Genomic DNA, 72,089 nt, shown 5'->3' on the forward strand with positions numbered 1-72,089 from the left:
TGACTAAATGTCAGGACTGTCGCAAATGTATGGAGCAAACTTATCGAGCTTGAACAAACTTTTAAATTCTAGAAGGTTCACATCGAGTTTGCAAATCTCAAAAGATCTATGCATTTCATATTTGAATCTCCTCATGTTGTGATTCAAGTTTGTCGTATTTGTAAATATTTTATATGAATTTTATCAGATTAGCAAAATGTTTATGTGAATCTTCTTTTTATTGAGATATTGTGTCCTTTAAACGATGTACGTATGTATAGCACAAACATCAGTAGGTTCACTTTTGTGAAGGGTAAAAATATTCTATAAAAGTTGGGAATAAAAAAATTTGGACATGAAGAGTTGGCAAATTGTGAGGCATTTTAAAAAACACGCTATTTTACAAAGATATTATGGTCATTTTCCTTTTCTTTTTTGTATCAATAAATAGAATGGTTCTGATTTGGTTCAGATATAGCCAATACCATAGTCAGATATCAAATAAAATTCAATTCATTGACATCCCTACATTTGTATGCATAATTTTCAAATAGTTCATGCCATAGTTACCCAAATAAGAAGCCAGTGCATAAAGCGATTCACAAAGCAAAAAGTGTGTTTAAAAAACTGAATACATGAAATTTGAAGCACCTAAGAAGCATAAGCCTGAAGGAGTAAGAAGCAATAATGAAAGTGATCATGAAGTAACATTAAAATTTAGTCAATAAAATGAAAAATGATTGTACTATCATTGTAAAATGACATGATTTATGAAATGTCTTAGAATTTGCCAAAATCCTGTCTAAATTTTTTTATTCTCAACTTTTTAAGGATATTTTTACCCTTTACACAAGCACCCGTACTAATGTTTGTACGATAGATATATATGTCGTTTGAAGGTCGTAACATCTCAATAACAAGAAGATTTGCATGAACATTTTGCGAACCCGATAAAATTTACATAAAATATTTGCAAACACGCTAACTCGAATCCCAACATAAGAGATTCGCATATGAAATGCATGGATCTTTTGAGATTCACAAGTCCGATATGAATTTTCTAGAAATTAAAAGTTTGAGCTTGACAAGTTTGTGTAATACATTTGCGAACATCCAAACCTTACCATGCAAACTTCCTTCAATTAAAAATTCACATGCAATCAGGGCGTACATCCTTGTATGTCATGGCCTTTCACAAATGCGTGTTGTAGATGTCGTTAACTTGAAATATTTTATGATAAAATCTTTGCAGGTTAACGTCATACATTTGCAAACTTCCCAACCTTCGTACAAATACCATACAAACCTCCTTTAACTGAAAAATTCATAAAGTCAGAATGTCAGCAAATGTATAAGGTTTACATGGCATATGCACGAAGGTTAGGACGTCCACAAATGCATGATGAGAACTTATCAAGCTCGTGTCAAAAAAGATATGAAGTTAAGAACATTCGGAACACCCATTTGCGAAATTCACGACATACATTTACCGATGTATGTCCTAACTTTATGAGTTTTTAGTTAAAAAAGGTTTGAATGGTAATTGAACAAAGGTCTGCACTTAGAGAGAGAAAGAGAGAGGTTGTAGAATGAATTCTAGGATATTGTGGTGATAATCCTGGTTTACATAGAACCAATCAACAAGAAAACTGATGTCACAAACATCTACGCTTTTCTGGTGAACGAAAATATTTCCATAAATTAAAAAAACTCGTTGGAAAAGTCCCCTTTAAAATATCACTATATGATATTTTAAAAGGATAAAAACATATAAAAATACTATAAATATAAAAATTCAAGACGTTGCACTTTGGAAGTAAAAATGAAAAGGGTTTGGAAATATTTAATTTCAAGCAGCTGAGACCGAGGGTCTTCTGATCACTCTCAAAGGGATGGATAACCTTTCCACACCGATGAATCCAAGGCCAGAGTTCTGCACCAGTTTCATGGTTGTTGCACCAACATTCATGAATAGAAAAAGCATCGCACATGCTCTAATGAACGGTTTAAGCAGACTGCCTTTATGTCATCACCATCACCACTCAAGAGTCTTAAAACATGCAGAAAATTAACACAAAATACGCTACTTAATGATTATGCGGCACTAATTGATCAAACTGTTAATAAGCTATCAAAATCTTAGACAAGATCAACATTATCTTTCCCTTTTTCTCTCATTTACAGTTGTGACATTTAACAGGAAAGTTCTATACCATAGCCCGCAGGTACAGCAAGGCATAATTTACAAGCCGCAGACACAATACACCATCTTGTAGCACAGCATTGATAAATATGCAGCTGCACCCACTTGGAAGAAACACCTTTACTACTATACAATACCTTATAGAGCTGTCAGAACTTCGTCTGGAATGTAGGGTATGGGTAGTCTTGCAAAACTGGAAATTGTACTTTAACCGTAACGCTTCTTGAACAGTAGATGCCGCTTTGAAGGATCCTTAGGCTTACTTTTCCCTGCTGCTTTGCCCTTCCCAGTGCTGCAAGGAAGGCTCTTGGTCAATGATAGTCATTAATAATATGAGAATTACAAGTACAGATAACAAATGATAGTCATTAATAATTTAAAAACATGAATAACAGATTAAGAGAGAGCAGAAATCAGAAATCAGGACCAATCTATAGAAGATTTATACGTGTATTCCATGTACACCATCTTGCTTGCACCAGACATAGCGCTTAATGAACCAGCCGAACGACGGGTGTTCTGTAGTGTAATGTCATCAGCATCTTCTTCTAGTTGCTCCAGACCAACAACATCATCACCTGCGCTCAATACCTGCAAAGCCATATGGATTGTCTTTCGAATAATCATATGAACAAGCTTGACAGTATAGGCAAAGATAGAAAGAATAAGGCGAACCCTGCTTAGAAGTGCAAGCTGCTCATCAAGGCGATGAAAACCAAGTTCTGCCCCTGAATCAGGTGGAGGTAAGCTAGTGATGACCTGTCAAATTTTGAAAATTGGATGATGAAACAAAGGGGACCAAAACAATGAATTAGATTGCACTTTGCAATTAGATGATGAAAAAGGAGATTGAATCACGGAGGCACTCCTTTATGTGCTTGAAAATGAGCTGCTTACAATTACCCAATGACAACAATCACTGGTGCAAGCATACCATCAAGCACTGATCACTGAAACGATCCGCAAATAGAAACTTGGAACAAGACATATGCACCAACATTATTGAAAATTTGAAATTGATTTAAAGTCTCATTCAGTAAATCAGACTGCATCAAATCGGTTTGAAAAAATATTGAATAAGCTGAAAATTAATATTTTAAATGGAATTAATAAAATAAAAAGAGGTCAAAAATAATGTCTGCCTTACAGATGACAGCAGAAAGTTGATGGGACTAATTTTCATAGATGACAATTTAATCATGAAATCTTCCATAACGTCACCCCTAGCCTATAGTACTCCACATGAAGATGCAGACTCCAAGAAAAGATGGGGAAAAACATCAGATTACCAGATAGAGCACTTACGACTAATAATACAGTAACCGAAAAAGGTACCACAAAATATTGTATTACTAAACAAGACATATAAGCAGTTAAGCAGTTCTCTTCTTGAGATTGTTATTTCCTAAAGATCACGTTCTTAGTGATAATAACAGGTAAACTATGTGGATAACATGCCATGACACTTAATAATTTTCAAGGAAATTCTAATAGCCTGATCATGTGCTATTTGATCCTTCTTTCATGTGCTTAGAGAAGCAAAATCGTGGCAGACCTTGAGAGAAATAAAGACAAGTTGACTAACTTTATCAGTATTGCCCCATCAGTCAAGAACGATTACCAGTCTGACCTTTTATGGTTTTAGCCACTTTCTTCCATAATAGCAAGTAGCAATAACCACTAATAGGATCTAGAGACAAATCCAACATCTGACGATTCTACAGAAAAAAAGTATTTTAGGGATAAACCAGTGAAGCAGAACTTGGAAAGAAATCTATTAGCTTTACACATGGCAGCAGAAAAATCTCAGGCCTAATTTTTTAAAATAAAAAACTATCATAAACTCATTCAAATAATAATATTGTTGCCAGCCCAATAAGACTTTGTCCGACAAAATATACATGAACATGTAAAACCCAAGAAAGAAGACAAAAAAAGGCAGCACACCATGTGAACCACTTATGAATAACATAGCAGCTAAAAAATGTATAAAAAATAAATATTTTAAGCATAAGCAAACTGAGGGTTGTTATTTTAATGTTTCCCATAACATAAGGCTTCTGACCTTCATATCAGACATTTGCTTAGATCCAGTATGATACACAACACAGGATGTACCTTAAAACTGTAACCTTGATCAATCAGAAATTGCTGCCTCTTAGTTGAATAATACATCTCCTGCACCCAAAAGAGGAGTTTGTTCAAGAAAACATACCAGAGAGAGAGTTAAGATCAAGGTGAAATAAACAACAGAAGACCTGTGTATCGGTGGACACAAGAGAATAGAAGAATGCGTTATACTCTTGTTTTCCTCCAGCCATCCTATCTTGAAGCCGACCCTAGCAAAAGCAACTATGTTAGAGGGGCAGAGCCTATACATTCGTGTCTGTTAAATTGTATCTCATATATATTTATATATTTATATATTTATATATATATATATCTTTGTAATACCCTCTATGGGTAAAACTGTCCTTTCACATGTAACACGCATATTCATGTCGTGAATATGTTTTTTCTTTCTTTTCTTTTTCTCCCTTCTTTTCTTTTCTTTCCTTTTCTTTTTCTTTATTTTTAATTAGTTGGAAGGGGTCCACCATATAGACGTTGGACCCCTCCAACGGTCATAAATGTGACCATTGGAGGGGGTCCAACCAACGTCTATATGGAGCCCCTCCTTGGGTCCCATTTGAAGCCTATAAATAAAGGAAAATTTCCCATTGTAATGTATGCTTTTGAGCACTCTCTCTCAATAAAGGATAACTTTTTTCATGCCTTTGTGCATTTGTGCTCCTTTGTGAGTGTTTCGTTGTGCCTTTGTGCACTTAGTCTCTTTGTGATTCTTGTGGGTTAATTAAGTCATCTTTGAACTTGATTTTATTGAAGATATTTTCACAAGGTATTAGAGCAAGGTTTATGAGAAGTGAAAGTGTATGCTATAGCCATCGTGATCGGTGCCTCGAAAATCATGCCTTCTTCTCTTTCTTTCTTTTTTGCGTGGAAAGCTCTTGCAAGATTCTTTCCGGTTGATGTGCTTCAAGAAATAGCAAAAGAAGACCCGTTGTGGTAAGTGTTCTAATTATAAAGACGCTTTTGTTTCCCATAAAAGCTTCGCAATGGCGAAAAAGGACTCATTTTTTCCTCGGTTTCAAACTCAACGGGTCAAACTATCATATTTGGACTAGTAATATGAAAGCTCACATCAAGGAAAAAAAGGCTTTGGGGCTACATCAAATGTACGATTCCAAAACCCAAGCCAAAAATTACTATAGTTGAAAAAGGGAAAATAAAAGTCCTTTATAGAGAGGAAATAATAAAAAAATTTGAAGAATATAACAAAAAACATGAAGAATGGGAGATGAAGAACTACAAAATCCTTTCATGGATTTTTTCTTCGGTTGAAACTAGAATCAATGCCAACATTTTGAAGTTTAAAAATGCGTCTCAAGCTATGTCACAGGGACTCAGCAAATTGGGTGCCGCACCCGCGTCGACGCGACGCGGTTGCGGCACTCGGTGCGGTCAACCCGACCCTAGGTGCGTTGACTTCACCCAGGGTCATTTGTGCCCAATTTTTATATTAAAAAAAAAATCTTCTGGAGGGCGCTGCCCCCATAGACCCCGCCAGGGGCGGCCCCCCCTGACCCCGCCCGTTGAACGCGCAGCGGGACCCGTGCCGGGGGGGAGACCCCAGACCCCTCTTTCTACAAGGGCAAAAACTCTGAATCAGGCTCCACAACTCATCAGCTCGACCCCTCCCCTACACAAATTTTATATATATATATATATATATATATATATATATATATATATATATATATATATATATTGCCACACCTCCACACCCAAGTTTTTTTTAAAGTGTCGCACCCGCACCCATGTGACATAGGTCTCAAGTTTGGGAATATCATGAGAGGATGTATACCTCAAGAGATTTATCTCATAAATATTACCTATAAAAAAGACGTTAACCCTTCAACAAGGCGAAATGACCATTAAAAAATATTTCGCTGAATTATCATTTATTTGAGATGAGCTTGTTATTCTTGAACCAAAATGGAGTGGAGAAGCCATTGAGCTACGACACAAACAATTAGAAGAAGATTGATTTTTTAATTTCTTGAATAGGCTTAGACCCGAATTCGAGCAAATAAGATCTTCTCTTTTTATCTTCCTTCATTTTTCTACCTCTTGAAGATGTTCTTACTAAGTTAAGTGGAGAAGAAGCTCGCATTGGAATGAGTAAAATCAATCAAAGTATTTTAGCTATGCCTTCAACCAAAGATGAGAATGAAGGTGCTTATGTCATCTCTAGGCCGGGTAACAATTTAAAAACATATAAGCCTCCTCATTTCAACAAGTTTCAAAATCAAAATCAAGGAGTAAGGGAAGAAGGAGGCCAAAATGGAAGATGGAATCAAGGAAGAGATTATGAAAAAATTATTTATCATTTTTGTAAAGAACCGAAACATATTAAGCCGGTTTGTCCAAAGTGGAAGAAGAAGGTGGCTATGTCTACAACGTTTCAACCACACAAGGAGGAGAATCCTTCTACTTCCAACAATGGCGCATTATCTTTAAGTCAAGTCATAGAGGCTCTTCAACCTTTCCTCAAAAGATTCATTTCCGGTGCCGCCATATCATCTCCTCTCGGTAAGATTTCTTGGCTTTTAGATTCGGGTGTCTCCTTTCATATGACTCTCAATATTTTTGCACTTTCCAAATATACAAAAAATGTTTTACCATCTTTTGTTTCAACCGCAAACGGCGCTTCTCTTGAAATAAAAGGAATTGAAAACTTTGAAAAACAAGATTTTTTTATTCTCAAAGTTAGATTTATACCGAAATTAAATTTAAATTTGCTTTCGGTCTCTCAACTCTCGAACCATAGATGTGATGTTAAGTTCTCATCAAATAAATGTTGGGTACAAGATCGTCGGTCCGAGAAGTTGATTGGGGAAGGCTCTAGAAAAGGAGATCTCTACTACATGGAGCTTCTACAAATTTCAAAACATTCATTTTGTAATATTGCCCAACATAAAGATATAAATGTTGGCGTAAAAGACTTGGGCATCCTAATGTCATCAAGCTTTCTTATTTACATTTTGTTAAAGATCTTTGTAAAAGTGACTTCACTTGTAATGATTGTATTCTTGGAAAAATAAGAAACAAAGATCTATGTTTACAACCAAACCATTTGAACTTGTGCATTCGGATGTATAGGGACCGACACCCGTTATATTTAAAGGAGGGTTTGCATATTATGTTATTTTTGTTGATGATTATTCTAGATATTGTTGAATGTATTTTCTTAAACATAAATATGAGGTTTTTACATCATTTAAGACATATTACATGATGATTAAGAATCAATTTAATGGTAACTTAAAGATTCTTAGGACCGATTCTGAAGGTGAATATCTTTCAAATGAATTTAAAAATTATCTTGAAAACTATAAAATTATTCATCAAAAATCGTGTCTCAGAACACCTCAACAAAATGGTTTAGCCGAAAGAAAACATAGGCATATTATTGAAATCACTAGAACTTTGTTTATTTCTCAAAAACATTCATAAAAGATTTTGGGCCGAGGCGGCTCTTGCATCCGTTTACCATATAAATCGTCTTCCCTCCAAAAAATTTAAATAAAATCTCACCTTTTGAAATTCTATATAAAAAAGAACCCGACTACAATAGGTTGAGAGTCTTTGGATGCAAATGCTTTGTTCTTACGGATAAAAATGATAAACTCTCACCGAAAGCCATAACTTGTGCATTTCTTGGACATTCCAAAACTCAAAAAGGTTTTAGATGCTATGATACTAAAAATGATATGTTTCTAGGAATATAACCTTTTTGGAAAACGTTAGTGGTTTTGAAAATTTTGAACCTCGTAAAGAAAATATGGATTATTTTTGTTTGAGTTGTTAGCTAGAAATGATAGAAATGATGATGTTTCTAGTGATGATGAATTTGTATAATATGATCTTAGTGATAATGAAAATATAGAAGATAATAACAACTCTTTTCATCAATCTATTGATCATCATATCGAAGAAAGAACATCTAGTGATCCCATCACCTATACACATAGAGATCAAAACACTTTTAAAAGTATAATTGAGAAATATAGTGAATCTAGTGAGCCTACTTCCACAAATGATCTAAATCCTCGAAGAACCGAAAGAACTACAAGAATTCATTCTAGGTTTATATCCTATGAATCTTTCTCACCTAAATATAGAGCATGCCTTAGTGTCATCCATTCATATGTGGAATCTAAAAACTTGTCAAAGGGTATAAACTTGTCATATAGAGAAGCCAAGAAAATTGTCGAATGGAGGGAAGTTATGGATAATGAACTTAGAGCTCTTAAAAGGTATAAAGTGGATATAGATGGGTTTTCAAGGTCAAGGCCAAGAGCGGAGGGTCTCTTAAAAGGTATAAAGTCTATTTAGTTGTCAAAGGGTATAGTCAAGAATATGAAATAGACTATGATGAAACTTTTGCCCCCGTTGCACGTATGGTTACTGTTAGGTGTCTTATTACTATTTCTTTAATAAAAAAATAAAACATATATCAAATGGATGTCAAAAATGCCTTTTTGAATAGTGATCTAAACGAAGAGGTCTATATGGATGCTCCTCTAGGAATGAATGTCCCTAAAGGTAAAGTTTTTCGCCTACGAAAAGGTCTTTATGGTTTGAAACAAGCCCCCAAGGCTTGGTATGATCGGTTTAATAATATAATGATAGAAAATGGATTTACTTCATGTTTTATTGACACGGCCTTGTTTGTTAAGAAATCCAATGCAGGAATTGTGATATTATTATTATATGTTGATGATATGCTAATTACAGGTGATAACACTAAAGGGATTAAGAGTATAAAGTCTATACTAAAAGATAAATTTGAAATGTCAGACTTCGGATTTCTGACATTTTTTAGGCATTGAAGTTGTCTACTCTCACAGGGGTTACTTCTTATCTCAAACTAAACTTGCATTTGAGATTATTGACAGGTCCGAAATTATAGATGATAAAGTTTATGAAACTCCTGAAGTAGTAGGAACAAAGTTAAAAATCGATGATGGGGTTAGTCTAAAAGATCACACTCTTTACAAGCAACTTGTTGGGTCTTTAATGTATCTTAGCATCACTAGACCTGATATTTCACATGCAGTTTATGTTGCAAGTCAATTCTAGCATGCGCCTACATCAGTTCATATGAGTGCAATTCTCCGAATCATCAGATATATAAAGGGATCTTTGAATAAGGGAGTATTTCTATCTTCATCTTCGAAATTAAATTTAATTGCTTATACTGACTCTGATTGGGGAGGTGACCCAAATAACCGTCACTCAACTACTGGTTTCTATGTGTTTTTAGGTGAATCATTAATCTCTTGGAGATGTAAGAAGCAACAAAATGTGTCTCTGTCATCTACTAAAGTCGAATATCGAGTCATGGCAAATACAACCATAGAAATTGTTTGGATCTGTCAACTAGTGGAGGATATGAAGATTCATGTTCAAGGGCCCACGAAGTTGTTTTGTGATAACAAGAGTGCAATCTATATTGCCAAAAATCACACCTTTCATGAGCGCACAAAGCATATCGAGATGGACTGCCACTATGTTAGAGAAGAATATCTAAAGAAAGTTATAGATCTTCCTTATGTAACATCAGAATATCAATTGGCTGACTTTTTTACCAAGGCGCTCTATTCTCCTAGATTCAATTTTCTCCTTGACAAACTTTCGGTCATTACACTGTAAGTTTGAGGGAGGGTGTTAAATTGTATCACACACACACACACACATATTCTTTGTAATACCCTCTAAGGGTAAAATTGTCCTTTCACATGTAACACGCATATTCGTGTCTTGAATATGCTTTTTCTTTCTTTTCTTTTATTTTCTTTTTCTTTATTTTTAATTAGTTGGAAGGGGTCCACCATATAGACGTTGGAACCCTCCAATGGTCATAAATGTGACCGTTGGAGGGGCTCCAACGTCTATATGGAGCCCCTCCTTGGGTCCCATTTGAAGTCTATAAATAAAGGGGAAATCCTCAATGAATGTATGCTTTAGAGCACTTTCTCTCTTAATAAAGAATAACTTTTTCATGCCTTTGTGCACTTAGTCTCTTTGTGATTCTTGTGGGTTAATCAAGTCATCTTTGAACTTGATTTTATTGAAGATATTTTCACAAAGTCAACACGACATCACACCACCAAACAAAGAACATGACAAGGCACTTAATTTGTACCCTTTATTGTCTTCAATCATGGTTAACTAATGTGCCCTTTCATCACCTCTTATTAATAAAGTGCTTAAAATTCAGGCATATACATTCATGAACATACCAGCACTCTACATTGTAGTCACACATGTCCAATGTTTGAAAATATGATAGCATTGGAGACTCCATCAAATAATAATAAAATAATATCAACACAAAGTCTTATAATTTTTAATCCAGCATGGTAATAACATGGAGATGTCATCATATTTTCCAAATTAAAAAAAAAACTTTCAAACTAAACCTTCCAAATCACAAGCACAAACTCGAGTAGAATCCAGAAAAGCAAGATATAGAAACATATAACTATAAACTTGTAATCCTTTCTTCAGTGACTCTGATTATGACAATGAACAGCGGAGGATTACTTATAAACACAAGAGTAAAAAGTCCTCTCATACACAATGATACAGCATTCTATATGAGAAAAGAAGAAAAATATAGTAAACAGGTCAGACGTTAACATCAAGAAACAAGACATGGTGATGGACAAAATGTGCACAAGCAGTTGAACTGTGACATACCTTTGCCCTAAGAATACGACCCAGGCGTTGAGCTTCTTGTCTCCGTGAACCAGCATGTGATGATATCTGGATTATCACATTGGCCTCAGGAATATCTATTGAATTGTCACCAACCTAAGCGAAAAAATTAAACCAGAACAATATTAGATATGCACATTATGAAAATAAAAAACAAACTATAACAAAATGGCTTCAACCAAGAGTAACAAAGTATCAAATCTTCTCAAAAAGAACCAAGTTTCCTTTCATATTTCAGAAACATAGTTATTCAAAAGCAAACAAAGCAAGAATTATAGTCATAGAACAAGAGAACTAACAGGTCCACATAAGAAAGTACAATATTGCAATCAAGACTTCTAAGTTGTAAAAAGTACAGTTTAAAAAGAAAAACTATTGAAACATAACTGAGTCCACTAGGCCATAACATTAAATAACTACAAGGATTTCCAAGATAACATTTACAGTTATAAGAATTAAGCTTCGAGTGTTTCAAATCATAATCCAAAATTTATACAAAGACAAGGATATGAAAATTTCTTAATCCTGAAGCATAAGAATAACCCTAGAGGCCTTTCAACCATGGTCCTGGTAAACTATGACCAAATTCACATATAGTAGATAGCCAATGCTGGCTGAACCACATGTATGTGTAAGACATATGTGATTGGTGCAGTCCTTTTTCCGGGGATGTGTGGTGCCACAGAGCCAACCCAAAGAGTCAACTAATGAAATACACCATACAATCCAAATCAACATCATTGTATCAAGAGCACGTAATAAGAGGTTACAATCCTCTGAGAAGAATTACATGAGAAGTTCATCACTTAAAATATCACATCAGTAAACAGTAAGACAACAATCTTTTTTGTCTTGCCTAAAAGACAAAAGTAGTTTTTACTAGCTAGCACACTTACTGCATTTTCTTACTGATATGAAATTACCATAATATTATGATGCATGGGCAAGAAAATGCTACCCCATTTTTACATGTGCCATATTACTGTTATTGCATAATCAAGTCCTATAAGGGCAAAATGAGATTAGTGAGAAATTGGTACTTCAGCAGTTTCCATACAGCCGGTAATTACTATCAAGTATCCTCTAATCCTCCATGACTAAGGATCTGCCAATCTAGAGAAGGTTCTAAGGGAAACCCTAGACTTGCAGCATTCTAAAATGAACCCATCTCCTTACCCACTCCAGAACAGATTACGTCCCAATTCTTACTGAATTTAAAATTAATATAAATAGATACGATAATCTTTATCAGGATTCAGATACACCCATATAAACCCACAATAGCAAACCAACAATGGGATAGCATTTGCTACCCACGTGGGTAAGGAACTCCTAGTTGGAACTCATAGGAGCAGGTTGTTTTGACCAAATCTGACCTCATGGATGTGTTCATTATGGTCAAAATAGTAAGAATCGGCCCTTGGGTCATAGTTTTTTGACATAAAAATACATTTTTTGTGGTTTTGAAAATTTGGTACATCGTACGTTAATTTTTCAACCCTTGTAAAATCTGTCATATACATCCAAAAAACATGAACCAAAGGTCAGTTTCTGCTAAACTTAATATGTAGATCACATCTGGAGGGTCAGGTGTGCAAAAAAAACTGAAAAAATGATAATATTACATTTTTTCACTAGGGGGGTTCCTTACCCACAAGGGTAGCAAACATTATCCCACCAACAATTTATCTAATTGGATCAGAAAGTGGATTACCAACAGGCTAGATAGATTCTGACCTATTAGATATCTGACCGAGTGCATACAATTAAAATTCCTAGCTTAAGATGAGGTCTGTGAGTCCCTCAGCACTATTCAATTTACTAGGACCAAAAAACACCAAAAATTGTTATATAATGTGCATGAGAACAACTGTAATCCCTCCAAGCATCAGGAAAATACATGAATGAATTGTAAATATATAAAATTCCAAATGAATCAAACAGAAAACGATGACAACAATGTTGATTACATCATGCATAATTTACACACCTTAGAAAGGAATACTGTGTTAACATCTGGACTATGTTTAAATGCAGAAAGAATTTTTGTTCGTTCACCGTGACTGTTTGAACAAAAAAATGAATCATTAGTTAGTTAGGACAACTTTAACATAGAAAATCAAATTATAAATGTAATCACATCCACATGCAAACCTGGTAGCACCATAGATCATAGGTTTCCGAAGCTTCATCGCATACTCAGTGAGTGCAAAGAGATTATCAGCAAAGACAATTATCTTATCACCCCGCTCTTGTTCATGGAATCTTATCAAAAACTCACAAGCCCTAAATTTGTTGGGGTTCATTACATATAATGCCTGAAAAGTAAAACCCAGTGGAACAATCAAGAGATTATTGAACAAAAAAAAAGTTGCTCATAATGCTCTGACAAAAAAAATAAGAATAAGAATGATCAACACATGAAGGGAAAAACAAGTATCTGTGCGCATGTGTGTGTGTGCGTGAGTGTATGCAGGCATGTGTACAGAACATCAGACTCTATGTTTGGTTTAACCATGAAATACCAAGTCACTTACAACCTATGTCACAAGGGTGCGGGTGCGACACGGGTGCGGCGCAATTTTAAAAATTTTGGACACGGGGACTCGACTATATATATATATATATATATATATATATATATATATATATATATATATATATATCCAATGTGTGCATATATGTGGATATTGTCCTCTAAAGTTTGGCACCAGCATGAGTGTTTTTACAAACTTTACAAATTGTACTTTTGCCCTTGCAGAAAAGGGGGCCCCGGGGCTCCCCCCGGCGCGGGTTGCGATCAGCGGGCGGGGGTCTAGGGGGGGCAGTAGGGGGGCAGCGCCCCCCGGATTTTTTTTTTCTTCTGGGGCTTATGTTTGAGACTCATACTATATATATTTTTTAAAAAATATATAAAAATATCATTTTTTTTGTTTTTTTTTTAATGGACATTTTTGGACTCAGTTAATGTTGACCGAGTCCAAAACAAGGACGGACTCGGCCTCGACTCGTTGACCGAATCTGACTTGGCGTTGACCGAGTCCGGGCCGTGTCCGAAGCCGCACCCGTGTCGGGGCGTGTCGACTCGGGTGCGGCGCCTCCCTAGCAGAGTTCGTGTGACATAGATTAAAATCAGATCTGGGTTGGAGTAAAAGATGCACTAGATGGTGACAGGAAAGATTCAGATCTGATTTTAATCAGATATGGGTTTGAGTTTTCCTTTTTTTTTTTGTTAAAAAAGATCAGAAAAAGACGACTTTAAAAGAGGGCGACTGATCTGATTTGAATATCAGATTTGGATGAAAAAATGATTTTAGGTATTGGAAGATGTGCAGCCAAGATTTAATGAAACCTAAATTTCGTAGGCTCAGATACCATGTGAAGACGTCCTCTAGATTATGGTTCCTGCACAAACATCAGACAGGAGAAGGAAGAAAGGGAGGGAGAGAATCTGAAATCTCAAAGTGACATCTTGCCTCTCTTAGGGTCACGTCCAGCCTTATATAAAAATATCAGAGATTACAAGAATACCCTTTAACTGATTGGGTATTTACAATATGTTACAAAAACATATTCTGGATTGGATATGATCTAGATCCAAACTATATTCTTAACATCCCTATCATTAGCTGGTCTGTTAAGGAATCACATACAGCAACATGTATTTGAGTGTTTGTATTTATATTACTTGTTGAGGGTATATTTGTCTTTCAAGTTAAAACCCTCTTATGTAATGGCATTATTGTAATTTGTCCCAAGGTTTATTATAAAAAGAAGAGACATCCCAGCCCTAATCTTAATGTTGGACATCCTTTTCAGTCTTCCCTTTCTCCTCTCTACAGCATCTTCCGAATATATTTCATCATCGTTGGAGCAGATTTTTCTACTTAGATACACACCACTCAAACTGAAGCTATACTAAATCAACATTAGAAACAAATGAGTTTGTCCACAAAGATGTGGTTGCATCAAGGACACACGGACAATTAAGGGGCATCTTACAATCAAAGAGTCTTTTTTGTTCTACATTGGTATGCTGAATTGGACTAAAAAACTTTGCAGCTGAACCAAGATGAATTGTTGACCAATACTGCCATTTACCAGTAGCAGTGATTCACTAGTTTTTTGGAACCATTAAAAGTTGGGTTAATACAAACGACAAACATTAGCAATCCCTGGATACAATCCAATATTTTCAACCACAAATAGAATGGTCTACTGAGTTACTTGTTTCTCAGCTTGGCCAGCAAATCATGATTAATGAATCAGTATTCCCGAGTATCCTAGAGAATTCTTTTCAGTTCAAAGGATCCCAGGATACCAGGCTCTTTGGGCCTTGGTGGCCTGTGACATGCTATCACTGAACTTGATGACTACATGGAATGGCACCAGCGTATCTCATAGCAGACAGATGAACCACACAAGCCTGGATATAAAAACACTTCTAGATCTTCCTTGCAGCTGCCTCCACATGCAACCATGGTTGCATAACCTAAAAGAATAACTTTCCATGAGTGAACATTTTCCTTCATGGCTATCAGAGATGCAACCTTTGGTCATTAATCAGTATTTTGGCATTAAAGCTTAAAACCAAATTCATCAGACATCCCATGAAGCCTTCTGAGTTCTGACATTCATCAGGTAAAATGACTGCAAACATATTACCCCTTTAATTCCATTCCCATAGTCCACATAAAGACATTACGGATTTAAACAAATAAAAGTCAGGATGATGTCCATAAAGCATGTAACTTGGTGAATTCCTGCGTCGAATACCTAGAGAGAAACAATTGATGATTTACAGTGTGAAAAGCTCCCTTCTATACTTTGGAAATGTGTTTCAAATGCATCATGGGAATCAGAATCTGGCTTCAGCTATAAGGTAGTGTGGAATCTTTATGATAAGCAATTCTGCTGAACTATGTTGAAGAAGAGAACTACTGATTCCATTATTAAGAAGAAACAATACTAGGAAATTGAAAAGGAATTCCCATTTAAAACAATTATATTAAACATCAACATATAAAAAAAATGACATCACCGATCAAATCTTTAGGACAAGGTCTCAACATATCTGAACTTGACCTATTGGAGCTACAACACATACCACGCATCAAGTACCTTAAGAAGGTTGGCATAAACAAACTAATAGCCAAACAACGTCAAGAGCAATAGTTTTCCCCAATTTCTTCATGTTTAATCTTATGCATGTTTCCAGACCATTGCATGATGGAAAGAAACATGATTGTTCCTTACTGCAAGTCAGTTTTGTTTATCAAATATCCCAATTACACACAAATACAATTAAGTGTTGAGACATGTAAGAGATCAACTTAAAGATTCCAAAGCAAAATTTAGACTCATCATGAAAAACCTATACTACACAGAACCACCAAATGTTGCAATCTTCTAGATGTCTAATGTTTAAAGACCTGCTAGAACATGACCAGTTCAAAAGTAAGATTTACAAACACGTAGTTGACATAAAACTGTTAAAATATATGTATCAATACATATATATATATATATATGTATGTATTTTTCCTAGAACACCATAATACCCGGTCTTTTCACACAGTACCCGATAGGGGTACTTGTTTTTTTCCTCTTTTTTTATTTTTATCATTTTTGTATTTATTTTATTTTTTCTTCTTTTTTTATTCTTTCTTTAAGCCACTTAAGGGGCCCCACCATTGAGTCGTTGGGGCCCCCAACAGTCACAATTGTGATCGTTGGGGGCTCCCAACGACTCCATGGGAGCCCCTTTTTTGGCACACCTTTTGAGGCCATGTGGCCTCCCTTCCTCTCCTTTTCTTCTTGTATAAATAGGGGTGAACCCCTTTGTAATTCTTATGCTTGAGAGCTCTCTCTCTCTCTTTTCAATAGAGAGACTTCTATATTTTTGCCTATCTCAAGGCTTGTGTATGTGTTGTCCCTTTGTGGACTTGGTTATCGTCTATTTTGTTTGTCCATTGTAGGACATTGCAAGTGCTTATAGCACTCTTTGTATTTCCGCATATCTCATTACAAAAACATCACGAGAAATCAAAGCATCTTATCATTGAAAGTCTGTAATATAGTGTAGCATAAAGTTATGTAAAGTACCTTTATTAGGCCATTATGTACAACCCTATAAATAAAAGGGATATACTAGTCTTTTTAGGCTTTTAGTTTTTGAAGTCTCAAGGGGGTCGACCCTTTTAATGTGTAGGAGGCTCCTCATTCAAAATGTTGAATATACGAACATTGGTTTTTCTCCCTCTTTTGTTGAGTCTCTAACCCTAATCTCCTTTACTCTTTTTCTATTGGATTTCTAACATGGTATCAAAGCCATGAAGGAGATTACAGAAGACTTGTGAAGGTGAATCAGACTTCATTCTGGTTTAAAGTGAAGCTTGAAGAGTGGGTTGCTACTTTGGTGCATCTGAAGGTTTGGATTGGTAGTTCCTGATTTTAGGTGTTCATAGAATCAAGAATCACCATCATCGGCCTTGATTTAGATCTTTGGGAGATTTTACAAGGATTTTTTCTTAGTTACGGTTTCTTGGTGACTTTTGATTTTTTGAGCATATCAGTCACATCGGTGGGTTTTAAACCCTGCGGTTAGACTCTTTTGTATCGTTTTTGTGTTGGAAAACTCCTAGAAGTGATCTGATGCAAGTATTTGTTATATTGGGTGAGATTTATTGACTCTTTTGGAAGTCTCTCCTTGGTGGTAACTAGCTTTTCATACACTAGTTACATTGTTTTCAGTTCTGGGCATCGATCTAGGCTGCAGATCAGTGATAGTGATCAGATATCATTACTTTCACCTGTGTGCAAAAAATTTCTGTTGTGTTGGTTGTGATTTGCAGTATTGGGTGTTAATCTATCATGTCTATTGTATATTTTGGTAGATGTTCAACAGGTGTTTGAAGGTTTTGGATGTTTAGCCGTGCAATTAGAGCAAGTATTCTTGGGTGTGAAGAATATTTGGGCTTGTTGTATACATCCATGTGGTGATTTCTTGAGAACCACTGCTGGTTATATGCTACAGTAGTAGTTCTTGAGTGTTGAGTTTGTTATCAGATACCATGTTGTGGTGTATTGTATGCAGGTTGAACTGTAGTTTAGGGGTTGTGTGAGTCATGGAGAATGAGAAGATCCAAATTGTTCCAGTAAAGTTGAATAGAACCAATTATGCATATTGGACTGATTTTCTAGAAGCAGAAATTGTGGGGAAAGGTTTGGGAAGTTACTTGGATGGTTCAAAGTCAAAACCCGAGGCCTCGGATGAAGGCTTAGATAAGTCTATAGAGGAATGAGTTATAAACACTGCAAAAGTCAAGGCATGGATTCTCCGATCTCTAGGATAGAGAATTGCCATGAATATTTCCAAATTTTGTCAGGCAAAAGAAGTTTGGGCGTATCTTAGGCAAGTCTATAAACAAGAGAATTGGGCAAAACATTATCAAATTACTCAAGAGTTGAGAAGTATGCGCCAAGAAAACAAATCTACTGAAGAATTTTATTCTAATATGCAGAAAAAATGGGATGCTCATGGAAGGTCAGAAAAAAGTGTGAAAAGTATACCAAGTGTGAGTCTTGTACATCATGACAAACCTGTTAGGGGCTACTTATGGCTCTTAGACCTGAGTTTGATGGAACAAAAAGTGTCATTTTGCATTGCTCCCACTTACCATCTCTAACTCAAGTCATTGCACAATTAATTGCTGAAGAGACCAAGATAAAGTCTCTTGGATCATTTTCCTGACAGAGTTATTCAGTATCACTATTGCAAGCTATGTCACATGGGTGCGGGTGCGGGGATTCGGCACTTCCAAAAAACCCGGGTGCGGGGGTGCGGCAGGGGCAAAAATGTATATATATATATATATATATATATATATATATATCATGTATATATATATATCATGTATATATATATATACACTATACATGATATATATATATATCATGTATAGTGTATATGTATGAATGTATGGTAGTTGTTAAGGTCCATGACATTTATGCATGTTAGCACGTTCACCACAATTTTATGCCCCTAACAAATTTAAAAATTGATATGGTGATTAGGTGTATTAATTGTCACAATTATGGACATTTTAGTCATTTTTATTAGGAAAACATATTAATAATTGTGCATTTTGAATGCACAGCTAATAAGTGTGTAACTTATTTTTACACAAAATTGCAAAAATAGCTACTGGTGTCCATTAATGCATGGAACCGCCAAGTCATTTTTAAACTTCAAGGGTGTATTTTATGGTCATGTGTTAACACCTGCAGATGGTTGTGGAAGTCAACACACTTATTAACTTCTTAGACTGATCCCTCTTCATGAGAAGCCTTTTGTTTTATGTTTGCAGAGGCATTGATTTTTTTTAGATGTATATCTGAATGTGTGCCCAACTTGCTTTTTACCATTTTTTTATCTTATATGGTTGTCCCCAAAGATGAAAGCGATGAGTTGTGGAGCTTGATTCATTGTTTTTGCCCTTGCAGGAAGGGGGTCCGGGGGCTCCCCCGGCACGGGTCCCGCTGTGCGGTCAGCGGTCCAGGGGGGCTGCCCCTGGCGGGGGGTTATAGGGGGGCAGCGCCCCCCCCCCCCCCCAAAGAAATTTTTTTAAAATTCCGCAGCCCATTTCATAGGGCAAAAAATATATATTTAAATGGACAAAAATGGCCCTGGGTGCGATCAACGCACCCAGGGTCGGGTTGACCGCACCCGCGTCGAGTCGCGTCGACGTGGGTGCGACACCCTGCTAGCCGAATCCCTGTGACATAGATTGCAAGGGTTTTGGTCATATGAAGAACTATTGTCTTATTCTCACGAAAAAGAAAGGTGGTGCATATGCAGTTTTTACTGAGAGCGAGGGTGTAATGCTTAAGGAAGAGGAGTTAAGCGGTTCTTCATCAGTTGATAATGAAGTGATATTCAGGCAGGTACATCAGAACCAGCAATTGCAGTTTCTTGCTCAGTCAGTCGTTGGTCCTTCTACCTCTGTCACTCCTGCCTCCTTCTCTGGTACTGCTTTCTTAGGTAGCTCTGGTATTTTCTTTGGTTGGCTAATAGGCTCTGGGGCTTCGTATCATATGACCTCTCATGAGTCTAGCCTATCTAGTAGTCGTTCCTGCACTGGTATTTTTCGCACTGCAGATGGTTATTTTATATATGTCTACAAATTAGGTTCAATTATTTGTGACTCTTATCCTAGTAGTAAAATTAATCTTTCTCAAGTTTATCATGTTTCTGAACCTTATTGTGGGTCAAATTATCAAACTTAACTGCAATGTTATCTTCTCCTTTGTTTGTTGTGTTATGCAGGATAAATTGTTTGGGAAGAAGATTGGGATTGGTCATAAGAAAGGAAGTTAGAATCGAATATGGAGCTTCAGTTTTGGATGAATCTGTTTTGTGGCACTAAAGACTGAGGCATATTTCTAGCTCTAGGTTGCAAAGTTTAGTATCCTCAGAAACTTTTGAAAAATTTAAGATAGTTATGTCAAATCATGTTAAAGATTATGTGAGTTGTAAATTGGCCAAGAATCATGCTCTGCCATTCAAGTCTAGTGATAGGGACTCAGAATGTCCTTTTTATCAGGTACTTTCAGATGTATGGAGTCCTCATGTTGTGTTAAAAGGAGGATCATCGCATTTTGTGACTTTCATAGATGATTGTACAAGGTTTACTTGGATATACTTTATGAAAAATAGAAGTGATCTTTTTGAAATTTTTAAGAGCTTTTGTGCCATGGTTGAAAGTCAATTTGCAACTAAGATTAAAACTTTGTGTACTAACTCTGGTGGTGAATAAATTAGTTATGTGTTTGAAAGATTCCAGCAAGAGAGAGGTGTGGTTCACCAAAAGTCCTATCTATAGACTCCTAAGCAAATGGTGTAGATGAGAGAAAAAATAGGCATATCTTGAAAACAACAAGAATTCTTTTGTTTGGAGGAGAAGTATCTAAAGTGTTTTGAGCATATGCAATGCAATTCAATTGTATGCCTTTTGGAGTACTTAAAGGCATATATCATTTTCAGAAACTGTATGAAAAAGTTTTAAACTGTAATACGTTGAAGGTTTTTGGTTGTGTATGCTTTGTTTTGCTAGTTGACAGATACAGAGACAAGTTATCCCCTAAAGTTGTCAAATGTTGCTTTCTTAGTTTTTTTGATGGCCAAAAAGGATACAAGTGCTATGATCCGGTTGGAAAGAAAGTGTGAATATCCAAGCACATGTTTCAGGAAAAGGTGTTATACTTTAGTCAGTTTGGAGAAAAGTCAAAAAATGACTTGTCCCTTTTGGTTCCTTTTGAAGAAAGGAAAGATGACAGAGAAGATGGAGAGTCAAGGGGAACAGGTTCTACTTCGAGGAGATAGGTTTGGTTAGACTTATTCAAGGAAACATGAAGGTGTGATTGAAATTTCATTTTTAGATCAAGTGGAAGAGCATGGAAGTGAATGGTCTAATATTGATCTCATTTATGCGACTACACAACAACAAAATCTAGAGTTACCATTATCTTCTTCTCGATCGAGAACTCGATCTTTCTGTGAGGTGGCAAACCCGACAAGTCCTCAGGAAAGACATTCGAAAACTCGTGATCCACGTCTAACTGCTCCAAAGGTGTCTCCTGACAGTCTCTGGCGAACACACTGGCCAAGAACACCATACAACCCTGCTTGTGGTACCTCGAGATCTTCATAGCTGAGACAATCTTCACCTCACTCAAAGCCCTAGTCGTCTGAAACACCAGCGCAGACAAGTCAAGCACTCCAACAAAACCTTCTTCTCCCGACACTGAAGAGTCGCATGTCTGGACAACCAATCCATACCCAGAATGACATCAGAAAAAGTCATGTCTAGTATGACTAGGTCGACAGACAACTCATGCCCCTCGATAACTATTCGAACTGTGGGAAGGTATTTACCATAATGACACGTCTATTAGAGACATCTCGTCAAGAGTCTTTTCTAGGCTAGACGGAGAGGGGTCAAGCAATCCCGCAAAAGACGAAGATATAAATAAATGGGTAGCCCCCGAATCAAACATAACATGAGCAAGATGGTCAGCAACTACGACAATACCTTCGATTAGGTCGGCCTGATCGCCCTGCTCGGTAGTTGTGGCAGCATAAACTCTCTCGTCCATCTTCCGCTACGCCTGTTGCTAAGGTCTTTGTTGTTGTTGTTGTAGATGACTACCCTGAGCCACCGGCTTGCTCGGGCAGTGAGAGGCGATGTGACCGAGCTGCGAGCACTGGTAGCAGACCCCCTTGAAGAGCGGACAAAAGCTCTGAAGATGGCTCTTATTGCACATCCTACAAACAGACTGAGTTGTGTCCAGATGTAGCACGAAAGGTCATCGCATACGCTTTTCGACAGCTGAAGGTGCACAAGAAGAACTACCCCACGTATGACTTAGAGTTAGCGGTTGTTGTCTTCACGCTGAAGATCTGGCATCACTACTTGTACGGGGAGCAGTTCGAAGTGTTGTCTGACCATAAGAGTTTTAAATACATTTTCACGCATCGGTATATGAATTTAAAGCATCGCAGGTGGTTAGAGTTCCTAAGGACTATGAGTTCACCATCGCCTACCACCCCGGTAAGGCGAATGTAGTGGCATACGCACTTAGCAGGAAGACTTCAGTCACGACAGCCAGCTTGATTGGTCGCAGTTGAGACTTGTTCGAGGAGTTCGTCAAGTGGCAAACATTTGCAGATGATTCTGGACGCATCATTTGTACAAGGATGAATGTGCGGCCTGAGATTATAGATCGTATTGAGGAGCTTCAGTCGGTCGATCCGGACTTCGACAAGTTATGCTTGAGTGCCCAAAAAACAGATGCGTAATTTCATCGTGAAGAGGATGAGACCATTATGTTTGGGGACAGATGGTGGGTTCCGAAGGCATTGCAAGAGAAGTTGATAAGTGAGGCCCAAAGGTCGAAGTATTTTGTTCACCCTAGTTCTACCAAGATGTTCAAAGATCAAGCATCAGAGGCCTGGTGGACTGCTCCAACCTTTGGACATCCCTAAGTAAAAGTTGGACGACATATCGATAGGCTTTATCGTGTGTTTGCCAAGGACTCGTCGTCAGAACGATGCCATCTAGGTGATTGTGGATTGACTGACAAAGAATTCCCATTTTTTGCCTATCAGGGTGAGTCAGAGACTGGAGAGCTTAACAGATTTGTATGTGGATGAGATTGTCCGACTTCATGGGGTGTCATGTTCGATCGTGTTAAACCGAGACCCTCGTTTCTAGCGCCAGTTGCAAAAGGTCTTTAGTACTACGTTGAAGTTTAGCACGACGTTTCACCCACAGACTGACGGGCAGACAGGGCAGTCGATATACACTTGAGGACATGCTTAGAGCATACGCGCGCTAGATTGGGCAGGGGATTGGGGTAGGCATGTGAAGCTTGCAAAGTTTTTGTATAACAATTATCTTGTCAGTATTAGCATAGCCTCGTATGAAGCTCTATATGGTAGACCATGCAGATCCCTGGTGTGCTGGGATGAAGTTGAAGCGAGAGCAGTGAAGTCTCCAAAGGCTATCTAGTACTACTCGGACCAAGTGTGATTGATTTGACAGTGTTTGATTGCAGTACAGAACAGGCAGAAGAGCTACGCCGATCAGCGGCGTAGGGAGCTTAGTTTTGTCGTAGGCGATCACATGTTTATCTGGATATCGCCTACAAAGAGTGTGTTCAAGTTTGGGAAGAAGGAAAAGTTGAGCCCTCGGTTTGTTGAACCTTTCAAAATTCTTGAGCATGTTGGCGAGTCAGCTTAACGTGTGGCGCTTCGTCCTCAGTTTTTCCAGATCCACAACATCTTCAACGTCTCGATGTTGAGAAAGTATGTGTCTGACCCTTCACATGTGATTCACTATGAGGCGATCGAAGTACAGCCTCATTTGACGATAGAGGAGAGACTGATAGAGATTGTGGATCGCTAGGAGAGGACACTTCGTAGTTGGACGATCTCGTTCATGAAGGTCTGTTGGCAGCATCACGGACTAGACAAGTTCACTTGAGAGCCTGAGGCGGATATGCGTAACTACTACCCACATTTATTTGGCACGTTTTTAATTTCGTGGACGAAATTCTTTTAAGAGGGTAGGGATATAATATCGTATATTTTTCTATGATTTTTAAAATCGATAAATATAATTTTAAATTATGTATTTAATTAAATTAATAAAATCATGGAAAATATATTATTTTATAGGTGATGTTAGTTGGGTCTAGGTGTGGCCCAGAGCTCACTGACAAGACCTAGTTGAGCTAATTATAATTTGAGAAAATTTTAATTTTTAACCTTTAAATTCAAGCTCAAATCAAGTTAAAAACAGACGAAATTCGAATGAAAAAATAAAGTATGTATACCGTTAGATCTGCCTTGGAATACTGATCGTGTTGGCAGCTTGTTTTTTCAAAATCGAATTACAGTTGGCCCGAAAATCGTATTTTTCAAAAATGGCCCGCCACTATTTTTAGTTTTTCTTGATTGGATCGGACTAGATCCGCTCTGTTTGATCCAAGTTAATATGAATCTGAACCCAGTCCAGGATCCATATTGACTAGGATTTGGTCTAGGTAGGATCCATATGAATTTGGGTCTAGGATTCAGATCTGGATTCGAAATCCATCTATGACCAATTTAAAACTTTAAAATCACCTTTAATTTAAATAGGATAAGGTAGAGTTCTACCCGGGGTAGAACTCTACCCCATAAGGCTTTCCAGAGGGGGGCGATGCCTTCTAGAATGTTCCTTTGGGGTAATTAATAAATTAATAAGATAATAAAAAAAATAATTTTAATTAAAATTATCTAGAAAAGGTAGAGTTCTACACTAAGTAAAACTCTACTCTCTAAGGTATCATCTAGAGGGACGTCATCCCCCTTCTAAATTAAATCAAAATAAAATAAAATAAAATAAAACATATATAAGGGGTTGGTCTCTCCCTCTCTCTGTATTCTAGAGAGAGAGAGAATTAGAGAGCGAGAAAGAGAAAAAAAAAGAAGAAAAACCCCAAAACTCGTGTGATAGAGAGAGGAAAAAAGAAAGAAAAAGAGAAAAGAAAATAAAGAGAGGAAAGAGCAGGAAGAAAGAAAAGGAGAAGAAAAAGAAAAAAACAGTTTTTTTCATACATCTATCAATTTTTTTTATCTTTTTCTGTTTTTCGATCAAGGTACGGGTTTCTCTCTAAGTTCTTACGGGAAGAAATAGGTGTAAATCGATTTATATATTCATATTAGAGGAAAAATGAAAATCTAATTTCATGTGTATATATATATATATAAATACATAATATCTAATATATAAATATATATGCAGATTTATTCTATTATGAAGGACGATTTCCATTATGCATCGAAATTTTGAAAGTATACATGTCGATTTCTAGGTTCATGCATTTGAACATGTATATGCTTATTCATGTTCAGATTTGATGAATCTACATCCAAGAATAGGCATGTCGATTTTCTGTTTTGAGTTTATATGCATAGCAAAAAAATACATATGGAATGGATGCATATAATCAGATTTAGTAATTTTTATTGTTCATGCCATTGAATATATTTGTGAATATATACATGTTCTGATTTCAGGTCATGCAAAGAAGCACATGTATTTAGGTGTACTGATTTTATTAGATTGGAATCTAAAGGCATGCATAAAGTTTTGGATTTGATGAGCTGAATATACATGTTATCGGTTTTCTTTTAATGGCCATACATGCTGAATATATATATATATATATATATATATATATATTGTCATGTCGACCATCTTGATCATACAGCTGAACATGTGCATATAGTCCATGTGTGATGAATTTTCTTTTTAGCATATTTCTGAAAATATTGTATGGATCATATTTGTTTTGCTCATGCATATAGACAGATTTGATTCAAATATGTTGTGTTTACACATTCAGATCTGGACAGATCTGCCGATTTTCTCGTACAGACAGATCTGGTTCAGATCTGTTGTGTTTACCCATGCAGATCTAGACAGATTTGTTGATTTTCACATGTTGATAGATCTGGACAGATCTACGAGTGCATATGTTGATAGATGTGGACAGATCTGACAAGTGCACGTGTTGACAGATCTGGTTCAGATCTGCTGAGTTTCATAAGTATCCAGATCTGCTGAATGTATGCATGCAGATCTGATCTGCTGAGTTACATACATGCAGATCTGACCAGATCTGCCAAGTTCAGGGGCACATTGATTTGAATCAAATCTGCCGAGTGTATGCGTTAGGCAGATCCGGTTCAAATCTGCCGAATATATGATTTTTTATTTCGATTTAGATTTGTCCAACTACATGCTCATGCATCCGAATGTGATGTTTGGATTCATGTTAGTCGAATTACATGTTTCTATTGATTTTGTACTCATGTACGAGTGCAGCCAGCATGTTGTACACATGGTCTCTAACCCCTATACATGATTACAATCATGTAAATGGATCAGTCAGCATGCTGCCCACATGGTGCAGGCATGGCCGACCCATGTACGTATTCGTGAACATGTGCACGGATCAGCCAGCAAGCTGGTACGTAGTTTCTTATGGTCTGGCCAACCCATGTACATGTAACATGCTGAAAATATGTATTTTTCAGCATTGGCTCGATGTATTTTTCAGCATTGGCCGACTCATTTACATGGATTAGCTCTAGTTGTTGGCTTGATGAAAATTTCTACATAGTTGATTGAGTACATGAGTTCGTTCATGTATATGTTTAAGATTGATGTATGTTTTCTTTCTGCGATGATATATAAACATGATTTTTGTTTTGATCGACTTACAGTTATACATATCTATTAAATTATGTAATCAATCTCATGTAACCCAATATATATTTTATATATATAAAGTAATACATATATATATTATATATATATGTATATGTATCTACTTATTATATATATAAAATATATATTTTTCTATTGTTAGCCGTAGGGGTAGTTTAGTCTTTTTCACATATTCATTTTTCGGATATGTTTGTAATTACTTTTCTTTTATTTCTTTTTCTTTTATTTTTCTCTTCTTTCTTTTTTGTAAAAGGTGGTGTACACCTTGGAGGGGCCCACCATCTAGTCGTTGGGCTCCTTCCAACGGTCACATTTGTGACCGTTGGAGGGGCTCCAATGACTAGATGTGGAGCCCCTCCAAGGCATCCACTCCTCTATAAAAAGGGGTATTCCCCTCGTTTTTTCATGGCTTTGGGTGAAAGCCCAAGTTCCTAATAAAGTTTGATTATTTATTTTTATGATTTTTGTGCATTTGCGAGAGTTTGTGAATTTGTGCTTTTATGCATAAGTGTTCTCATTATGCATGTGTGCCATTCTTTATCAATATTGAAGTCTTAATCATAGTATCTTGTTGAAGATACTTTCACATGGTATCAAAGCCTCATTTGAAGGAGGATCGTGTGTTTCTTCATTTTTGACTGCCTCAAAAATGTGCCTTCAAGCTATTGAAATTTGGAGTTGATCATCTTCTTCGGGCAATATTTTAGAAGCCTCCTTTGTCAAGAAAGACTTGAAAAGCCTTTGAGGTACGTATTATTTTTCATCATCTCTCCTCTCTAATGGGTGAAAATGACTCTCATTTTTCTCTTGGCTTCAAACTCAATGGGTCCAACTATCATGTTTGGGCCGGAAACATAGAAGCTCACATCAAAGGAAAAGAGCTTTGGGGCTATGTCCAAGGCTCGATTCCCGAACCGGAACCAAGATAACCTTGCTAGAAAAAGGAGAGATAAAAATTATTGAAGGTGATGAAAGAACCAAGGCCCTTGAAGAATATACGAAAAAGCATGAAGAATGGAAAATGAGGAATTTTAAAATCCTCTCTTGGATTTTTTCATCCATAGAAACGAAAATTAATGCAAATATCATCAAGTTCAAGAAGGTTTCTCAAGCATGGGAATATCTTGAGAAGATGTACACCTCTAAGGACTTGTCCCATAAGTATTATTTCCAAAAAAGGGCGTTAACGCTTCAACAAGAGGAGATGACTATAAGAGAGTACTTTTCTGAGCTCTCTTCTATTTGGGACGAGCTTGCTATGCTCGAACCTAAGTGGAGTGGAGAAGCCATAGAGCTTCGCCATAAACAATTGCAAGAAGATAGATTTTTCAATTTTTTGAATGGGCTTAGGCCCAAATTTGAACAAATCCGGTCTTCCCTTTTATCCGCCTTCACTTCCCCCTCTCTTGAAGATGTAATTACTAAACTTAGTGGGGAAGAGACTCGGATGGGTATAAGCAAGAACAACCCAAGTGTTCTAGCTACACCTTACAACAATGAAGAAAATGAATGTGTTAATGCCGTCTCAAGACCGGGGAGCAACTTAAGGACCTACAAGTCTCCTCACTTCAAGAATCAAAACTCAAGCGGGCAAGGAGCAAAGAGGGACTATAACAAGCTTAGATGTCACTTTTGTACCGGGGCACATTAAACCTATTTGCCCAAAATGAAAGAAATTACTTGCAATGGCTATGACATCTCAACTGGAAGAACGACCATCATCATCAAATGGGTCTCTTTCTCTTCAACAAATCGTAGAAGCTTTACAACCTCTTCTCAAGGGAGGCATTTCCGGAGCCGCTATGTCTACGTCCTCACCGCTCGGTAAGACATCTTGGCTTTTAGATTCCGGCGCATCTTTTCATATGACCCCAAGTGTATGTTCTCTTTTCGAATTTTCTAAAAACTCTCTTCCATCTTTTGTCTCAATGGCGGATGGAACACCTCATGAAATTAAAGGAATAGAAAATTTTGAAAAACAAGATTTTTTTATTCCTAAAATTCGTCTTATACCAAAATTAAATTTAAACTTACTTTCGATCTCTCAACTCTCGGATCATGGTTGCGATATAAAATTCTCTTCTGATAAATGTTGGATTCAGGATCGTCGGTCCGAGAGATTGATTGGAGAAGGCTCTAGGAGAGGAGACCTCTACTACGTTGATTTTCTTCAAGTTCCCAAAAATCAATTTTGTAATGTTGTTCAAAACAAAGATATTCAAGTATGGCATAAGAGACTGGGACATCCCAACATTGTTAAAATCTCTTATTTGCCTTTTATTAAACATTTGTGTAACGAAGATTTTGTATGTAATGAATGTATTCTTGGAAAGATTAAAAGTCTACATTTTTCTCAAAGATCCATGTTTTCAACAAAACCCTTTGAAATTGTTCATTCTGATGTATGGGGTCCTGCTCCTGGGATATCTAAAGAAGGATTCTCATATTATGTAATTTTCGTGGATGATTACACTAGGTTTTGTTGGATATACTTTCTTAAGCATAAACATGAAGTTTTTTCAACGTTGAAAACGTTCTATATGATGATTTTAAATCAATTCAATGGAAGTTTAAAAATTCTTATATCAGACTCTGGAGGTGAATACCTTTCAAATGAATTCAAGAGTTATCTTGAAAGTTATGGTACTCTCCATCAAAAATCTTGTTCGAAAACCCCACAACATAATGGGTTAGCCGAACGAAAGCATAGGCATATTATTGAAACAACTAGAACCTTGCTCATTTCGCAAAACATCCCAAAGAAACTCTGGGATGAGGCCGCCCTTATTTCAGTCTATCTCATAAATAGACTTCCATAAAAAAAATTGAATAAAATTTCTCCCTTTGAAAAGTTATAAGAAAAAAAAACTGATTATAGCAGATTAAGGGTTTTTGGATGTAAATGTTTTATCCTTACGGATAGAAATGATAAGCTTTCCCCAAAGGCCATTCCTTGTGCTTTCTTGGTTATTTAGAAACCCAAAAGGGTTTTCGATGTTATGATATTAAAAATGACAAATTGTATGTTTCCAGAAATGTGAGTTTTTTGAAAAATCTTAGTGGTTTTGAAAGTCCAGAATCACATAATGAGAATATTGACTATTCTTTTTTATTTAAACTATTAGCCAAAGATGATGATACTAGTGATGATGAGTCAAATCAGAATGACTCGAGTGATAATGAAATTGAGGAAATCATTCATCTGCTTTCCTCCCCTCATCAACATATCAATGAGGGACCATCTAGAGATCCCATCACCTATGTTCATAGAGATAGAAACACCTTCAGAAGTGCTCTTGAAAAATATGATGATAGTCAGACTGTTCCTCAAAGTTAGGAGAACCTACGAAGGACCAAAAGACATAGGAAAGCTCCCTCAAGGTTCATATTGTATGACTCTTTTTCACCCAAATATAGAGTTTGCCTTAGTGTCATCCATTCTTACGTAGAACCTAGAAACTTTGAGAAAGCACGAAAAAGTTTTGAATGGATAGTTGCGATGGAAAATGAACTCGGAGCTCTGAAAAGAGCCAAGACGTGAGTATTTCAAGACCTTTCTAAGGGTAAGAAAACAATAGGGTGTAGATGGGTTTTTAAGGTTAAAACTAAGAGTGATAGATCCCTTGAGAAATATAAGGCTCGATTAGTTGCAAAGGGGTATAGTCAAGAATATAGGATTGATTATGAGGAAACCTTTGCTCTTGTGGCTCGTACGGTCATTGTCCGATGTCTCATAATTGTTGCCTCAATCAACAAGTGGAGCGTCTATCAAATTGATGTTAAAAATGATTTTCTAAATGACGATCTAAATAAAGAAGTTTATATGGATGTTCCACCCGGAATGGAGACCCCCAAAGGAAAAGTGTTTCGCCTTCAGAAAGCACTTTATGGTTTGAAACAAGCTCCCAAGCCTTAGTATGACAGGTTTAATTCTGTAATGTTAGAAAATAGTTTTTCATCCTGTTTTACTGACACTGCTTTATTTGTTAGAAAATCCAATGCAGGGATTGTGATCTTAGACATGCTCATCACTGGAAGTGACTCTAATGGAGTTAAGAGCATAAAATCAATGTTGAAAGATAAATTTGAAATGTCTGATTTGGGTTTTCTAACTTATTTTTTGGGTATTGAAGTCGCATACTCTTATAGAAGGTATTTCTTATCTCAAACTAAGCTTGTTTCTTAGATCATTGACAGGTCAGGTATTACAGATGAAAAGATTTGCGAAACTCCTGCTATAGTAGGAGCTAAAATGAAGACTGATGATGGTGTTCCTCTTTCAGATCCTACTCCCTACAGACAATTTGTAGGATCGTTGATGTATTTGAGTATTACCAGACCAGATATCTCTCATCAGTTCATACTACAAGCCAGTTTCAGCATACACCAACATCAGTCAACATGAGTGTCATCTTACGAGTCGTAAGATACATAAAGGGTACTCTAAATAAGGGAATTTTTTTGTTATTTTCTTCTGATTTAAAATTAATTGCTTATACTGACTCTGATTGGGGAGGTGACCCAAATAACCATCACTCCACCACTAGTTTTTGTTTTTTTAGGAGACTCACTGATTTCGTGGAGATGTAAGAAGCAACAAAAAGTGACTCTATCATCAACTGAAGCTGAATATCTTTCAATGGCGACTACTACAATGAAAATTATATTGATCCATCAGTTGCTAGAAGACATGGGGATCACAATAGAAGGGCCCACCAAGCTATGCTGTGACAACAAAAGTGCAATTTATATTACTAAAAATCACACTTTTCATGAGCGGACTAAACACATACAGATGGATTGTCACTATGTTCGTGAGGCGTATCTAAAAGGTGTCATTGACCTTCCATATGTCATGTCAGAGTATCAGCTAGCAGATTTATTCACTAAAGTTGTGTGCTTCGCGATTCAACTTCCTCCTGGGCAAACTCTCGGTCATCGTGCCCTAAGTTTGAGGGGGGTATTAAATTATGTAATCAATCTCATGTAACCCAATATATATTTTATATATATATAGTAATACATATACATATATTATATATATATATATTTTTTCTATTGTTAGCCATAGGGGTAGTTTAGTCTTTTCACATATTCATTTTTCGAATGTGTTTGTAATTACTTTTCTTTTATTTATTTTCTTTTTCTTTTATTTTTCTCTTCTTTCTTTTTTGTAAAAGGTGGTGTACACCTTGGAGGGGCCCACCATCTAGTCGTTGGGCCCCTTCCAACGATCTCATTTGTGACCGTTGGAGGGGCTCCAACGACTAGAAGTGGAGCCCCTCCAAGGCATCCACTCCTCTATAAAAAGGGGTATTCCCCTCATTTTTTCATGGCTTTGGGTCAAAGCCCAAGTTCCTAATAAAGTTTGATTATTTATTCTTATGCTTTTTGTGCATTTGTGAATTTGTGCTTTTATGCACAAGTGTTCTAAGTGTTCTTATTATGCATGTGTGCCATTCTTTATCAAGAATATTGAAGTCTTGATCATAGTATCTTGTTGAAGATACTTTCACAATATCATACGCATGAATCTGAAATTCATTCAATGTTTGCATAGTTGTGATCATATGCATGTTTGGTTGTTTATGCATGGAATTGATCATGATCAGTGTTATCAAAAACGCGCCTTGAAGCGCAAAAGGCACGGCCCTCTATAACTCAAGGCGCAAAAAAAAAATTTACAACAAGATTTCTGAGACATAATCAACAAAGTTTGTGTAGGTTAATCTCATATATTTTCCAATTATTTCAATTATGTAATAAGCTTCTTAGTATATTACTATATTTTAACTTTTGTTGGTTAATCTCGTATATTTTCAGTTATTTCAGTCATGTAATTAGTTTCTTAATATATTTTAACTTTTGTTGGTTAATCTCATATATTTTTCAATTATGTAATTAGTTTTTTAGTTACTTTTATATGTTAATCTCATATTTTTTAGAATAATCTCATATATTTTAACTTTTATAGGTTAATCTCATATATTTTTCAAGTATTTCAGTTATGTAATCAATTTCTTAGTATATTTTAACTTTTGTTGGTTAATCTCATATATTTTCCAGTTATGTAATCAGTTTTTAGTTACTTTTATATGTTAATCTTATATTTTTTAGAATAATCTCATATATTTTAACTTTTGTAGGTTAATCTTATATATTTTTCAGTTATTTCAGTTATGTAATCAGTTTCTTAGTATATATTAACTTTTTTTTTTAATCTCTTATATTTTTCAGTTATGTAATCAGTTTTTTAATTACTTTTATATGTTAATCTCATATTTTTTAGAATAATCTCATATATTTTAACTTTTATTGGTTAATCTCATATATTTTTCAATTATGTAATTGGTTTTTTAGTATATTTTATCTTTTGTTGGTTAATCTCATATATTTTCCAGTTATGTAAACATTTTTTTAGTTACTTTTATATGTTAATCTCATATTTTTTAGAATAATCTCATATATTTTAACTTTTATACGTTAATCTCATAGATTTTCCAATTATTTCAGTTATGTAATCAGTTTCTTAGTATATTTTAACTTTTTTGGTTAATCTCATATATTTTTCAGTTATATAATTAGTTTTTAGTTACTTTTATATGTTAATCTCATATTTTTTAGTACTTATTTGAGATTTTTCTATTTCTTATTGGTTGTTATTTCATCAATAAAGCATTTCTTTATTTATTTGTATTTTTAGATATTTTTTTATAATTTTTTTAAAGTTTTCAAAATAATTTGAGGCTTACGCTTTACGCCTCACCTCGTTTTTTGGTGGAGCGCCTCGCTACGCCTCAGCTCTTTTCACAACTCTGATCATGATAATGTATTTTGTAAGCATCTATTCATATGCGTATGCGTTTGACTTCATGTGCATTCATTTTGTGTGTTTGAATGTGCATTATGAACATGGTTAGAAACAATGAGTGTTTGTCATGTTCACTGAAATTTTGCAAAGATGCATTAATCACTTTTTAGAGGTATTGGTGGTCATATGTGAACCACTGCGGGTCGTGTATGTCAGGAGCATGTGTTTCTTCAATTGTTTATTTTATTTATGCATTTGCAAAATTTATTTATGAAAATTTAATGTTTTTTCAAAATTAATTGCATTGTTAAATTGTGCGGGCCAAGGCCCGAAATTGGTTTTGCATGTAGATTTGCAAAACGGTTCTTGTGTAAAGAACTTGAAATTATTTGAAAAGGGTAAAAAAGACCAAACAGTATAATTAATCTCTTCCTTGATGTCACTTTCATATTGTGAAAATCTTAGATGGCGGTCTTGGAGGACCGTGAAGATACTAAAACTCTGTGTGCGATTGTGCTCCTGAACCCGATATGGTGGTTCACCTCCCAGTCACGGTTTTAGAAAAATTTCAGCCACTTTGCCTGGAGGTGGTGGTGTTGACTTAACTGTAGTTTTGGTATATCAAGAAAGTGACATCAATGGTTGAGAATTTTCATTGATGTCCCGACATTAGGGCGATGACTCAAGTTGTAACTGAGATTATTTTGATTCGATGGCTATTAAAGGAATTAAAAATTCTATATGAAAAAAACTCAACTATATTATGACAATATAAACGTTATTCATATTGCAAAGAATCAAGAGTTTCATGAGCGCACTAAGCACATTGAAATAGACTACCATTATACAAAAAAGGCTTATGAAGATGGGATTATAGCTATAAAATATGTCACCTCAAAGAATCAAATTGCATGTGTTTACAAAAAGCCTTTCTTCTTTGCATTTCAGTTATTTCCTTTTCAAACTTGAAATGATTCCTTTACATCCTTCCAAGTTTGAAGGGGGGTATTGAAAGTCTATGTAATATTATGTAGCATAAAGTTATGTAAAGTACCTTTATTAGGCCATTATGTACAACCCTATAAATAAAAAGGGTAAAATAATCATTTTAGGTTTTAATTTTTGAAGTCTCAAGGGGGTCAACCTTTTTACTGTGTAGGAGGCTCCTCATTCAAAATATTGAATATACTAACATTGGTTTCTCTCCCTCTTTTGTTGAGTCTCCTCTAACCCTAATTTCTCACTCTTTTTCTATTGGATTTCTCACACTTATCACATTCATGCATTTTTGTGAGAATAGTTGTGAAAAAAGATATAGTAATGCTACAAGGATGAACCTGCTTTTTCTTAGAATTTTCCTTTTTCAAATACTCTGCAAAGAACTCCTTTGTCATCGGACACCACACTTCTGCACATTGCACATTTGCAATAAACCCACCTTTTACTAAATCCAACCAGTTTGCTTCATATAATTTTGGACCAATAAGGAAGTTCAGATCTGTTATACGCTCGTCCTCTCTCAGAAGTGTGGCTGTATCCAAAGAGGTAAATTAATTTTTAGCTAAACTTAATAGCAAATAACATAATAGACAACAATAAAAATCAAATTCTAGAAAATGGACCTGTAAGCCCAAGCTTGCAGTGAGACTTTGTGATACTAATAACCTTTCGAAACATATGTGCTGGAACCACATGCACCTGCAGTGGCAGAAAAAATAGAAAATAAAAATTGGATAGCAAAAGTCAACCTCATATTATCCAATGAAGAAAGGAACTATTATACACCACAAAAAGAGGGCTACAAATAGCCTAGAGTCCTAGAGTATCCTATACATAAGAAACCATCATATAACAAAAGATAAGAAAAATACACCCAAAATTACCTCATCCATAAGAAGCAAGCCCCATTCTCTGTTTCTCATTTCTTCAATAATTTTTTCAGATTCCTCTGATCTTTTACCTCCAAAAGCAACCATATTGTAGGTAGTGACAACCACACCAGCATTACCACGAAATCTTTCTTTACTATCAGAAGTAAAACGACAGATCTGGTCATCGCGGATGGTAGACCAAAGCTTAAACTGAAAAGCCCACTGATCAACAGAAACAGCATTTGTGGCCAGACAGAGACAACTCTTTCGTATTCGACATGCTGCAGAAACACCAACTAGAGACTTTCCAGCTCCACAAGGAAGCACGATAATGCCAGATCTGGCTCTTCCTGAATAGCATTCAGTATAGCAAAAAATTATAGAATTTAACAAAAAGGCTTCACATTATATGCAGTGTCACTGGATGGTGAGCATGCAGTGACGCTGCATGGTGGCATGCAGCAACCAGCCTGACAACCATCCATCATGGCATTTCTCGAGATGGGTGCATTGTCCATCTCGAAAAATGTTGAAATGGATGGTCAGCAGTAGTGCTGCTGCATGCTAAGTATGTGGCGCTACCGCATAAAAAATGGCCTCCAACAAAAATACATGATATATTGCAACAAAGCTTCTTTAACTAGCAGAATACATCTTATATCTGTCATTTTGCTAAATCTAGAATATAAGGACTAAAATCCAGATCTTGACTAGAATACATAGGATGATGATGCAGGAGGGTTTTAGTTACTTTAAAAAGAAAAAGAGCATCTTTAGAAACAAGAGCAACTTTTTTATTCAAACAGCAGTCAGCCAAACAATCATACAGAACATGTTGTCCCCATTTGTTTTTCTGCTCTCCATCTGAAAAGTTCACATCATTATACACATCACATTTCTAAGTACGATGAACCCGTGATTATGGTGTTGCAAGGGTTTAAAAGAGGCCATTTTGTTTTCACACACGCACACAGAGATCATATAGAACTGAAGAAGTCTTTTGATCTTTAGATGATTCAATATTTAGGTATTTACTGTTTTTTTCATTCATAGCTAGTTTGAGGGGAGCCCAGTCAGAAGTAAAACACCTTCTCGCCAAATGCCACCAAAAGAAAAAAGGTTTATCAGGACGTGTAGTGTGGAAGTTTAGAAAAGGGTGATTACAAAAGTACCCTTGATAGATTTTACATTTTAGTTTAGCAATTTTATCATGTTTGTATCAGAGAACTGCAGTAAAATCACTATAAATTGAATTATGTATATTCTAAATATATCATATTTACATTGTTTAATTTTTATTAGGTAATTCATAGTGACATTTCATGATAAATTCAAAATACCATTGATATTCGTGTGTGTGTGTGTGTGTGTTTGGTACTTCCGATGGTGCCACACAAACTAGTAGAATATCATATTTGCACACGTTATTTATCTAATCAGATCCAGTAATGTCTTTATCATTGTTTTTGTTTACTAAAAAAAGCTTTGGATTTACTTTTTATTGCCAATTTTGGTGTAATTCCTTAAAAAACTGTCAAATTTGAAACATCAAATCAAACCATCTAATCTAAAACAATTTCTTAATAAACAAACCATGACCATGGACCACATTTGTAGAGTCCAATCCACAAATTATTTAACAAAATATAAATGGGCAACCTAGATAGCATTATACTGCCATAGCTCTCTCTCTCTCTCTCTCTCTCTCTCTCTCTGCACTAATATTTACATAATTAACGTGTGTGTGAGAGAGAGAGAGGACTAGCCTCTGGTGTAGAAGACATGTCTAGGTACATGGAGAGATAGGATGATAGCTTAAGGTCACTCTTATAGTTGCACATGATTTCACAATTCAAATTATTGTACACCTGAAAATGGAGTACAAAACTAATTCATCCCTAAAAATTACTCACTAAAGGATGAGCATGCACTTTCAGAAAATCAACAATGCTTGAGAAAAGCTATGCTAACACAAAATAATCTGCAGCTGCAAGATACACTTTTTCACAATTGGAGTGCACCACATCATGTTAACCAAAACCCCAATGAAATCAAGGAGCCATGAATCTAGAAAAATGAGTGTCTACACCAAATATATTATACCATTTCCAAACATCTTGCTAAGACTTTTTTCTTGGTAAGGCCTTGGTTGGGCTTGCGGCTTCAGCTCCACGTTCAAGTCTGGGTTCACCTACAACATATCATAGCATTACAAACTACCATCCAAAGCTTAAATAAAGCAATCATATTTAACAAGACTTTTCTCTTGAATGAAGATGTGCTTCTAAAATGGCATGACTTACATAAAGACAAAAGAGAAAGCAAGTAAAAGCATAAACAACATGAGCAGCGGGGGCCTCAATCATGACAATTTTCTCTCTGGGGAACAGAAAGTATGCAATGAGAAAAAAACATCCTGAAGCTGGTGACTGTAATGAAATGGTGGTCTTCAACAAATGCACAAATAACTCACAAACAAGTGTCTATTGAAGACACTACAAGCATGACCCTTGAAAGGGTATAAAGGGAAGAACACTTGAAAAATAAATAATACTTTATTCATGAACAAAATGCTTAAGAAGCATGGTTATTTACATTGAAGGGGTTCACCCCTATATATACAAAAAAATGGGAGAGAGAGTTGAGCTCTCCAAAAAGAGACGTTGGATTCCAACGTCTCTTAATATAGCTGTTGGACTACAGTCCAACAGCATTTATTATTATAGCTGTTGGACTATAGTCCAACAGCATTTATTATAGCTGTTGGACTAGTCCAACAGCTACTTGCACAGTCAAGTTCCAACAGGAACTTGACTGGATCAAAATATCTAGTTTCTATTGAACTAGATGCTAAAAAAGAAAATAAAAAAATAGAAAAAGAAAATAATAAAAGAAAATATAATAATATTAAATAATATATATATATATATATTGCAGTTTACATTTTAACACTCCCCTTCAAACTTACGGTACAATGAGCGAAAGTTTGTCTAAGAGGAAGTGAAATCTGGGAGCAGCGAGAGGCTTGGTGAAGAAGTCTGCTAATTAATATTCTGATGTAACATATGGCAGATCAATGGTTCCATGTAAGTATTCCTCTCTGACATAGTGACAGTCCATCTCAATGTGTTTAGTGCGCTCATGGAATGTCCGGTTGCTTGCAATGTAGATCGCACTTTTGTTGTCACAGCACATCTTTGAAGCTTGCGTTGCTTTAGCTCCCATATCCGCTAGTAATCGTCTGAGCCAAACAACCTCCATAGTGGTGGTTGTCATGGCTCTGTATTCAGCTTCGGTGGAGGAAAGAGAGACTTTCTGCTGCTTCTTGCATCTCCACGAAATTAAGGTTTCACCTAGGAACACGCAAAAACCAGTAGTTGAGTGTCTATTATTGGGATCACCTCCCCAGTCAGCATCAGTATATCAATTAAATTTAATGAAGATGAAGCAGACAAGAAGAGTCCTCGTGAAAGAGAGGATTTTAAGTATCTAATAATACGCAAAATCGCTCCCATGTGCACGGAGGTGGGAGCATGCTGAAACTGACTGACTGTATGAACCGCATGAGTTATATCTGGCCTAGTAATGGAAAGATAAGAAAGAGCTCCAACAAGTTGTCTATAAGGAGTAGGATCATCAAGAAGTTCTCCATCATCAATTTTCATTTTAACATTGACAACTTCTGGAGTGTCTACTTTCTTATCATCTGTAATTCCAGACCTGGAAACGATATCAAGAGCAAATTTAGATTGAGATATCAAATACCCCCGAGGGGAATAAGCAACTTCAATGCCTAAAAAATATCTTAATAAACCTAAGTCAGTCATTTCAAAGTGAGTTTTAAGAAGAGATTTGATATTCGCAACTCCCTGTTTGTCGCCTCCGGTGATGATCATATCGTCCACATAGAGAAGAAGAATAATGATGCCTGCATCAGATTTCTTAACAAACAAAGCAGTGTCAGTTAAACAAGGTTGAAAACCAATATCAAGCATAACATGACTAAATCGGTCATACCAGGCTTTTGGAGCCTGTTTAAGACCATAAAGAGCTTTTTCTAGACGAAGAGCTTTACCCTTAGGGATACTAATACCAGGTGGGGCTTCCATGTATACTTCTTCAACGAGATTCCCATTCAGGAAAGCATTTTTGACATCTAATTGAAAGATAGGCCATGTTCTAATGGAGGCCAAGGCTATTAAAGTTCTAACAGTGGTCATACGGGCCACAGGAGCAAATGTTTCTTCATAATCGATGTCATACTCTTGGGCATATCCTTTTGCTACTAAACGGGCCTTATATCTTTCCAGGGTCCCATCACTTTTGGTTTTGACTTTGTATACCCACCTACAACCTATAGGTTTCTTACCCGGAGGAATATCTTGTATCGTCCAAGTATTGGCCTTTTCTAGTGCATCCAATTCTATTTTCATGGTTTCTATCCATTCTATATGATTTTTTGCTTGAGAATAGGATGATGGTTCAACATATGATTGTATTAATGTAATTGCGGCCCTATACGTGGGTGAAAAAGATTCATAAGACACAAATTTTTCTGGAGGTTTAGAGATTCTAGACGTTCTTCTAAGTGAGACTTCAGAGTATTTTTGTAATGCACATGGAAGATTTTGCTCTCTACGTCTTGAATATTGTAGACTAACATCCCTATGGATTTGCTCTTCATTATCATCATTTTCAACAACAATAGGACTTTGATCATTGTCAAGGTCACATCCAACATCACAATCATTGGATTTTGAAGTTGGATCAATTAAAAACGAGTATTCAGTGACATCCTTGGATTTTTCAAATTCAAAGAAGCTTTCTTTTTCCAAAAAAGATACATTTCTTGACACATATAATTTGTCATTTTGAAAATCGAAACACTTGTAGCCTTTTTTATTATTAGCATATCCTAAAAAGGCACATGGGATTGCACGAGGAGAGAGTTTATCATTTCTGTTGGTGAAAACAAAACATTTGCATCCAAAGACTCTTAATCTAGAATAATCTGGAGTTAAATTAACAAGCTTTTCTATTGGAGTTGTATTCTTTAATGAGGAAGATGGCATCCTATTAATGAGGTAGGTGGCAGTTAGGACCGCTTCAGCCCAAAAACTTTTTGGAACTTGATTTGCAATTAGCAATGTCCTAGTAGTTTCCATAATGTGTCGATGTTTGTGTTCGGCTAGGCCATTCTGTTGTGGAGTGTGTGGACATGATCTTTGATGTGTAATACCATGTAAATTGAGATAGTCTTTGAATTCGTTGGACATAAATTCTCCCCCTGAATCAGTGCGAAAAACAGAAATATCATTTTGAAACTTATTTTTAACCATTTTATGAAATATTTGAAAGTTAGCAAAGACATCAGATTTATGTTTAAGAAAATAAATCCAAGTATGTCTAGAAAAGTCATCAACAAAAATGACATAATATGTATAACCACCTTTGGAAATAACTGGTGCGGGGCCCCAAACATCCGAATGTATTAACTCAAGTGGTCGTGAGGAAACAAAAGTTCTACTAAGAAATGGTAACCTTTTCATTTTGCCAAGAATGCAGTCTTTACAAGAAAAATTTTCAGAATTACAAAATTTTTCCAAACTTGGAAAATATTGAATTTTAGACATATGAGGATGACCAAGCCTTTTGTGCCATAAATCCAATTCTAATTTCTGAATATTATAACAAAATGCATTCTTGGGTAATTCCAAAAAGTCCATGTAATAAAGTTCTCCTTCTCTATGGCCTTCCCCAATCAGCTTCCCTGACTGGCGATCCTGTACCCAACAACCATGAGAAGAGAAGGAGATATTACATCCATAATCAGATATTTGCGAGACAGATAAGAGATTCAAATTAAGTTTAGGGATATATCTAACTTCTGGGATAAAAAATCTTTTGGATTTTTGAAGATTTTCAAAACATCCTATTCCTTTTACTTCGAGAGATGTGCCATCGGTTGTAAAAACCTTTGACACACTTGAGTCATTTTTAAGACATTCGGATAGACTATTAACATTTGGGGTCATATGAAAAGAAGCACCAGAATCTAAAAGCCAAGGAAAGTTACCTGGACCGGAGAAAGATGCAACTGCCGCTCCAGTTGAGGCTTCGGTTGAGGAGGATACCCCTTTGAGAAGAGGTTGAAGGATTTCCATCAGTTGAGCCATAGACACAGGTGCATCTTGATCTTTTAACTCAGATTCAACAGATGCAACTCTTTTTTCTTCTCTTCTTTTTAACTTTGGACATTGAGGCCTATAGTGCCCCGGTTCATGACAATGATGACAAATAACTTTTCTTTTATCAAAGTCGTTGTTTTGCCTTCCAAAATGAGGCGGCTTGTAAGTACGAGTATGATTCCCCGGTCTAGATACAGCTAAAACGGAGTCATCATCAACTTTTGGAGTACTTTTTCTAAGTCTATTTTCCTCCATAGTGAGCTCTTCTATAGTATCAACAATAGAAGGAATTTTTCCACGATGTAAAAGGGCCGATTTGGTGGATTCAAACTCCGGCCTTAGACCATTCACAAATTGATAGAAATGTTCCATATCGAGTTGCTTTTGGCGAAGCTCGATGTCTTCGGCACAATGCCATTTGGGCTCAAGAAGAGCCAACTCTTCCCAAAGTTCGGACAACTCATTATAATATTCTCGAATAGTTTTATCTTTTTGAGTCATTGTCCGAACTTTATCTTGTAAATTGCATACATGTGCAATATCTTTAAGGGAATACATGTTTTTGAGGTATTCCCAAGCCTTATCGGCATGCTCAAACTTAGCTAGACTAGAGCATTTTTTAATGTCTATGCTATTGATGAGCCATGACATAATTTTTGCATGCCCTATCCTCCATTCTTTCCATTTCTTTTCATAAGTGGCTAACGCCTTACTCTTCTCTTCTTCCATTAGAGGAACCTCTTTATCACCCTCTTTCTTGGTAAGAGATAGTTTAGGTTCCAAATCGGAACCATCCACTATACCCCATAAACCTTTTCCCCAAATGTGGTGCTTCATAATCGAAGCCCACATTACATAGTTAGTATCATTTAGCTTCATAGGAATGATGGTGATCTTATCATTGTCATCCATCTTTTACAAGGGTAAGAGAGGAATAAATAGGAGGAGAGAGAGAAAAATAAAAAGAAAAGAAAAAGAGTAGACAAAGGAATAAGAGAGGATACAAAACCAATTTTTTTTTGTAGCACAAGTTCGCCTTTCTTCAAACAAATCTTCTTGAGCCAAGAACAAGGTGATGAAACACCTTTTGTAAATGTGGCACGGAAATCGAGGCGAAAGCACTTCAAGATCTAAGGATTTCGTAGCTCTGATACCATATAATGAAATGGTGGTCTTCAACAAATGCACAAATAACTCACAAACAAGTGTCTATTGGAGACACTACAAGCATGACCCTTGAAAGGGTATAAAGGGAAGAACACTTGAAAAATAAATAATACTTTATTCATGAACAAAATGCTTAAGAAGCATGGTTATTTACATTGAAGGGGTTCACCCCTATATATACAAAAAAATGGGAGAGAGAGGAGAGCTCATTTTGAGCTCTCCAAAAATAGACGTTGGATTCCAACGTCTCTTAATATAGCTGTTGGACTACAGTCCAACAGCATTTATTATTATAGCTGTTGGACTATAGTCCAACAGCATTTATTATAGCTGTTGGACTACAGTCCAACAGCTACTTGCACAGTCAAGTTCCAACAGGAACTTGACTGGATCAAAATATCTAGTTTCTATTGAACTAGATGCTAAAAAAGAAAATAAAAAAATAGAAAAAGAAAATAATAAAAGAAAATATAATAATATTAAATAATATATATATATATTGCAGTTTACATTTTAACAGTGACAAGAAGCCGATCCTACTCCTTTAAGTTTATTAAACAACAACCTGTCAGTCATTGTATCCTTAATGAGTAGAAGCATAAGGATGGATTAGATGGAAACAAGTTATAATTTACTGTTGAGAGAGACCAGAATACAATTCTTCCACCAGATAGTTAATACCCATAGAAAAACTAACAGACTGAATGAATGCCCATCATGGATGGGATCCTTTTCACAAAACAGTGCCCCATGGTTACAGTCAAGCACCAGATCTCCAAGGGCATTTCTGCAGTTCATAAGACAATAATAGTTTGTAAGGCTTGGTGTTTTTGGACTTACATTGACAGTACTTTTTAGATAACAGGCTAGTTTTAAAAGGAAATCATAGATTAAAACTTCTTCACAGCAGACAAGAGTCTCTGGACATTTATCCCCATTAGCTTCTCCAAAAGATAAAGGAATACAAAAGTTTTTTGGAGAAGGCAAACATTGAATGGTAAAAGTCTCAGAGAGTTCATAGCTATCAGTAGTACATTAACCATCTAGCTATAAATAGAAATATTTATCAGATTAATCAATTTTACAAAATTGGCATCAGCTTTTTGTTTAGGATCCGAGAAAAATCTAAACCTATTTAACTACCCATGCAACACTTGTCAAGATTAGAAAGACTCAGGACCCATTTAAGCACGCTTGTCAAGATTTTCTGTAAGGTTAACACTTACATTGTCATTTCTGAAATCATACTCTTCCAACATTGGATAATTCAAAGCATTTGGTAAACAACGTTGCTTCACATTTTCAACCTGGCAATACCAATAGGTCACTTCCAATTTGTACCATCTCTGCAAAACTCAAACCATGCGTAGACTACACCTCACAAATAAAATAAATACATATTTATGTCACAAAAAGTGATAGAAAATCACCTGAGCCGGATCAATCTCAAAGGAATGTGTTTCTTTCTCTTCTGTTGCTGCAGCAAGGTCCGCCCCATCAAGCAACTCATCATGACCACCATCTATTTCACCCAATGTTTTGCTAACCACAAATGCATCCCCCTAATATCCCATCATATAGTTAGATGAAAAAGATACACCATAGCCACATATACAGCAACAATGAAACAAAATTAAACTACGGAGAAACACAACTACACGAATAAGATCCAAATGATCCATGTCCATTAACAAAACCATGTAAAACTAAAGCAATACATGAATTATCGATGCAGCTATGATGAATGCCTTGATCAATAGGAACAAAGTGAAGCACAATTAGATCATAGTCAAGTAATAAGCACTTGAACGTTTGAGCAGGTATGCACGACACTTCATGTTAGCAATCCAAATACAGAATAAAGGACCTATGGAACTCATGGATTGGAAGTCACACAACCAGTCCCATAAGCCCCAGCATGGGCAAAGAGTGATCTCAAGAATCAAGGAAGAGACCTTTCTCAATTTTCTCAATTGGAATTGTGGAATGAAAACTGTTCGATATTGTCAACGTACCTCAAAAATATCACAATCATTACCTTTGATATCATTTTATAAAAATATACATATCTTCAAAATATCCAAGGTATTTGTGATCATGAAACAAACATGTAGAGCATAAAAGAAAGAATGGGTATATGCAACATGCAGTATCAGCAAGACAGAAACCAAACAACTGGGACAGAACTCTTCTATAACAAAAGAATAAACAAAGAAAAGGAAGAACCTCGGAGGGGAATTTCCTGGCTCGATATATGACATCATCTTGCAATAATCTCTTCAATACCTGAATGGTCCAATCTACTATTAGCATCAAGTGTTCAACATGCACAATTACGTCGAAATGAAACCAAGATCCAATCAGCACTACTCATACCTCAGGGAAAGGGGACTCGATGAAGTACCTATTCTTCTTAAGTACGAGCTTGACTTTCCCGTAGTTAGAAGTAGAAGCATAAATGAAATCAATGATCTCCTTCGGGAGCTTCGTCTTGGACAATTTATCCAGCACATTGATGATCGTAGTCGTCTCAAGTCCAACAGAGACAGCAGCATAGAGAGAATGAGGCGTCAAGTTATATTCATGCATAGACTCTGGTCTGCATAATCACCCACAAACAATTAAATCGTCACCATCATCATCGTGAAGCAAAATACAAATTCCTAACTTATCCCATTTATCTGGACAACTGCCTAAACTTGGAGATGGCATTCGAAATTTTGCATTAACTCGGAAAAGTGAAATATACACGGGGAGATAGAGAGAGATTCACCTGCACACTGGTTCGGCAATGGCGATAAGGAAATCGTAGGCCTGTTTGTAAAGGGGCGAGAACGTCTCAAGGAAAATTCGGCCATCGACGCACGCCCAGAGCGGTCTGTTAGCATGGTCAGGCTTCAATTCAAGCTTTGTGAAGTCCTTCTTCTTTCCCTCCGATTCGCCTGCATTTCCAAGCACACCATCGAAGAGGCAAAAGATTTCAATCCAAGCAACAATTCCACGAACAACGCGAAAACGATTGAAATGGAACGCAATCGAGAGACCGGCGAATACCATATTGACCATCGTAGATTTCTTCCATGTAATCGACACCACCGTCGTCATCACCAACGAATTCCCTGCGGTCGTCCTGAAATCAACCCAACAATCAAGAAACGAGCCGCGAAACGATCGATTTCAGCGAGAATTTACGAAACCCAAATCACAAAAGGAAGAGAAATGAAGAATAGTTCCGAAATCCACCTTGGTTGAGAACTTTATCTTCTTTGTGGGTCGATTCTTGTCCACTGAAACATGAGTTGTAGGGATCAAAACCATCAGAAATTGAACGAGAAAAACGGGGAGCGTCGAGGCAAAAGAAAATTACCATTGTGTGCCATGGCAAATAAGAACTCCTGGATCAGCGATGCGAACGAAACGAGGCAGTGAGCGGCTTCTGCGTAGCGTTCGACGGGGAAGGGCGAAGCGGATTCTCCTTCTTCCTCCAACCTTGATCCCTTCCCCCACCGTCTGCCATATATGAGGGTCTTGGGTCGGACTCGGTGGGGAGTGAGGTCCCATAAAACCACCCCAGGGATCCACCGATACGGACCCACCACGCAAACTGGTCAAGCTTGAACCGGGTCTATATTGACCGATACGGATCCATGTTTTGAAGAGTGGAACCGATTTAGGATCCGGATCTGAATCGGGCCTGATAGTATAGTTAGTATAGTTACGCTGTAAATAAGTGTAAAGCAAAGGTCTAAGCTGGGTGCGGACAAGGGATACCTAGAGTTGCTGTACCAATGAGCTCATGAGTGAGTGAGGCTAGGTCACAAAGACACGATGGCACGTGATGTGAATTTGACTCGTAAGTTCAAAAATTTTGTGATAAATAGGACACGAAGGCACATATTTTTTATTTATTTATATTCAATACAAAACTTGTTTTTTGATATTTTTAATATAAAATATATATTTTATTAAAATATTAACAATGTCCATACATGTCAGTACCATGTCAGCATGTCAGAGCATATCCTCTCATGTCACCGGGGACACGCACCCAAATAGCGTTGCGCTGTGACATTGGAGAGAGGTTGTTTTCCCCAATTATCCAAAAAAAAAACAAGAAGACAAAGAAGGCAAATGGCTCGGTTTTGACTAGGATCTGGATGAAGCTTGTTTAACTATATCCAACCACATTTGGTATGAATCCAACTTGGATTAGGATATGCACCATCCGGATCCAAGGATATAGGCTTGCTGATGTTCTGACCTGGGTTAGAGCTCAGACCCATTTGCATCTTCACTAGTAAGATACTGTTTTGAATCGTGTAAGACCAGATCACTATGATGGATTTTGATTTTGCAATAGATTCTAATTTTAAGTGTGCTTTAGATTGTAATCCGATTCAGGTTGTAGGTGTTTGGATATGGTGACTCGAAAAAACATATCCGATTAGTTCGTTACAAGTGTTTAAGTATACATTTGAATTAAACAAAAAAGTCGGTATATTTTCATAAATAACCCTTTACTCTTTGAATGATACACAACACTCAAATGGTGACAAAAGTGAGCGCCACCTATATCTAGGGCTGGTAAAAGAGTAGGGGTGGCAATTTCCGACCCGACCCGCCAACCCGCTTCTTAGCCGGGTTTGGGTTTGGCTTAAATGAGTTCGTGTCGTAAACGGGTCGACCTGCCTAACCCGTTTATTAAACGGGTCGGGTTCGTGTTAGGGGTATGCCAACCCGCCAACCCGTTTAATAAATGGGTTAGGTAGGCGGGTCAACCCGTTTACCCGAACCCGCTACCAACCCGCCCGCCAACCCGTAAACTTTTCAATGTAAAACCCTGAACCCGACCCGCCAACCCGCCCGCCAACCCATTTACCCGACCCGACCTGCTTATTAAACGAGTTAACCATGTCGTGTCGGGTTACCCGTTTAATAAATGGGTCGGGTTCATGTTTGCCACAGCCGATCCGTTTAATAAACGGGTCGGGTTCATGTTGAGGTATGCTGACCCGCCAACCCAACCCGATTGCCACCCCTATAAAAGAGTTGAACGAACCAAACAAGGCATGTTCAGGATTGGCTCGTTTACCAGTGGACTAAGCTCATAGTTCGGCTTGTTTTAGAGTTTAGTTGAGCTCAAGCTCAATCATCCTTGAATGAGATGAGCTGGCTTGTGTAAAATATTTCATGTTATTTATACATGGAATATATATGTATATATTTATATATCACACTTAATGTATATTTATTTATTTATTACACTTAATAGTTCATATTTTATGGGTATTTTTCATTCATTCTTCTCTTTTTGTATATATTTTATGCATTCTTTTTATATATTACACTTAAAATTTCTTTTATACAAGCTCTCCGGAGCCGAACAACCTGTGTTTGGGCAGGACTCGTTTAAGCTAATGAGCTGCTTGTGGCTCGGTTTGCCAACTATACTAACCAATCATAAACGAGTTCCTGATGAGCCAAACTGAGCCGAGTCACGAGCTTCTCAATTTGTTTAGTAGCCCAACCTACGTCATTCATTGTCCTCCTAGAGCCAAGCACCGATTATTAGTGTTTGGCTTGCAAAGCCTGCTTTATGAGTTTGAATGTGCTTTTTATGAGCTGAGCTATGAGTGATTCATCTGGTTTTTCGGCCTTAGTTTTGGGTTTGGATATCATTGAAGGCAACCCATCTTATCACATTCTTTTGAAACTTATCATGACAGATTTTTTATAAATTCACATTATCACTAGCATATATGAACACAAATCTTGTTGTGAGGATTTTGTTCAACAAAAGAAAACCTCACAATAAATTTTAAAATATATATAAAAAAACACAAAAAATATCATTATATTTAAAATTTAAAATTATATGACAATATAAATATAAAATATAGATATATCTTGTTAATAACAATATAATATTGTGATAACAACATGATAGTTTAAAACTAAAAAATATTTTGAAAATAAAAAATGATTGTACTACCTTATAAAAATGGTGCATTCTCGCAAAAACCCACAAATATGTCAAGGTCCTCTGCATGTCCAAAATCATTGATTCCTGATTTTTTTATGATCAATTCACCTTCACAACATATTTGTGTTGACCTCCTGACATTCACACAAATATGTTGTGAACCATTGAATATAGTTAAAATTGAGAAGATTCACAATGTATATGCGCAGACCTCTTAACGTTCGCACAAACATATTATGAACATTTGAATATGTTTAATATAACCAAGAGATTCAGAATATATTTGTGCATATCCTCTCAAAGACCTCTTAACGTTCTTACAAATATATTGTGAACCTTTGAATATGTTTAATATAACCAAGCGATTCACAATATATTTGTGCATATCTTCTCAAATTCACACAAATATGTTGTGAACCTCTAAATATAGTTAAAATTACTAAGAAGATTCTTACCATATTTATTTAAACCTTTTCACGTTTACACAAATATGTTGCAAACCTCAGAATATATACAATTAAAATTATTGAGGATATTTGCAACATATTTGTGCGGATCTCCTCACGTTCGCACAAATATGTTATGAACCTTCGAATATGGTTAAAATCTTCGAAGTGATTCATAATGTATTTGTGTGAACCTCCTGACGTTTGTACAAATATATTGTGAACATCCGAATATGGTTAAAACCAATGAGAAGATTCACAATATATTTGTATGGGCCTTCTCACGTTCACACAAATATGTTGCAAAACTCTGAATATAGTTGAAATTATTGAGGATATTCGCAATATATTTGCATGGTCACACAAACATGTTGTGAACCTCTGAATATGGTTAAAATCTTTAAAGAGATTCATAATATATATTTGCACGAACTTTCACACGCTCACACAAATATGTTGTGAACTTCTAAATATAGTTAAAATCATCGAGAAAATTCACAATATATTTTTGCGAACATCCTTACATTCGCACAAATATGTTGTGAACCTCCAATATTTGTTAAAATCTTCATAACATATTTGTGTAAACTTTCTCACGTTCGCATAAATAAATTGTGAACCTCCAACTATGGATAAAATCATCAAAGAGATTCACCACATATTTGTAGCAACTTTCTCACATTTGCACAAATATGTTGTGAACCTCTAAATATGGTTAAAAGCAAACTAAGCATATTCACAAAATATTTACGAGAGTCTATCGACTTTTACACAATTATCTTGCAAACCTGCAAAAGATTAAAATCAATCAAAAGAGTTTCACATGATATTTGTGTGGATCTGCCAATATTTACATGAATATCTTGCGACAAATATTAAAACCAAACTAAGGATATTCATATGGACCTTTCGATATTCACAAAATATCTTGACATCTTATAGTTGCATGATTTCATACTTATATAAATACTTGTGTTTTTTTTATTATATTGTGAATATTCTCGATGATTTTAACTATATTTAGAGGTTCACAACATATTTGTGTAGACCTATATATTTATTGTACGAACATAATGAGGTCTTCACAAATATGTTGTCAATCTCCTTAGTGATTTTAATTATATTTGAAGGTTTACAATATATTTATGAGAGTGTGAGGAGATTCACACAAATATGTTGTAAATCGCTTTAGTTTGATTTTAACTATATTTGGAGATTCACAACATATTTATACAAATGTGAAGAACTTCACGCAAATATGTTGTGAATCTCTTCAGTGATTTTAATCATAGTAAGAGGTTCAAAATATATTTGTGTGAATGTGAGGAGGTTTGCACAAATATGTTGTGAATCTATTCGATGATAACTATATTCGGAGGTTCGCAATATATTTGTGTGAATGTCAAGAGGTCTACACAAATATATTGTGAATCTCTTCGGCAATTTTACTATCTTCGAAGGTTCATAATATATTTGTGTGAACGCAAAGAGTTCCTTACAAATATGTTGGGAACGGTAAAATAATCCTAAAAAGTCGGCAATCAGTCATTTTAGACATGCAATTTTTTTTTACATATTTGTGAGTTTTTGCAAGAACACGTCGTTTTTATAAGCCAATGCAATTGTTTTTTGAAATATCAAGTTTTTCTTAAAATTATATCATTTTTCATTTTTTAAAAGCTCATGACAAAACGGGGAGATCTTCCAAAAATGGCCAATATTTATGATTGTGATGATGTAGTCGACTTTGTTTATCTTAGAGAATTCAGATATTATTCCACTCAAATCTGGTTATCGTTAGAGAGGTAAAATCCTTGTATTGCTCCTAATGAGAGTCATGCTAGGATCTGGGGACCCAGATTAGGGGATCACGGATAACTGGTTTTGGTTTCCATTGGGGCCAGGGTCCTAACAAACTGTTCCCATCCAGCCCAGTGACATCCCGGGCTCAGAAAGCATTAAAACAAAACTAAAGACTAATTAACAATATGCCCCCACCACTCTCAAACAGTGATCTGGTCTTTACCTGGTGGGAAGTCACCGGGAGTAAATGGCTACCCAGCCCCAAGGCTTAGTCGGGTGGAGCCTTGGCTGCTAGATGGTGAGTCAAGGTTCGATTCTCATGGGCATCAGCCTTCTGTGCAAGCCAACACGTAGCATAGGCTCAGTGGTCCTAGCCTCAGAGTTTTACGCTGACAGCACGACGACCGCAAGTGTGGCAGGCTGAGTCAGCGCAACTAGGTCTTCATGTCGGGTGCATTTTCTTCGGGTTATAAATTTAAAATAAATGTCAAACCAGCTGAATTCTTTTGAGCAATATCGTAGACTTGCAAACTGGACTTGTTGAATGTATTGACTGAATTTTACAGTAATGCGAGGTTCCCCAACAATTTGGGGAACTGAGAGCAAAGGAGTGAGGATATTAACAAGTTTAGACCGATATCGTTGATATTCAAAATAATCACCAAAGTCCCTTGCAGCAAGGTTAAAGAGAGTTATTCACAAGATCATTTCTCCAGTTCAGAACACACATTCATCCTCAGGAGGGGACTACATGACTGTTGCGCTCTTGCACAAAGCTCTTCATTATATCAATTATTTCCAAACAATGAGCATTGACCCCAAATTTGATTTGGGACTCAATAGAACAGAGTTGCTTGATTAAATGCATGAAAAAAATGGGAGTGAGAGATAATTGGATCAGGCAATCCTTGCATTTATTAATATAAGTCACACTCCCTAAGTTCTTAAGGTAAATCACTCTTATGCAAAATAAATCAAAAGTAGCAACAAGCTCAAAATGGCATTTCTTTTCCTACATAATAGGGCATGTTTGGTTGCATCTTGTGTGATTTCGAGTCGTGATTTGAAATCACATATTCCACCTTGTGATTTGAAATCACATGAGATTCGCCGTTTTGTTTCTCATTTTCATTTTCTGATGGCATATTTCACCTTGTGACTTAAAATCACATGAGATTCACCGTTTCTCATTTTCATTTTTTGATGGCATATTCTACCTTGTGATTTGTGATTTGAAATCACATGAGATTCACCATTTCTCATTTTTATTTCCAGATGTTTGGTTAGTTGTGCAAATAAGAGTCATTCTCTAGTTTGCATGAGATTCTTTATCTCATAAGAGGTTACCATACAATGCCCACTTGTCAAAAAAAATTCCACGACTGCAAAAAGAAACTTTGGAATCCTATGGTCAAAGATAACGAAAAGCAATTAGGCATTAATTCTTTTTGGAGTGAGAAAATTGCGGACCAGCTCTTGCACCATAATTATGAATCTATACTTATGATGGGACCACATATTTTCAATAATTATATGATGATTTTGGGTGATGAATTAAGAGAGGATCACATCAGAGGCACCTCTGATGGTAACACTGTGAGATGTGCCTTAGATGTCATTACATCCATCAAAAGGAACCGTGATCAGGTGTCATCACATGGCACACTCTGAGTGTGCCTCTGCACCTGGCTGCCCTTCAGATAGGTGCAGAGGCACCTGATCCTGACTCAATCAAAACAGTGAATAGGCTCATTGTGAGACATTAACTTTTATACCATTTTTCAAGATCATATCCGAATCTGGCGCATTTATGGAAGATATAGGAGGCATGCAACTCATTTTCATCATATTCGTCGCCCAACATTTATGTCACATAAAGTAGAATCCCTTTGCTACGTGGGGCTTAAGAGATAGGGGTCTGCCTAGGGGTGGCAATCGGGTCGGGTTGGCGTGTCAGCATACCTCAACCCGAACCTGACCCGTTTATTAAACGGGTCGGCTGTGGCAAACACGAACCCGACCCGTTTAATAAACGGGTAACCCGACACGACCCGCCAACCCATTTAATAAATGGGTTGGGTCTGGTAAACGGGTTTTCAGGTTGGTGGGTCGGGTTGGCGGGTTGACAGATCGGGTTGGAAGGTAGGCAGGTTGGCGGGTCGGGTTGGCAGACGGGTTGACCCACCCGCCTAACCCGTTTATTAAACGAGTCAGCCGGGTTGGCGGGTTGGCATACCCCCAACCCAAAACCGCCTAAGAGGCGGGTTGGCGGGTCGGGTCAGAAATTGCCACCCATAGGTCTGCCTGACCCAACCCAAGCTTGCCTTTCAAAAAAGAAATTGTAATAAAAAAAAAAGAGATGTGTACGTGGTCTTGAATGGACAGGCTAGCACAATATCTCAAGTCATTTCATGGACATGAACCCTCCAAAAACACACAGTCAAAGACAAAGTTACATGTCCTATCATAGTAAAAGTAAACTAAAGCCATCAAAGTGAAAAAGTAACTTTAATGGCATGACGTTTAGAAAATCTTAGTTTTGCATCTTGATAGAACAAGGGCACAGATAAGAAACAAAGTCTGAGAGTCTCAGAAAAAAAAAAGGAAAAGCCTAAAGAGTTCCTGCCAGACAAGCTTGCTGATCTTTTTAGTGTAAAAAAAGTTTTTTTTATAACTATAACAACAAAACCAAGACTTAATACAAGACTTGGTAAGCGCCCTTTTTGCACCCTGAGTCTGGAACAAGGTTGAGAATTGAAGAACTGCAAGTTCTCCCTTCTAGAACAGAACTAATATGATTGACCCGATAAGGATTATTGGATTTTTCCATGTCCACAAGAGGCTTAAGCAATGCAACAGTAGTGTCATACAACATACAAGCTTCAGGGAAAATAATATCTTCCTCTACAAAAGAGCTACTGATTTTTAAGAAGGTAACCTTTGCATCTCTAATAGAAAACACTACCTTTGTCCCCAGATTTAGACACTGTGATGACACGTGTACTTGAAGCATACGTTGCATAGGTGACTGCCACAAATCAATAATATGACCACGTCTCAACGGATATAAGAAAAACCTTCACAATCGATAGAATCCTCGAGATTTTCCTTGAAAACCTCACCAAAAAAAAAACATATTTTCTCTCTTTACCTTTGCTACTGTAATTGTGTTGTCAAGGTTCACAGTGAAAACTAGATCATTAAGCTTAAACGTGGTATAATATCTATTTGCATAATATCATAACCTAGTTTGTAAATTAGGCTTTATACCAAAACTGGGTTCTAAAACACCTAAACTAAAGTAGGCTTTTCACACCAAAACCCACTTTTTATTACATGGGCCCCTCTCAACCTTGCTCATGTTGAACCTCTGCCCCACCATTCATCACCACTTTTTTTGCCCAACTGTGCACCAAAAAATGGTCTTTTTTTTTTTTGAAAGGCAAGCTGGGGTTAGGCGGATCCCTGCCAATTATACAACTATACCATTGGGTTTTTGAAACTGCAACGTCCCAACACACGGTGATGTGCACTAGCTTCTCCTACCAGACAAGCTGATGCCCCCCCCCCCCCTCCCGTTGGTGGTCGATTTTTTTCTATTTTGTTCTAAAGGTTCAATTTTGTTCGACCATTTTTTTCGTCAATGAGTAGCCAGAAAATAGCTAAAAATTTCTTCTTCTTCTTCTTCTTTACTTTTTTTGAGTTTGTGGTAACAAAAAACCAACCTTTTTAGGATTTTTCATCTGTATAAGCAGAAAACTAGGTTTTTGGCAAACTAAGTTTGCCAAAGGCTTTTTTTTTTTTGGATTGGCAAGTTGAGGTTAAGCGGACTCTTAGGGGTTGTTTGATCCTCCATCCCTAAGCGATTTCGGATGAAAATTGTGCTGAGAACGTGGGGATATAACAAACCCTGGATGCAGCGGGTGCACATAATGCATCCGTCGCATCCTTATTTTATTGAAAATTTTGCTCCACCCCCTTGTTACGGTTAGAACAGGGATGAGGAGGATGTTATTTAAAAAAAATCAGGGGAGAGGGATCCCCCCTGACTCTCTCTCTCTCTCTCTCTCTCTCTCTCTCTCTCTCTCTCTCTCTCTCTCTTGCAACTATGTGACGAGGGTGTGAGGCAGGCGGTAAGGGTGAGGCGGCGTCGGGGGTCGTCGGTGCCAACGGTGAGGGTGAGGTGGCACCGGGGGTCACCTGTGCCGGTGGCGAGTCCTCATTTTCTTCGTTAGACTCTCTATCTCCTCCTTTTCTTATTTCTTCAACTTCTTCATTCCTTTATCTTTGTTTCTCTCCCTTCTTTTTTGTTCTTCATTCTTCTTCTTCTTTTTCGTTGTTCTTTGTACTTCTTTTCATCTTATTTTTTCTCAAATTACTTTAATTTTAAATAATTTTTAGTTTTTAGATCCAATCCAAGATCCATATCTAAGGATAAAATCAATAGTAAACATGTTAAAACAATCAGATGGTTGAGCAGATTGAGTTGTACGATCCAAAACGAAGTTATCAGACCCATTACCCATATGTGTGTTCAAGTTGTCCACACACAATGTAAAACAAATGTTGGACACAAGGAGCACAACTTTTTGTATAGTCAAAACAAACGTTGGCCTTAGTAAAGTTGTTACATAACAGACAAAACATGCATTCTTCCTGAGACATCAAACAAACCCTTAATGATAAAACATTACAAATTAGATAAGGCGGAAAACAAATCCATTGGTTTGCCATTTCACAACCAATCTCCATCAATGAATCTCGTCTAGCAAGACTACAAGCCCAAAAGTTATAATCCTCAAAAAATGATCGTACTGTACGAAAAAATAATATGTTTCCTGAAATGCCCTATAATTTTTTAAATCTATCCCATGTTCAAATTCGCAAATATCCAACTTTTTAAAGAACGTTTTACCCTTTGAACGAGCAAACCTCTTGAGGTACGTTGTCCTAATCTCGCAATCTCTCACTAAAGAATACATTCACATGATGATTTCACAGACCTCATAAAGTTCACATAACCAAATTTGCGAACCTTCTGTAACTAAAATCTGCATACCTTCTCAAATACCATACAAAATTCGTATATATAAAAGACATTCGTGAGCTATCGTGTGGGTCTCCTTTAACTAACTGATCATCAAAGAGGTCCGCAAATGTGTGGCGACATTCACATATTAATGTTTGTGAATATTCTTGACCTTCACACTCAGATTGATCTTAGCAAATAAGGTACTGCATTTGCATATATAGTATGACATTCGTGATCTAGGGTGCAAATCTCTTTTAAGTAAATGATCTTCAAAGAGGTCCTTAAATGTGTGACAACATTTACATATAATTTTTGTGAATGTCCACGATCATCACATTTTGTCACTGTGAATTTGCTCTATATATGCAAAAGTTCTGACTCATTTGCTGAGTTCCTAAACATTCACAAATTTGAGAAATGACTTGCCCGTGAATTTTCTTAATTTTTGTAAATGTCCGTACGAGCATTAAATGTTACAATAATCAATATAAAAGTGATGGTCCATATTCTAGGGCTATTTTCACATAAATTATGCCTTTTTGTGGTCCCCAAGCATTCTCTCTCCCTCGACAAAAATTCATAGCAAAAAAAAATTAAGACTATTTTCGTCGATTCAATGGTGGCACTTCATAGACGACATTTCATCGATGACTTTTTAAAAATCATCAATAATGAGTTTTTTCTATAAGCAAATCTTTAATGGTTGAATCAGTTATTTTTTTAAACAATGACATAATTTAGTTATTGTTTTGAAAGTATGAGTCAATTATTTTAAGAAAGAATTGCATGGTTTTCAAGTTATCTTTACATCTTTAATAGCCTATTCCATTTTTTCTTTGTTTAAATCATTTGCTAATAAGTGTCTGTTTGTCGCTTTGTTTCCTTAATGATTGGTATGCCTCTATTCTCGAATTTTATTATTTATCTGATGTGTATCTTGTATTATAAATATGAGTAGGGAACACTTGCATCATTTATGAGTTTTTTTTTTCATTTTTAATAGCCTATTTTATTTATTTTTGTAATGCTTTTTCAAAAGCCTATTCGTTGTCTCTATTGCCCACCTATTTACCTTTATTTTTTATTTTGTTATTATAGAAAATTCTAAACTTTTTTATTATAAAATAATGATTAAAGAGACTCATTCAAAGGGGCCCATACCCACACCATGTGCTATTGTTGGAACACAGTAGAAAAAGCCAAAGAGGAATGAATTATACACTGAGTGATACTTCCTAGTATGACGTAGACTTGACTAGAGGGTAGAGAGAGACCATGTTTCATGGCAAAAAAATTACAGGATCCTGAGGGAGATCATCTGGAGCTATCAGGGAAAGATTTTCAAAAGTCTGAGGTGGAGGTCCCGGATAATAAGGTGGTAGATCAACCCTTGGAGGAGCAAGTGCATGCTCCAAAAAAGAGATTGCAATGACAAAAAAGGTTCAGTGTTGGTGTACATATACCTTTTTCATTATTATTTTATATATACATGTTTGCATTTACTGTCAATTTTACATTCAATCATTGATTAAATTGTCATATATATGTGTGCATATATGTTTGAAGCATATTTTTAGGATAACTAGTTTGAATATGCACATTTATTAAATTATCCAATATGTATGTGTGTGAAATATGTTTTTAGGACAACTAGTTCGAATATGTGCATTCATTAAATTATCATATATGTGTGTATGTGAAATATATTTTTAGGATAATTAGTTTGATTGTTGAAGTTCAATGTTTAAAATAATACATATATGTGTGTGCTTGAAACATTCTTGTAAGATAACGATGTAGAGTAATGCAATTCATTGATTAAATTATCATATATATATATATATATATATATATATGTGTGTGTGTGTGTGTGTGTGTGTGTGTGTGTGAAGCATGTTTTTAAGATAATTATTTTAATTGTTGTAGTTCAATGTTTAAAATGCTACATATATATGTGTGACTGAAACATATTTATAAGATAAGTATGTTGAGTAATGCAATTACAAATAGGTGATATATAAGTAATTTCCTAAAAAAGATTGTTTATATTAAATAATTGAAAACTAAGTAGAAAAATGAAAATTTGCTATTTGTTAGGTGCTTATGTGTAAAATATTCAAAAACAAATGCATGATAAGCATAAAGAAAAATTTATGAATCGTTGCTATAATGGTGATTTCCATTTCATGGTCAACATTTACGAGAACTTTTTTCATAATCAATCGTCTCTTATAAGGCAAACCTAAAAGGCTAAAACCATCATTTCCTTACCTCATTGTCCAAAATCATCCTCTCTTTTTTGCCAATCATGACAAAACCATCCTTAAAGTAATTACCAAATGTCACATGATAGAAAAGAAGAGTATATTTATCTTAACATTTTGAAATGTAAGAATGATGTTGGGAAATCAAATAAGGTAGGGGTGTCTGGGTATCATCCATAACATAGGGACTATTATAGAAAAAAACGCTTTACAGAAATGTTAAACCAAGGATGCCAGACATTGTGACAAATCTTGCAAGTTTTATGAAATTTTTTCAGAAAATATCACAAAAAATTACTCAAAAGTTAAAAATGATTATTTCTTCCGAGTTTTAAACATGATATTTATACTTTTATTGTCTATTTATCATGAAAATATTTGTAGTTTTTATTTTTAAATAATTTGTATGCAGATATATAGAGGACGATTTATCATCAGATAAGTATTTTGTTTGATGACAATTGAACATCAATGTGTGTTGTTGATTGCACACGATCAACAATGTGCATTGGCGTATGTTTTTTAGAGCTTTTAGCGATGGTCTTAGACCGCTGCTAAAAGCTCTGGAAGGAAAAAAAAACAATGAACATGTTAGGTGCATCCGATGAATATCGAACAAGAATATGGTTCAACGATACCCCTATATATGTTTAAAGCATTCTTTTAGGAGAACTAATTTGAATATATACATTCATTAAATTATATATATACATATATGTGTGTGTGTGAAGCATGTTTTTAGAATAACTAGTTTGATTGGTGCAATTCAATGTTTAAAATGATACATATGTGTGTGTATCTGGAACATGTTTGTAAGATAACTATGTTGAATATTGTAATTTATTATTTCAATTATCATATATATATATACATATATATATGTTTGAAGCATATTTTTAAGATAACTAGTTTGAATATATATTTATTAAATTGTCATATATATATATATATATATATATATGTGTGTGTGTGTGTGTGTGTGTGTGTGTGAAGCATATTTTTAAGATAACATATATATTCATTAATTGTGATTGCAGGATCCAAAACCAAAAGATTCAAAAGATCCAACATTATACATGCACTAGTTCTATTGGGTCCAAGCACATGAGTGATTCCTAATACCAACGGAGGAAGCAAATGACTAACTAAATTGGATGCATCTTTAAAAATTCTTGAAGGTAATACCATAGAACATCGATCACAGTCCCTTAGAGTTCATTGTACAAATTTGAAATCCGGCAATCAACATATTTCAGTTAAGAGATATTGAGATGACCATAATATTGAAAGATATTGCAAGAAGCACCAGATTTAAGTGTTATAGAGAGCTAAAGAGTGCACACCGATAGAGACATTTCAAACACATATATGATGTTTATTTGGAAGTGAAGAAGGATGCATTTGAAGGTGAAATACTGAAGTTATCATGGTTGAAGAACCACTATGACCTCAATAGGGTGAGGAGAATGAAGGAGAAGCTATCATATATTAGAGGGAAGGGTGCTGCTAAGGTGAACAAGAAGGTGAGAGCATTCTTGCTCTACTTTTTTGGCACATGCATATTCATCGACATTTGTGGAAAGTGAATACATGGATTGTTCATGTAATTATTGCTAGACCTGGTTTGTGTTGATGAATACACATGAGTAGCAGCCTCATTTGCACACCAATATGCACATTTGAGTAACATGAGGTGTGAGAAAAAACATTGTCAGCATGTTGGTGTTGGAGGTATTTATCCATTCATAGTACCTTAACTTTTGATTTATACTCAAACATGATTTAACATTGTTGAAGTACTATATTGTGTATTAATCTATATTAATTCATGTATTGGTCCTTATAGGTTTGCATATGAGTGCACATATCCATTTGAAGACGCCTGAGACATGACCGTGTCCCTGAATTTTCATGTGTTGTCAGTCAAGCAACAAATAGGAAAATGATCAAAGATGGTTGGGTCCTTAGATGAGAAGGGTGCTTTGCGTTGCAAAGTTTCATGAGTTGACTTGGGCACATGTAAGTGTGCATGAGAAATAATTTTCTACGTTGTTATCAACAATGCGATATAAGACTAATCATGATTAAAACTCCATTCTATAGGTAACATGATACTCATATAAAGACATAAATAAGGTGAAGGATGAGAAAGACAATGTGATTGTGTAAGCCATGGACATCGTGAGAAGGGACATTTGATTGTATATCATGAATAAAGTTGAGTGCCAAATGACCAATGAAGTGGTCTCACAATTTGGGCTTGTTCAACAACCACCCAATCACTTTCGCACAATTAGCAAAAGTGTATCTTTTTAGACAAAGGATTAGACCTAGGATTACATCATAATGTTTAAAACTGAACTTGAAGACTGGTGTGATGGTGATAAGGACATTGACTTGTTATCCATGGTACCTACCCATGAGGATGATGATGTAGCTGCTAACAGTCCCTCCGCAAGTAAGGGCATTGAGGAGGAGGAGAAAGTTGGGGTGAGGAGTCCAAAGCATAAAAAGATTACAAGTAGAGCGGATGTAGAGTTGGCTCTTGTAAGAGTTGAAAACCACCTGCTGAAGGATTTGCTTCAAGCAAAGGAGCCCATTATACAGATTCAAGCTGACATAATTACTAACAAGGATCAGGTTATCGAGGAGCTAAGAATGTGCCTAACAAATCCACAACAATGACTTCTGATCTAAGTTAATATTATTTTGTCAATCATTATAATTTAATAAATAATATTTTTAAATAATTATAAATGATTTTTGTTATTTTTTTAAATTGTTACAATTATTGTAATTAAGTCATGCTACTCTTGTAATTGAAGTTGCAATTGAATTTCTATTTGTATGAACATTCCAACTTCAATGTATATTTCTAAATTTGAATATTTTTGTATTCAAATTAGCTGTAAGTTTTGTAATTGAATACTTTTATAAATTTGAATACATATAAAACTTGTGTGAAGTTATAATGTTTAAATTTAAATTTTATTTTTAAATGTATATTATTATGTAAATATTTAAATTAAATATATATACAGTAGGTGAATTTCTGATTATGTGAATTTATGAATATATATGATTTAAATATACAACAGGTGATTTTCTAAATATTATATATACAGTGACTTCTAAAGGACATTCACACATTATAACTTGTGAAGTAGAAGACATTTGTATATTGTGATGCGAGGATAGAGAGGTTCACATATAGTGATGCAAATGTATTCTATTATTTACGAAATAGAGAACATTCGTACTCTGTCGTGCAAGGATAGAGAGGTTTGCATGACGCTTATGCAAATATACTCTATTATTTGCATGCTGAAGAACATTCATACATTATGATGCAAATGTACTTCATTATTTGCAAACTGAAGGACATTAGCACACTGTGATGCAATAATAGGGAGGTCTGCGTGATGCTTATGCAAATATAGTCTATTATTTATAAAATTGAGGACATTTGCATGATATTTATGTGAATGTACTCAGGTTCGCAACCTCCACTTGTGAGTGTGCATCTCACTGTTCTGTGTTAATGTTGATACATTCACATGACATTTATGTGAATCTACTCCATTATTTGTAAACATGATGATATTCACACACTATGCTGTAAGGATAAAGAGGTATGTTGGATGTTCATGCGAATATACTTGGTTATTTGTGAACTTGAGAACATTCACATGATATTCATTTTTAAGCACTTCATTATTTGCAAACTTGATGACATTTACACACTGTGCTGTGAGGATAGGGAGGCCTCCATGATGTTTATGTGAATATACCCCATTATTTGAGAACTTGAGGACATCCACATGACGTTTATGCGAATATACTCAATTATTTGCCAACTTGATGACATTTGTACACTGTGCTACGAAGATAGGGAGGTACATACGATGTTTATATGAATGCACTCCATTATTTGCAAACTTGAAGACATATGATGTTTATGCGAATGCACTCTATTATTTACATGCATGATAACATTCAATATTGTGATGCAAGGATAGAGATGTCCGCATGTACTCCATTATTTGTGAACTTCATTACATTCACATGATTTTTATGTGAATGTACTCCATTATTTGTGAACTTATAGAAATTTATATCATATATATACAAATGTACTATATTATTTGTAGACGTCATTATTGTACTTAAGTTCCTACGTGATAAGCATGCGAACTTCAACATGTATTTGCAAATTTCCTTTTAAATATAAGAATTTCATACATTTATAGAATATGACTCTGTTAATATAGACAATTTACAAAACTTTAAAAATTTATAAAACATTCAAAATTTATAAGACATCCAACCTAAGCTGAACTTACACAACCAAAGTTTATAAAACATCCAAAATTTATATAGCATCAAATATTTAAGGAACATCCAACCTTAACCAAAGTTAAACATCTAAAATTTATAAAATATCAAACATTTAAAGAACATGCAACCAAAACTGAAGTTAAACATACAAAATTTACAAAACATCCAAATTTTTGTTATATTTACATCCAATATGTCAAATCTATATCCTAAAAACTAAAATAAAATATTAATTAATGAATAATTTTATTTTATAATTATGTCAAATTCACTATAGTAATCAACAAAGATGACCCAAAATTGTCCACAACTTAGCTTCCTAAGTAAAGTCATCTGACAATTCATCGTTCAATATATCCTCCTCTTCTTCTTTTGGCTCAGCCTTTCGACCTTTTGTTTTTTACTATAGTCCTTTTTGTTTTTTGCCTCCTCCTCAGCCTTCTTTTCTTCTTTCTGCTTTCTCATGCATTTATAGAATTTGATCATATGCTTCTTGTAATTAGTTACATCATTCTGAAAAAAGGTTATTAACAAACAATTAACTACAACTTACATAAAAAATATAATAAAACATAACATATAAACCTTACATAAAATTAAATATCATGTTTCTGCACAAGAATTGAATATACAGTAAAATAAATATACTATAATCAAACCTGTAACAATCATATACCAAGTCAAGAATACATACATGTACGAATTAAGTTAACAAACATATGCAAGATAATTACCCTTTTTTTTATTGAAAACTACCATCCACGGGATAAGCTATCAAATTAGTGTGAGCATTGTAGGCTAGTAGCCAAACCATTCTGCAAAAAAACTAACCTGCAACCCAACATTAGACCTACATAGTTGCATAAAAAAAATAAAAATATTATTGAATAAGTAATGATATCATACTAGATGTTTGATGTTCTTATCTACATGAGTAGTGAAACCAATAGAGTTGTATAACCTGAACTCTCTCGCATTCATATATAGTTTTCAAAGAACTTAGTGTTGGTTGCCTCAGTTCATAAAAATTAAGATCTACAATATAAATTGAGTTGAAGACATATGCACATTGAATTTTTGATGTGTTTTAAACGTAAATGTAAGCATGCAAAGTTGTCCAACAAATACATTATCACATTTCTCGAAAGGATACAACAATTTGCATCTATCCAAGAAGGAACAAAACCCATCTTGCATCATTGCTGCTTCGACCATTTACTATGAATAGTTAATTTCTATTAGTAAGTAGCAAAACATGAAGACTAACACCTTATGTACTCACCGAAAAATAATGGGTAAGGTAAATGGTCTTTGGCAGTTTCTTTTCATCTGCCATATCCATTTTATGGTACTGGTAGAATCTTTCTATGAATATAAGAGCTGCTACATAAATTCACAGTATGTGATACATGCATGTTAGATTCATATAAGTCTACATAAAAACATAACAAATAAATAAAAAAACGTGTAAAACTAACACTTATGTTATTGCTTAACATAGTTTTCATGTACAAATCATGCTCGTTTGGCTATTCTAATTGTTGTCCATCTTCCTGGTTCTTGCCAAATTATTTTAATGATCAATTGAAAATTAATATAAACAGGTATATGTCAACACCGCTGGTTGTATATATACATACCTTGTTTTATTATATATCTTACTGCAATTGGATCATTGCTTGGGGATGGGGGTGAGGGTTTGGTTCCCTTTTGATATCATGTTTTTCTTTGCGTTTATACATCACAAACTACCTAACATATACATAAAAGACATAAGACATTAAAGTAGTTCATTAAAAAACTCTAAATAAATACATAAAAGCAATTCATTCAATAACTCATAATAAATATACATTTTGAAACATGAAATACTCAAACATACTCTTATTAATTATTTTGCCTATTGTGGCTAACCTCACCACATATACTATACTTGTATGACACAACATCCTTGTGTTCTATTATTTGTTTCTTCACCATGGGTCACCTTGGTTTATGAATCACTTTTGATGGATATGCATGAATAAGAGTTGATGGAGTGTTGTGCGAGATATTATCTGCCATCGAAAGAAATGTAAATGTATCATATGTAGTTCAATACCATTCAATTATAAAGAACTTATCGCAATAATCCTCTGATAGCTTGCCCTCATACAAAATGCATATATTTTCATATTCGCATAAAATTTCACTAATCTGCCACTCTTCACAAGAGTGTAACTACTTATTGAGATCAACACTATAACTGTGAGACTGATCATGAGCTTCGTACCAATGTCAATGAAAATGCATTACCTATACACGTGGTTGTTGTGCTTCGCTTAAGTGCCTCTACCTTTTATTTTACTTCAAGCACCACGATGCCTTATATTTTCTGTTTGATATTTTTTTTATCAAAATGTTTCATTAGCATGTGACAAAGTCTCTCAATAAGAGGCACTAGGGGATTGTCATGTATAAGGAGAATCTACAAATTGAAATTGTTTGTTACATTAGATGTTAATCACCTATATCTTCTTACTGAAAAGTGACTGTTAGCCCAATGTTTCAGATCAACGTTAGTGACAATATAATGGTATGCAGTTTCATCTTGATCTTGGACTTCCGAAAGAAAATAATTGCATTGTTGTCTCGTGGTTGCTCGAGCTGCGCTCCACCAAAGTGCACTATATGGTAAACCAATTTTCTTAGTAAAGTTCTTTGTCAAGTGTTTAATGGAATATTCAACATGACATCTAGGCCATGTGTGGGGCACAACATACTTTAGCCCTACATGCCTATCTGAGATAACTGCCAATACTTCTATATCTCTAAACTTATCGAAACGTATGAATTCTTTCTTTAGATGCTTTAAAAACCATGCCAATGAATTCTTTAACTCTTTATCTATAACTGCAAATGCTATAAAAAATATCTCACTATAAGAATCAATACTATTGGTCGACAACAATATACTCATATATATTTTTTTAAGAATGCATTATCTATTATAAGAAAGAGAGGGCATCTTTTAAAAATTCATCGATGCATGAACAAAATAATAAAAACAAATACATAAATTGATCTTTTTTGTCGGTCTAAATATACCATAGTGCTCTAGGATTAGCCTTCATCAAATGATTCAAATAGGTGGGAAATATCTTGTTTAAATGAACCATATAGCTTCTTCCTCATCCATTTTCATTCATGTCATGCTTGTTTGTAAGTAACCGCTACACTTTTCTCGTGATTGATGTCATTCATGATTTTTCTTTGAGTCATCTTTAGGTTATCATGCAGGCATTTGTGAATAACACATGGAATCCACTTGACAAATACTTTTTCTACTAAAAGTTTCATAATGATCTACCATATGTATGTTCACTTTCAGACTTCTTCACTTGAAAGAACATTGCTCTCCGCACTTTTATGCAATAGATCTTCTAAGGTCAATCAACCATAGACTACAAGTTCTTTTTTATGCATACAACAGTGACTCTGCTACTACAACTCTTCACAAAATTTGGTTTATAGTTATTCCTGATGGCATGATCTTTAAAAAACTCAAGACAGTGCTGAAGATCATTAAACCTTAGGCCTAAAACAATTTCTCAATCATTTGAGCATGTTAGCCACTAAAAAGATTCTCAATCATTAAGTTTTTTATTATACAACTCATCATACAATTGGGATATATATGCTTCAATGATTTTTAGTTGTTTTTTATTGTATGATAATTTATTGAACGAGAACATATTCAACCATGTTTCATTAGTATAAAAATATAAAATAGTTCTACTGCTCAACAAATACTCATGTAACTTATACAACATACAAAAGGTTCGACTTTCCAATTGACATTTTTGCATCATATCATCAGTGTCTTGGTCTGGCTTAACCGATATTGTGTTATTATTATCATCATCATCAATATTATTCGATTCTCGACTGTCAACGTGATAACTGCTACCACTAATTAACTATTCATTTGCACAAATTAAATTAAAATTCATCGTATATATCATGTTCTTTGCTTTCAAGCATATAACATTCTCATATTTCTAACTTTCAAGATTAATCATAAAAATAACACTTCCATTATCACACTAATATTTTAAGCATATATTACAAAGTTCAATAACTTATACCTAGCTATATCATTTGCCTTAAAAAAATTTATGTCATCTAAATTACTCTGATGAAGATCAGTAGCACTGATTTGCTCATGTAGTTCAACATCCTTTGCAATAATCCTTTGATCATGTACAACATACATTATTCATGAAAGTTTTATTGCTTATACATTACACACCTATATCTCTAATTGGTTTGGGCAACTACATGCCCTCTGCGTTCCTTAGCTCAATGTTTGAGACATCAATATCGCCCCTGTTTTGGACAATAGGATGTTCGTCAAAGGACTAAGCTCAATAGATAGTGTTTAAGATAAAAGCACATTCTTCATAGGATTTTCATCATTTTATTCATCAATATCTTGTGCATCACTTCCAACTACTTGTTTAACTTTGTGAGCAACTAAGTAAACATCATCACTAAATAACATCAACTCTATATCATAATCATCCAAAAGATTTATCCATATATCTTGGGTACTTACTTTAGGAGAATAACTATATTGAATGCTCAATAACTTTTTTATATATCCGATTTTGTGTGACATCAAAGCTATAAATTGTCTAAATCTGCTATTTTTGGAGACCAATATAGATCTCCAAGTAGGGTGACCAATGCTATAATAGTATACTTTAACCTTTTCAGAGACTATCATTAACTGTCTACACCAACCATATAACATATCACTCATCTAATGAAAATAGCATGTGAAAAAAGGTTATGCATATACCCTTCATACATTCAATTAACAAAATTACCTACAACAACCACTTTGAAAACCAACTATCTACAATAACCCCCTAACCCCTATTCAATGCTTGTGCATAGTTAACCCCAACTCCATCACAATAATTGAATGATTGTACGAAGTCAACCTTAGTCCCATTGCACTAAGACAAAACCATTGAATATTAAATAAAAGACAATCAAACAAACAAACATAAATCATGTGCAACACCGATAAATATATACATATATGTATAAAAAAATCCTAAATGAAAGTGTTAAATATTAAATAAAATACATGAAAACATACATTAAACATCCACAACAACAACCAAACACACATATTGCAAGGCTATTAAATGCTCATATCTACAAACAAAATTTTTTTTTGAATGAAATAAAACAATGTGCATATATATTGTTTGTATGAAACTCACCTTTCAACCTAACCGGGAAGTCAATGAGAAGGATACCGCAACCTTGTCGGAATAAAGCAAAAAGATTTCACGAGAATCACAACAAGGAAAGTGGAAAAAAGGTTAAGGGTTATAGAGGAAAAAATGTTAGGGTTCTCTAAAAAAATAATTGAAAAAAATATAATAAAAATGATTTTATATATGATTAAACAAACATGCAAATGTAGGAAATTCATATGCTTATTTGTAGAACTCATTGAAGAGAATTTTGTTTGGGGAGATTTGCAAGCCCTCTTCATGAAGGTCACACATTATTTGAGAAAATAACACCATATTTACGATCTTCATATAAGAGTGTGAAGGTCGGAGAAATTCACAAAAATTATATGTAAATGTTGCTACACATTTGCAGACCTCCTTGAAGATAATTTACTTAAAACAGATTACTATATGTGCGAAGATAGTACCTTATTTGCGAAGATCGACCGCCACATATTTACGGACCTTCTTAAGGATCGGTTATTTAAAGAAGATTTGCATGGTAACTCGTGAATGTTGTCTATATATGCGAATTTTATACGGTATTTAAGATGTTACACAAATTTCAGTTAAAGAAGGTTCACAAATTTGGTTATGAGAACTTCGTGAGGTCCGCAAAATCATTGTGCAAATATACTTTTTAGTGAGAGGTTGCGAGATTGAGACAATACATATATATATATATATATATATCACGTGAAAGGTAAAAGGGTTTTAAAAAAGTTGGGCATCTATGAATTTAAATATGAGGTGGATTTCAAAATTTGTGGAGCATTTGGGAAAACATGTCATTCTTACTGTACGGTAGAGTCATTTCAAACTTTATCCACCCTCATGTACCCATTGTGATCAAAAGCAAATAATGGCTCTATGTCTTGCTTCATAAATCATGGAAGTCTTCCCCCTAATAATCGATTGGTGACAATGACTATGTCTCTCTAAGACAACACAATAATAATCTTGCTTTGAATGAAAACCATTTTTAAGATGTCCAACCAAGCCACCTACTCCCTGAAACCATCATCTGCTCTTCTATTCAACCAGCCGAAGATTAAATGGTTCTGGGCATGATCTCCAATAGCTAAGCCCACATGCCAAGAATATCAGTGATGTGAACATAATCTATAAACATTTATCTTCGTCCACCCCTCTAGACGCAGACCGTCAACCTGCGTTTAACTAGTTCCTAATAATAGAACGGTTCCTTCCTTTACAAATTAAATTTTGAGTACTCTCAAATTATGCTCATTGAGAATGAGCCGAACAATCTGATCCTGAGTCATCTTAGCCAAATACCTAGTTTTGGGTAAAATCCGAGTCTTTAGAAGTCTTGCCTCTATCATCCAAACAGAGCCCAATTAGATATCTACTCTGAATGTACATAATTCCTAAAATTTTACAGGTAAATTTGCTTCAAAACATATAGCATGAGCTATTTGGAGAAGAAGCCTTGCATTCAATGACCCTATTTTGCTCGGGTGTTCAAATGCAACATAAAGGAGGAGAAGGTGATAAAGAGAGAGCAGATGTAGAGGAGGCCAGACGTTCGTGCAGAAGACAATACAGCCATAGAGCTGCATGCAAAAATTTAAAAGTTGGTGTTTTTTTTTATGATTTAAAAGTTGGTGTTTTTTCATTAAGAAAAAGGTTCAATTTCTACCAAATCAACTATACTTAATCCATCTATGAGATCAGATTTGATCCTAATTAACAACTTGCAACAACTAGATCCTAGGGGTGGTAAAGGGTATGACTGGATTCTGATCCGTCAACAGATCGGTGCTAATAGTGATTTAGCATGCATATGTCTATAGTCAAGCAGCAAGCTGCGCAATGGTTGAGAGGAAAAGAAAAAAAATTGTTAGTGCCAACAAAATAGTCCCAGATATTTGTCTGGTTTAGACCCAAATGGTAGGCTATACCTTAACTTCTGTTGCTTTCAAGGATGTCATGCTATGTTGGCATGTGCATGCATGCATGCGCGCTCCATGCACCATTCCCAGCATATCTTATGGCTGATCATGCTTTAAATCCAAAACGCAAGCTACTTTGTACCCACATATTTTACATGAAAGCATTATTAATTGAAAGAAGCAACAAAATGGGGTTACAAACCGAGAACCTTAGATACCCATGTGGACTTGCACGATAGGACATTCTCCATCAGAGGCTGAATGGAGGAATCAGGGCATCGTGCCCATAAACATTATCCCACTCGGAAAGTTGTGACAGGTCTTTTTGATGATGACGATCCCGCCTGAGAACCAGGACACTTAATGGGCCTGCCCTCTCTGAGTGGGGTCACTGACATCCAAGCGTTTACCATCTAAAGCCACCCGCACACCTACAGCGGACGGGAGTGGAACTGAGATGAAGGTGTCATCAACTTCTTTCCAGCACCGCTGTTACTCAGGCGTTCCGGGGGAGGTGTGATTAAGTCAAACAATTAAAAAAAGAAAAGAAAAAGGAAAAACTCACATAGAGCCCCCAAAAAATTAATCTAGCATTGATGCTCATGTACGTCCATGTGGACCACATCCCTTCACGGTGTATTGTGGTCCTGCTGTCCTACAGTATAGACTTTTTTTCATGTACCATGTACTCATCCAGTGATATATATATATATATATATATATATATATATATATATATATATATATATATATATATATATATATATATATATATATATATATATATAGAGAGAGAGAGAGAGAGAGAGAGAGAGAGAGAGATGCGCTCTTTCGGCCCCCGTAAGCCTCTTAAAATTAATTAATTTTGGTATTTTTTCACATCTAACACCATATATGTGATCTGGACCACATCCCTTCACGGTGTACTGTGGTCCTGCTGTCCTACCATATAGATTTTTCTTCATGTACCATGTACTCAGAGAGAGAGAGAGAGAGAGTGTAATGCGCTCTTTCTGCCCCGTTAAGCCTCTTAAAATTCATAAATTTTGGTATTTTTCACATCTAACACCATATATGTGATCTATAGGTTTTGTTTAATGGGAACTGGCTTTTGGATCGCCGAAATCTGACCTGTGTTTTTTTGGTGATCCAAAACCAATGACTATAAAGGCATTATTTTTTTTTACTCATAAAAATTAATTTTTGTCAGAAAACATTATCCAAAAGTCGATTTCCACTCGATTTCCACTAAATCGAGCCATATCTATCATAAAATACTTCAAACTATGGGGGCATAACAGAGCAGAACGAGAGACCCTAATATGTTCAGTTCATATATATATATATATATATATATATATATATATATATATATATATATATATATATATATATATATATATGAGTGGTTGGTAGGTGCAAAATGAATGTGCTAAATGGGGTTTTCAGCTATTTTTCATTTTATGTTTAAGTTGTGACCGGATGTGATCTATGTACTTGATTTTATAGGGATAAGCTCTTGTGACACATGGGTGGGTTTTTATAAGGTTCAAAAAATCAACGATCCAAAATCTTTGTAAATTGTCAAAGCTCCAAATATCATTTTTTCATAAAAAATACATGATCTAGGTGTAGATTCCTTGTAAATCGACCATGCCCAACAGATTTATGGTGTCAGAACGGCAAACAAATATTGGAAGGGCAGGAAAACCCATTTAGCACGTAACATTTCACACCTAATGTGCAAGCAACTATCAAATTATATATATATAAAGAGAGAGAAAGGTACCGGTGGAAAACTAGAACACCACCATGCCCACAAGGAAAATAGATTGCCCCGGTAGTGCAAAATCTCACTCAAGAATTCAGAAACATTAGAAACTCCGTAAGGGTGGTTTTCACGTTGTTTGAGAAGCAAACAACATAGTTGCTAACTCGACGAGTCAACTAGTGACTCGCCCGAGTTGGCTCAGATCGGTCTCTGAGCGAGTTAAAAAATTGTGTATGACTCGGTTAGGACCAAACTCGGCTGAGTCAGCTCAGTCAAGAATAACTGAGTTTACCATTGACTTGACCAAGTCTTGCTAAATTTTTGTCAATATATCATG

The 72,089-nt window shown here is 35.5% G+C and overlaps 1 protein-coding gene across 1 annotated transcript; it reads right to left on the bottom strand.

Annotated features, from left to right (window-relative positions):
• Positions 1–2,087: 2,087 nt before the first annotated feature.
• Positions 2,088–46,433, bottom strand: LOC149832951 (general transcription and DNA repair factor IIH helicase/translocase subunit XPB1-like). The gene is made up of 20 exons (XM_090014795.1): positions 46,276–46,433; positions 46,152–46,195; positions 45,963–46,038; positions 45,682–45,850; positions 45,285–45,507; positions 45,135–45,194; positions 44,339–44,470; positions 44,135–44,215; positions 37,657–37,744; positions 35,566–35,903; positions 35,305–35,380; positions 35,020–35,213; positions 13,184–13,347; positions 13,020–13,092; positions 11,012–11,125; positions 4,441–4,521; positions 4,301–4,360; positions 2,858–2,941; positions 2,631–2,773; positions 2,088–2,474 (listed from the first exon to the last, which is right to left on the bottom strand). Exons 1-20 carry the CDS (start codon positions 46,286–46,288, stop codon positions 2,390–2,392), a joined length of 2,298 nt encoding a protein of 765 aa, XP_089870921.1. The 5' UTR covers positions 46,289–46,433; the 3' UTR covers positions 2,088–2,389.
• Positions 46,434–72,089: the final 25,656 nt, after the last annotated feature.

The sequence above is a fragment of the Nuphar pumila genome, chromosome 7, assembly GCF_984573655.1.
Source record: "Nuphar pumila chromosome 7, dmNupPumi1.hap1.1, whole genome shotgun sequence".
Classification (NCBI taxonomy): Eukaryota; Viridiplantae; Streptophyta; class Magnoliopsida; order Nymphaeales; family Nymphaeaceae; genus Nuphar; species Nuphar pumila.

Bases quoted from the DNA above. Each gene is read 5' to 3' on its own strand.
- LOC149832951 (XM_090014795.1), bottom strand. The intron at 35,214-35,304 runs GTCCATTTTCTA...CTTTGGATACAG, and splicing joins CTGCAAGCTTGGGCTTACAG to CCACACTTCTGAGAGAGGAC. The intron at 4,361-4,440 runs GTCTTCTGTTGT...TTTTGGGTGCAG, and splicing joins TTGTGTCCACCGATACACAG to GAGATGTATTATTCAACTAA.